Here is a 52,500-nt window from a genome sequence, read left to right as displayed (position 1 = left end):
GACAACAGAGATTACAGCTACAAAGATGGAAAGATGAGGAAAACACCGGGTGGATGTCGTAGATAACGGAGAGACCCACAGTTACAATGGCTAAGACGTACCACAGACGCAACGCACTGTAACAATTCATAGTAGTTGTAGTTTTTGTATGCTAACAAATATTATGTTTAACTTAGTCAAATTTACAAGGGTTTGAATTTAAATAGCAAAAGCTATAGCAGATACTAGTTTAACTTAGGCTATGGATAGTAAACCATAAAGACATTTAACTTTTTCAGGAAGGCATATAAAAGAAGCTGAGCTTCATAAGCTAATGTTAGCGGGACAGCAGCTAGCATGGTGGTGATGTCAGTGGCAAAACAAGGTGAGATAAAGTTTGGGTTACAAATCTCAACGCTGCACATTTTGTTCAACATTATTGTTCCACTGCCGAGGAACAAGGCACATTTTCAAAACAGTGCTTCAGTGGCAAACTCAGTAACTCAACAGTTAGAAATGCTAAAGGGAAATCTCTATCTTACATCGAGATAGAAAATAAATAAAAAAAATATTATATAAAAATAATCTCTTACAAAATATATTCTATCAACCAACATCAGGGGGTGGGGGGGATTCATGTCTGGAAGCTCGCATTTGCTCCTGGTGGCGTTTCCCTAGCGTGAAGAGTCAATATTACTGCTCAGTCACAAACTCCGTAACATTCCAGACAACTAGCAGCAAACTGTGGGGGACAGAGACAAGTGGAAAAACAATACTAGCTTAGCGAGCCCAGGATCAGTAGTTTAATGTTCCTCTGCTAGGCTTAAAGCAAATGAGCTGCAGGCTCACAGATGTGTCATTCAGTCGAGCTCCAGTGTGTAAGTTGTCTTGTTAAAAAAAAAAAGTTTGCTTTTAAGTGCACTTGAATGCATCTACATCAACCTAAAATACCCTTACCAGATTTAGTCAACAGTGAATTTTCAAATACCATCAGTAGTTTTCTCATTTAATAAATTATTAGTCTCGAAAAAAAGAGAAAAAAAATTGCTTGAGGTGAGTCACGCCAGCAAACCAGTGCCGCCTGCAGAGAAGTCAAGCCTGGGCCAGGAAATGGCATTCAAATAAAAAAAATGTAGAAATGTATAAGCCCATAGGTTGAGTCCAGTGTCAAGGCAGATGTCCATTGGCATCAGTATAATCAACACACATTGGAGGAACCGGGTGTCATGATTATTGACAGAATGGAAGTCACTCCGCATGCGTGTATTGTCCCGGTTAGTCCAAGTGCACGGCCAATAAATATGTCTATTTACAGGTGTACACCTCTGTCCTCTCACTACACGTGTTGCATTTCACGTAGCAGCACCACAGGAACTTGCAGTTGCACTGCCAAACGCGCGAGTACTGGTGCGTGTCGTATCCCCGGCCGCAGCACATCAGGTCGCAGCTGTTGGGCTGCAGAGCTGTCTTGTTGCACAGGCGGCCCTGCGTTCCCATGCTGCCCGTCAGCGAGTCAGCCTCACAGTAGTTGGGCGACCTCTCGATGTAGACCAGCTCCGTGTCCGTGGGCTTGCGGTAGGAGTGGGGTTTCTTGATCTTCAGGAAGACGGGGCGCTTGTTGCGGCTGGTCCGCACCGGCTCCACGTGCACGGCCTGGTTGTACCGGTCCTTGAGGACGTATCCCAGCTGCCGGAACTTGGGTAGCGTCGTCCAGCATGTCTTGGTGGTGCAGGACCCCGACACGCCGTGGCACTTGCACTCCAGACGCATGCCCTTCTCCAGGACCTAGACCGTAGAGGGGAAAGTTGAGACGGTACAATGGTTTTAGAGTGTTTCAACGTGTGCCGAAGTGCAACCGGCCAACAGAAATCCAGTCACCTACATTATTTGTTTGAATCGAGCTTTAACTGATGAATTGCGTTGAATTGAAATGTTTTTTTAGCATCACAAGATCGAAGTTGAGAATTATTATTATTTCCTACAGCCGTCTTCCCATAATGAGCAAGTAAGACAGATACGAGTTCGCAGAAATACTCAGTCTAACATATTGCATGAATAGTTCAACAGGTTGAGACAAACGTTTTCGAGCATTCCAAATGAATGTAAGCATTCCAGAGACCTCAGCGCAGCTACAGTATGTCGCCCTATGGCCAGTAGCTATGTGTGTGCCATTCCTTTTACGAGACAGGATGAGCCAGAAAACACTCACGGAAGAAACATACTCATGCAAAAGCATGGAACCGCTATCAGTTCATGTCATGTTATTAAAAATCATAATGGATAAACATAAAACTTCTGTAATTGAAAGGTACATTGTGCGTGGTAGAAGAAGTTCTCAAATCTTTAACTTAAGTGAAAGTAGTAATACCAGTTTAGAAATACTTTTTAAGAAGTAAAATCCCTGAATAAAAAAATAGCTTTGTCAAGTCAAGGAAAATAACCTCGCTAAAGTCATAGTGATGTCATCATTTATATCAGCTTGTGGTCGTGGACTACTTTGTTTGATGGAAAGCCTGCGTTATAAACTGGAGGTGTGGAGTTTAACTAAAGTTCCAATTTACAAGGGATGATACATTAATTACAATATAATTGAAATTGCAATATGGCAATATATGCAAAGCAATTTTCAAATTGCAAGTTTGTTGTTTGTCAAAATATAATTTTGACTATATATTCAACAAACATAAAAAAAACCATTCTTGTACATAATCGCTTTTTTAGTAAAATTGTATCATTCCCTCTAACATTGCAAATCATATTGCGATTGTAATATCAGTCAAACATTTTTAAATCATTCAGGGCAATTGAGTTACATGATGTGAAATCTCAACTTACTAGGGAAGTGTTATTGTACAATAATTTGTTTTTTGTCTTTGACTTTCACCCCAAAGAATCTCTGGATGTTTTGAAAATGAGCAGATTGATTCATATATTTGACCCAAAGTAAATCATGTCCGGAGAAGATTTTAGTTTTTCCTGCTGCAAACATATAATCACCATTACAGTGTTCAGGAAATGTTTCCAGTTAACAAAAATTAGGACCAATTAAGTGATTCAGTTAGAAAATCAATAACTGATTAATGTTGCACATTATTATTTAATTTTGTTGACAGACTTTTGCATTTGTTTCAATAACTAGAGTAAATGTGATACTTTTTTATATAAATCAAATTGTTTACTTCTAAACCTCAGAGATCATTAATTGCTTCACGAGGGACCACAGCAATGGAGAAACGGGCAGCGTGACCACAAAACTTCTCTTTTCAAGAGGTTAGGATTGAATTAAATTGGTACGAGGCAATGAATCCAGACAGAAGCCGGCTTCATTCACAAGTTCTTGGTGACTGGAGACATGAAGGCGTTTACAGTGTCTTTTCCGAGGGTTAGAGTGTGGAGGCTTTTTGGCGTATTAGGCGAAGCGGCCGCGCCGTTATCCGTGTGAACGACATCAGCTCACCCTTCTTGCTTTCTCACCGAGTGGGTGCCCTCACCGACGTTAGAGGAAGCCTCACCCTGCTTTTGAATCATTCCGCTGTGATGTGGCCGCAGACTCTCTGGAGTCTCGCGGGGTAATTGTCAAAAGCCCTAGATGCAAAGAGCTTAGCGTGGTCATGCCCTCAAGACCTGACAAGCACTTGATTCATGGCGTTCGGTGAAGTGCCAACCAAGCTGCCACTGTTTGTCTAGAAGAACCCCTGTAAGTCCCTGTAAGTCACCCGTCGCACCTTTTCCACTATTTATTCTTTTTGTTTATTCTTCTCAAGAAATATAAAGGTTGGCGGCACTCACAGTGATCATAGCTAATTAAACATGAAAGCCTTACTACAATAATTACAGAGGTATCAGTTTAGCAAGTGTATATTAAGAGATTCACACACTGCCTCGCATTCTGACTGGTGCCAGACCTGGAACAAAAAGACTTCAGTCCAGAGAGATGAAAGTTCTCTTCTTTCCTCCTGAGTGGAACCACAAGCCTGTCACTATGGCACCAACATCATGTCTCTCTCAGCATATTCACCCCTCAGCTGTTACATGATTTACATGCAGTCCTCCGAATACACATTTTCACGTAAAGTCCTCTCAATGAAAAGTAGTGTATATAGAGGAATTTCCACTAGAAGAAACTACAGAATATACTTTCGGCACTCAAACAGAAAACACCTGAAGCATATGCAGCATTACAATGGGCACTGCAGCTACGGATAGTTCTATTTTTATCGCATGGAAACTCCAAGCTTCATACGTTTATACGCTCTCATATCTATGCAAGGAAATAGAGAGGCGAAGCCCCCGCACCTTTCCGATGGACCACCCATGGGACCTTTTTTCGGGAAACTAAATCTGTACAATTGTCAACGGTGAGAGACAAATAATTAGTTAAATCCTGTTAAAATTGTGCCATACACTACACATGTGATGTTTGTCAATTCATAATATTATTTTGTCTGTCAAGAAAGTCACGTTTTGTCTGAAAACCCTTTCTGTAAAAATACAAGATTAGAAAGACTAAACACCGGAAAGTCAAGTAACTGCTGTCTTCAAACCAAAACGCGACACGATTTTGACGCATAGCCGAGGTAGCTAGCTAGCAAAACAAGGTGAGGGCCCTGTTGGTGTCGAGAGATGTAGTTCACTGAGCGGTTTCACACAAAACCAAATGCTACTACGATAAACTTACAACAATTTGCGACTTTCTTAACTTGCAAAATGGTCATTTGAAAAGACCAATATTCATGGCAGAATTTACACTCCTGTCACTGTAAATATTTGTCTTTTGCCATGATTTCCATACAATTTCTTTTCCCTAAAATTAGGACACCTTAAGAGGCGGAACTTCGCCTCTCTAAAAAATTAACATATAATGAGACAAGATAGACAGCACCTAGGATTCATATGTTTTGAGCGTGCGCAACCTGTTAGCTTAAATTAGTAGTTCTGAAGAGTATTGTTTCCAAATGAACCAATTCATTACTCAAATGTAAGCAAAGGTTTAATACTGGTCATCACAATTTCCCAGAGCCCATATTGACTGTTTTGTCCAACAAACGTCAGGGTAGTTGTTGTCCACTGTTACCAGTCTGTATGCTAAGCTTAGCTTCATATACAGTATACCTTACAGATTTACAGACGTTAGCTAGCAACACTTTGGGTTATCGAGAATGAGGTTGGTATCCTCGCTTTTCTTAGAAGTTTTCCTGTCTTCCACTGATCTATCATGTGCCTTCTGGGACTTTTTTAACGAATATATTGCTTTCTTATGGGGCCACATTGTGCACAGTCCCGCAGTTTCTATTAATGTTTCATTAATGCTCCCGAGGTCTGACACTTGGAAACAACATCAGACTGGCTGATGCCCTCTAATATGGTCTTTGGTTCGCATTGGCACGCATCTTGTTGGGCGCTGTTACCTCTTGACTATACATTGCTTGTGTTCTCTAAATACCAGTTGGATCTGACCACATTTTGTACTTTGTGACCTTTGATTTTGCCTTGTTTGTAACCATGCATGGACACTCACTTGGTGATGTACTCTATCACTGTGTCAATAAAGCAAGTGTGCTGCCAATCTCAGACCCCCTACCCAAATCCTACCTGCAAACCTTGTACGTATATGAACAAATGCCTAAAAAGAACATTTTAAATGGCACAAAGTGAGTAGATTATAGAGACTGCCTTGTACAGACTAAAGCATGGATGAATGAGATGACCAAATACACCAAATGTACAACTAGAAAAGTGCACTCAGTAGTGCAGATCTCCACGAGGTTGTGTTTCCTTCTCCACTCCTGAACAAAGCAGTTGAATTTCACTCAACATGATAACAAAAATGACGATGTAATCATCTCGTATCGTGCCTATCGTTTGCGGATCATAACATTTGGGTATGGAATTAATCTGCAGATGATTTGGTTGAAACTGAGACCAAACTTTTCGATGGATGTCAGTTTTGTCTGGTCTGCAACAGACTTTAAGGCTTAACCGGAAACAACTTTTGCTACTGAAGCAGCCGATCACTCGCAATCCTGAGAAGTGAGGGGTCAGCAGTCAAAACGTCAGAAAAGGTTTGTGCATCCCTAACATCAACCATGAGAAAGACTGTCCCCATGTCCTTTCAAGTACTCAGAGGTGTACCCTATGATTGAATATTCTAAATATAGCATGATAAGTCCACAGCAGAACTTTGGAGAAGCACCTCACAAAACACCCAAACTGTTCCTGAGAGCATCTACAGTAAACAACTTATTCTCTGATCTGTTGAAACAAATCAAAAAGGTCAGACTCCAGAATAACACGAGCCGTACCTTGCGTCCCACTTCGTTGTTGTGTAAATTCATGAGAGTCCTGGCGTTCTGCTTGATCTCCCGCGCGTCCACAAACACCTTGGAGAACCCCAGGCCGTAATGGACATCTGCGGAGCAGCCGCCCCACTTCCAGCCCTCCTCCTGGTTGTAGAAGCCCTGCTTCTCCTTGTCGCAGCCACAGCCGCTCAGGCTCCCCTGGGTGCAGGCGGCGGTGACCGCGTGGGCGACCCCGGCTGCGATGATGGCGTAGGTGAACGCAGCCTCCTTGCTGCCTGCGATTGGGAGAAAGAAGGGGGAAAAAAATGCATATTTTAATCACAATTGCTGACAACAGGATTCACTATTTCAGGATCTGTCAAGACTCCTTGCATACCTGGCATAGCTGCTGCCTCAGAACAAATCATAAAACACAAGTGCCAAGTGCAATTGCTCAAACAAGCTCGGTTAAAGCAGACACCGGAGGAAGCTCTGAAGCGTGTAGAAAACATGATGCAGTTTGGAATGGAATAGAAGACGTTTGTCTTTATGATGTGTTCTTGCTTGTCTTTATGCTTTAATACATTCACCAATTACCAGCCAATATGCAGAGTATATTTGAGTGGAAAAAAATGTTTTTTTTTTGTTTTTTAGATCATTCCAATGTTCTCATGTTTAGGCATCCTTTATGGCCTTCTTCCGAACCGCCGTCCCACGTGGGATTCACCCCGCGAGATGCATCTGGGAGGCATGGGGAGCCTCCCTACATGGATGAATTTCCACTATAAATCTGAGTGTTTTATGTCAACTGCTTTTCTTTTTTTATTATTAATATTAATATTGAAAATGGAGATAATACCGGTTGAAGTACATGTAAAAATAAACATCCAAAAAGACCATAAGTTGCGAGGAAAATGGTCTGAAAATGTCCTCCTCTTTAACAATTAAACAGATGCATCCTGGCATCAAGTGCGTCAAACTAACCCTTTAAAGCCGTAGAGGAGCAGCCGCTGCCCACAGTGAGTTACTTCAAGGAGCTGACTTTGTGGGTGATCGGAAAAAAAAATACTTGATGCTAATGCCAAAATACTGTACATTGCTGCATCGCTGCCAACCGCAATCCCAAATTGATGTGCTCTTGTCAGTTATCAGTGTTCCAGCCGGCTGAGACAGAACAATGGACTCAGGCATGCTGTGTGCAGGGCAGCTGGACCCAAGCTGGAAGAACTGCATCTGGATTTGGATTCAAATTGGTTCCAGCAAAGGTGGAAATGATTTTTCAAAACCGAGGATATGCATTTAAAAAAAGAAGAAGAAACATTGTAAGTGGTCTAAAATCATTCCACCTAAAACATCCCCTACCAAAGCTGCAGGACCTGGAGGTACATTTTGTAAACCTAGAAGAGAGTGCTTGTCTGAACTTGAAGCTTTTTTTTTAGAGGGAGGGAGGAGGGGGTGTAATTTATGAACATACATGACAAAGGTTTAAGAGCATGTAGCTGTTACCAGCTATAGGAGAGCATGGACGTGCAAGCGGTTACAGTATGTAGTCATGGTAACGTTTAGACATCCCTATCAGAGGTCATTGAGGAGTCTTTATCACTGAGCGACAGTGAGCAGCCGTTCACACGTCACACGAGGAATACATCTTGAGGGGTTTAAGAGTTCATTAAACTGGCAAAGCGAGCCAAGTCCACCAGACTGTTTCTGCTGATGGTTCATCATATTTCATTATAATGTAATGGGCAAATATAACAGACATGAACACCAGCGCGTTAAACGTGATTCTCCCCACTTATTTCCGCAGTCCTTCTCCTTGGAGGGAACATCGCCTCGAGCCTTGTTCCACACACACGGGATGAAAAATCTGTGACTTGGTTGTTTTTTTCCCACCAGAAGCAGATGCACCAAGTCTGAGCTTTCAGACTCACAGACATTTGTCAAAGGGTCAGAGGTCAAAGTGGGAGGAATGCCTTGTTGGGACTGGTTTTCTTTTTTTTGGAGTGTGTGTGTCGGACAAATTATAGCAATTTTCTAAACTTTTTTTTGATGACTTCCTAAACAATAAAGATAACATACGACTCTGTACATCAAGCAAAACAAGCTGTGGTGTAATACTATGCTGCAGTTAAAACCATTCTCAAGTAATAACCGTACTTTAATGGTTGAAAACCATCTTGGGAGCACTGTATGTGTTGATGAAGGCCTGCTGACATGTTTCAACAATATGGAACTCGACAATGAAGTGGAGCTCTGGGCTTAATAAGCAGTTAGGAGCCTTCTCTCCTTCAGAAACAGCAGCAATAGTAATGTCGTCGTAATATTTATATCTATACTCAACAACACCACGTATAGAGTTACTTTAATAAACCATCACAGAAGCCCACATAAATCAATATGATGAAAAGAAAACCTTCGCTTGTACAAACCAAACGAATACATTCGATTAAATATATATAGGCCTATTTTTTTTTTTGTTCTTGCTGAAATGAAATGAAATGAAAAGTGCAACATACCCACTTTGAGCTCTTTCCCGAACACGGTCCTCTCTGCCAGGGCCGAGCAGTTCCAGCGTCCGTGTCTGAACTGGAACTGGCACTCGTTGATCCCCATCTGGACCCCCTCTCCGATCACGATGATGGCGTCGGGTCTGCTCTGACAGATCGTCCTCTGACGGGGGGCCAAGCCGGGGATCTTGTTACAGATGATGCTGGCGCCCAGTGCGACCACCGAGGACAGACCCCTGCGGCAAGAGGTTACAATGCGGCTTTACAGTGCTGCAGGTGTCTTAATATCATAATCATTATAGACATTTGACTTGACTTATCATGCATAGAATGGCACTTAATGATTCGCATCAGATGCGTAGCCAGAAAGTATCCTAGTCCTTACTCTGTTGAAATCATTTTCACATTTTTTTCTTCTTCTTCACAATGCACTTGTTTTGCAAAAGCGCCCGCAACAACTCACCCGATCTTCAGATACAACACTCCGAGGCACAGGAAAAAGTGGAAAATCCAGCGCCGCGTCTTCCTGCTCATGGTGCCTCGCTCGGCCCCAGAACAGCCGGTGGATCGGTGCAAACGAACCGGCCTCTACTCCTCCGGGGCGTCCAGGTGCTCCGAGCTGCCGCGCGCCGCGTGAACGAGAGAGCTCCTCGGGACAAACCAAAGGTGGAGGCCGACGCGTCCTGGTTTCATCTGGTGGTCGGTGTCCGGCGGTGAGAGCCTGCGGTGGGGCATTGGGGCTGTTCGTTTCCCAGGTGCGCAGCGCAGCTCGGCTCCTCCGTGATCCGGCTTGAGAGAGAGAGAGAGAGAGAGAGAGCGCGCGCGTGTGTGTCTCTATCTCTTTCGCTCTCTCTCGCTCTGTCTGTCTCTCTCTACCTTCCCTACCAGGGCGTGTTCTGCCTCTGAGCAGCTTGCAGGTACACGCTCAGCTCATCGGTCCCTCCGCGCGGAGGAACCCGGGTCCAACCGAGGTGAGGGGGCAAAATGTCGCACTTGTCGCGGGGTCATGCGCTCTCTCCGCGGCGCCGCATTAACTGCGCTCACTCCACGTCTGACAGGACAACCCGCTTTACAGCACCTTTAAAAATAATATATATATATATCACCCCCCCCCCCCCCTCCCCCTTCCTCCCTCTCACCACCCACTGCACAATGAACGCCCCTCCCACTGCTTGTTAGTTGTCTCGGCAAGTTCTGGGACCCCGCATCTCCCGTCAAATCACATGGCACGTGCATTTCATTTTGTTGCGCTCAAGTGCAATTTTGAGGCAATTTTTTTTTCGTTCCCAATTATGTCATACTGACATAACACACGTAGTTCTTCACATACATGATGTAAAGATGGAAGACTCGTTTAAGTACATAAAAGCCAAGTGAAGCCAATGTGTCGAGTGCCTTCAACTTGCATTCTCGCTGCTGACCTGCAGGAGGCGACTCCTCTGCTTTCAAAAAGAAGTCCGATTGTATAGAAGTCTATGAGAAAAGGACTCTACTTCTTTCTTGATTTATAACTTCGGAAAACATTATAAACATGAGTTTATGGTCTCAATTTATAGTTTCATTAAGTTAATAATTCACAGTAAAAAAATAGACCATAAAGAAGTGTATACACTTCCTGGCAGGCTGCTTTGCATATACACATGTCTTTACACCACTCCTATATCTAAATATGGTCACTTCCACGGCCCCCTTATCACAAACAGCTTCTGAAATTATGATCAAAGTTGTGCATTTGTGCCAACAGCCCCATCACAAGGTTGCTCACAATTAACCCACTTTTGTGATGTAATTATCATCTATATTTATTGACCAGGAATAGCACTCCCCGCTCCCCATTACTAAAAAGCTTTCATGTTATCCACACACAAAAAGTCAATCTGCCCATCATTTTGAATGTTTTTTGCTCTGTAAAATATCAGAAAATGGTTAAAAAATGTTAATTGTGTCATTTCCAAAAGTCCAAGATGACGTCGTCAACCAGAAAATATTTACTTGTTAGAAGCTAGTTATCGGAGAGTTTTGACTTTTAGTTGGTGATGCATTCGATGTTGACAATGGTCGCAGCTCTTTAACGTATAGTAGATCAAGACAAAGGCAGTTCAAGAGAAACACGTCATTCTTTCTGTGACCTTCAAAAGAACCAGACTACAGCTGAGTGCCAACCAACCCCATCTCCCTCAGACTGTAGTTTAATATTTTCATAAATGCTTCTACTCTGCCATATTTCAAAAGGACGTATTGTGCATTTTACAACACTACCTGATGACTATCTTGCTGCATATTTTACAGAATAATATCTTTCATACCAAACATATCTCGTCAAATATGATGCAGTGGTTTAGATACAAGGGATGAGAACATGTGTCTGACGTTAAAACAAATAGAAATAAACTAATTAAGCAATCTAACGACCAAAAAGGATCTACTCAGCATGAGCACTTTGATTTGTTATACTTTTAGTAAATTTTATTGATAATACTTCTGAACTTGTACTTACTTAAAAAGGAATGCAGTACATATATATATATATATATATATATATATATATATATATATATATATATATATATATAGGTGTATATATATATATATACACACACATATATATATATATATATATATATATATATATATATATATATATATATATATATATATATATATACACACACATATATATATACACACACACACACACACAATTGCACTCAAAATAATTCAACCCTCATTGCTAATTACATTTATTAGAAAAAATATGAAAACTTAAAGCTGCTTTCAATAAATAACTCAAACAAGGACAATTTAAATAGCTCAACACAACTAATGTTACAAGTGTTTTCTCCTAATTTAACACAAAAGACCATTCTTAATGATTCCTGCAGTCTCAAAATGATTCAACACCTTCATGACAAGCATCTTTAGTAGTCGAGCGGCCTTTAGCTGTTATGACGTGATGCTAACGTGATGCATTGCCAGACACCAGGTTCTGACGGCGCTCTGAGGAATCTGAGCACATTCCTGGAGGGCAATGGCCTCCAGCTCTTTAACAGTCTTGGGTTTACGTGCCGCAGAAGCCTTCTTCACATCTACAGGATTTTCTACTAGGTTCAAGTCAGGTGACTGCGACGGCCACTCCAGAATTCTGCAGGGTTTTTTCTAAAACTAAGCCTCGGTGGACTTTGAGATGAGCTTGGGATCATTGTCTTGTTGGACGGTCCGATGAGGCTCAAGCTTCAGCTTCCTCTCAGACGGTGCAATGGTTTCTTACAGGATCTCCTAATAGTTGATTGAGTCCATCTTGCCCTCCAAACGCTGCAGGTTTCCAGTGCCAAAAGCAGCAAAGCACTTCCAGAGCGTCACACTTAATTCTTCCTCCTCCAGACATGCTGCTGATCCTCAGGCCCAAAAAGTAACCGTTTGGTTTCATCGCTCCACAGGACAGAATCCCAAATCTTCTGCGGTTATTATTTTTGGTTTTGAGCATATTGGAGTCAACTTCTTGTGCTCTCGGGTCATTGTGGTGTGGTCTTGGAGTTCGGGCAGACCTTCAGCGTTTAGTGTGCGCCTCGCTGTAGAATCTGAAACCTCAGAGCTCGCTGCCCGTCGAGAGCCTCTTCTTTCTGGCAGTTAGCGTTCCTTCAACTTTAAACGTGCAAACTGTGCTTCCAACGGCATCTCCCGACACATTCAGAGCCTTGTTTTGTGCAAGGCAATGTGCTCTTCTCTTTACTTACCCTTCTTTCTAATGCAATCGAACGTCACTGCCAGTCCCGGTGTTTCATGTGTTCTATCTCAAGCACAACTGATGCAATGAATGATTGGCACGTGTGCTCCGAGGGATTTTATTAATGGAATAAGGGGTTGAATCATTTTGAGAATGTAGTAGTAATTAAAGTGTCACTTTGTTTTGCATTCGACAAAAAAAAAGTACCGCTATTTAAATTGTCCTTGTTTGAGTTATTAAAAACAGCTCAAAGTTTGGAAGGTTTTGCAAATAAACTAGTTCCCATGAAACATATCAGGGCAGGAAAAAAATAAGTAGAGAATCTCATAATTTATTTAATGGTTGTCTTTTGAGTTAAATGACTATAGCGCCATCTATTGACACAACTGTGTAACTACTCTCCCCATGTTGTAAAGTGCATGGACCCAATTGTTCAGTACAGAGAGAAAAAGTAAGAAACTCTGGAATGATATATTATTAATAATAATAATCATAATAATAACAATAGACACTGTTTTCTGTATCAGTTTTTGATCATTTGATGAACAACTTTATTCAGGAGAAGTAAAATATTATGAGATATTAAAATAGAATGTTGACACAGGGCTGCATGCACAGCACACATGAAATGGGATGGAGTTGGTATTCTACCCTCGTCTGGTACAATCACAGCCAAATGCAGAGCTGGGGCCCTGAGACATTTCCCTACTCGGCCAGTTAGGAATCCAGAATTGCAAAACTGACTGAGTTTACCCAGTGTATCTCAGGCTGTCTGAAGGGCAAGGCCACCACATGAAATAAATGAAATGTGACATGGGTATACGAGTATTTTACTTAAAGCTCATACATATCAATGGTACACATGTACACGGTACAGTGAGACTAATTTTTCCATAATCATTCTCACAACACAAGTGAGACAGAATAGGTGAGAACACCTGTAGGCCTATAACGCTGGAGGCGGGGTTTGTGTCCTCAGTATTGGATAGCAGTGACTCTGTAGCATTTGGATGCTTCTGAACTGCAATATTGGTGGAAGAGTAAATGTACATCAATGTGTAAACATGTAAGAAAGCCTGTTAGCAGGTCAGCCATCGACATGTCGCTTCATTTTCAGGGCCGCACAAAAAGGTGCATCGATTAAAAGTGTAAAACGTAAGAAGCGAAAAGCTGGATTTCTGGAAAAAAGTCGGAGTGTTAAAAAAAAAAGCTTAATTTTGAGTAGCATAAAACACTTTTTGAACACTAAATATTATACACTGAAGACATGCCACTCTTCAGGGAAGGCAATAAATTGTATAGTTATCTCCCAAACAGGTCAAAATCACAACCCTAAAACTATACAATCTACTACCTCACACTGTGTGAGCGATAAAACATTTTTTCCCGTGCAACCACGACTGAGAAGTGGCCTTCAGAAGACGGAGGATCCGCGGAGATGTGTACTTGGCACTTTGAGAAAGCCAGTAGGTTGAATAGTTATCTCCCAGTGTGGGTGTGACCCTAAAACTATACAACCTACTACCTCATCCCACGGTGCAAACAGAGTGGATTTCTGCAGGGAAATACAGAGACTATGGCTGATTTAACGATGATCAGACTCCTCGGGTCAAGGACAAGCATTTCTGACGGCCGAGACCTGTTGGAGAAAAGGTCACATGGGTGGAGAGAGGTTAGGCTCTACCTCAAGCTCAGCTGAGGAAGGTTCTCAACAGGTCGGAGCAATGCCGGGCATTTCAACTCTGGAGTGATTACAAACATACAATCAATGCAATTAATAAAATGAGAACACAAGGCAGTTTGTAAGGAGTTACAAGATACTGTAATCTGAGCCAGAGCCAACACGATAGAGGCCAATGTGAATGTTCATTTGAAGTTCAGGACCATGGACAGCAGCTGGCAGCGTATCAAATATATTGTGCCGGACATGCAGCCAAAACGTCCCATTTTCATAGTTTGTCCTTGTTGATTCAGATGAAGATTAGCAAACAAACTTCAGTGCATCCAGAGTCACGGACTACATATGAAGACGACTGGTTTGAACATTTGATGAAAATCAATAGTTAATTCTGCGATGTAGTTCAATGCTCTTGCTGAAAACAATTTCACATTTAAAGTTTTCCCTGTATTTTTTTATTTGGACTAAAGTAGAGCAGTTTTTCCAGTTTAGTTTCAATCAACGGGGCCTCTGCTAACGTCAGTAGGCAATAGTTTTAGTAGCTCAACTCAAGGAAAATGAGTGGTCGCATATTTCCTGAACAAGGTGAAGTTTAAACACTCAAGATCCTTTTATCGATAACAAGATGAGATGCATCAGGATCAACCAAGATTCAACTGAGCAGGCGACTGCTCAATCTGTCAATAAAGGTTATGAAGGATATCTTTCAATTCATCGTTTCAACTAGGAATATTCCACTATGACTTCTGGTTTTCTCTGTTGTTTTGCACATTGGATCTTTGGTTTAAAACTGCTTAATCGGAAGCAGCGAATCCTCTAAATTGAGGATTTGAAATCAAAGCATCTTTGGATATTTAGCTTGAATGACAATTCGCTGGTACCAGAATTGCTGCATTAGGTACTTAATGTATCGTCACCTTGGCATCTTTAGACCACTTGAGAAAATTCTGCTTGCTTTGAGAACATAACGAGGACATGGTTTATACTTCTAGAGTGCAATAATCAGCTGAAACACGATAGAAACGAGTCTGAGGAAGAATGAACTAAAGCCAAATGAGACAGGAGAGACTTATGAAACTAATGAGTGCCCAGTGTAATTCATAAATAATATTTTGTTAAACTTGTTTAGATTGAGACTGCGTTGTTATTTTACTAATTCGACGGAATGATGTTTCTGCCCAAGAGGAGGACCTGGACCGACACTCCTTCAACAGGCAATGGAGACCAACTGCCTATCTAGCTAGATGGCTAGCTAGTTCTAGTCTAGCCAGCGTGACTTGCATTTGAAAAGTTCTACACCTTTTGGGATATTTTCACCGTTGGAAAGTCTTATTAAACGCGATATGAAATGCATCTTCAATGTGATTAACACACTCCGCTGCATTTTACCAGCGACGTCAGTTAACCACTCCTTACAACTCGCTAGCTAACCCTAACTAGCTAACGGCTAGCTAGCAGCACGTTCCAGCATGGTTGACAGGGAAAGCGTTCGCTCACAGCCCCGCAGCGGGCTGGTCCGCAACGAAACAAGTTGAGTTGTTATTGTAGTACTTTTTAAATAGTACGTGGTCGGACACTGAGGTATATGTATTCCAAAATGTGTAGTTAGTCCAGTCTACCCACCTGACTGCCATGTCGGGACCGCTCCTCCACCTCCACACCCTCAGACTGCTTCTTCTTCTTCTTCTCCTTCTTCTTTTTCTTCTTCTTCGTCTTCTTCTTCTTCGTCTTCTTCTTCTTCTTTGAGACGTGTTAACGCAGCTTCCACAGTCTTCAAAGGGCCCATTATCCCCCCCTGCTGTTTAGGGAGTGTACACTACAGCAATAATAAAAACATTATTGTAATCAATCATTTACACACAAAACGGAATCAAGTTACTCTCATTGCACCCCCCTCTAATTCGTATTTAGATTACATAACTTTCAAAAGCTTCATTAATCCCACTCAAACTCAAACTCACTTGCCATCACAAACTCACACAGACACCAATAGTAGACAACTTTATCCACAGTGCACAACAGACAAAAAAAGACATTACAAAGAATAAATAACATCAGAAAATGCATATCATCATATGAAACATGATCAACTTAACCAGAGCCTTTAACCAGGAATGGACAGACTCTTCAATGTTTATTATTCTCACGACCAGTTCAAAAGCACTATGTCTCATTTTCAGCAATTTAATAATTAGCGATGTGAAGCACCACTGCGAGGCAAAGCACAAATCTTTAGAGCAAACTTACTTACTGACTCACATCAGAAATTAAGGCACAGAAAAATAAACCTAAGAGTGAAATGATCAACAATGATGTTAACAAAGAGCAGAAATGAGCTGAAACAAGTGGTTTCCCTGCACACACATTTCTCTTACAAGAATATAATATCTTGGGTCTTTTGATGAACATCCCTTGATGCCTGAATGCACTGAATTTAAAGATGTCAGACAATTCAAAATTTTTAGGAAGTACTTTATTTTAAGTGTCACATTTTTAAATGTATTTTTATTTCTAGTTTGGAGGAAAACCAGATCAAACTTTTTGGTTGTTTCGTGGTTGATTGGACAATTAATCCGTTGTTAATATCGTTTAACAAAAATGGATTGGTGCAGTTTTGGGGCTGAGAATTACAGCATAAACAAAAAAAAGTTAAGCAGTGATTCTGAAAAAGGTGGAGAAATGTTTTATTTTAAAGGGTCAAAACTAGGAGGAGGTGTCTGATTAATTGTTCAATTGTTCATCAGACTGACGACCAGTGGGAAGAAACTGTTGTTGTGTCTGGTGGTTTTGGCGTAGAGTGTTCTGTAGCACCTACCAGACGGTAGTAGTTGGCACAGCTAGTGTCCAGGGTGTGAGGGGTCTGCTGGGATCTTTCCAGCCCTCTTCCTGACTCTGGAGGAGTACAAGTCCAGGATGGAGGGCAGGCTGGAACCAATGGTTCTCTGCAGACCTGATGATCCGTTGCAGTCTGGCTCTGTCCTGTTTGGTGGCCGATCCAAACCACAGAGTGAAGGAAGAGCAGAGGACAGACTGGATAATGGCGGAGTAAAACAGGATGAGCAGCCCCTGAGGCAGGTTGTATTTCCTGAGCTGGCGCAGGAAGTACAGCCTGTGCGGGGCCTTTTTGCGGATGATGTTAATGTTGGAGGCCCACTTTAGGTCCTGGGATATTGTGGATCTGAGAAACCTGAAGGTCTCCACCCCAGAAACAGTGCTGTTGGGTATGGTGAGGTGGAATAGAGGGAGTCGGGGGGGGGGGGGGCTAGTGATAGGGAGCTTCTCCTGAAGTCCACTGTCTTCGCCACTGTTTTGGACTTGTTCAGCTCCAGATGGTTCTGACCACACCAGAGGACCAGCTGTTCAACCTCCTGTCTGTCTGCGGACTCGTCACCGCTCCTTACGAGGCTGATGACCGTTGTGTCGTCTGCTAACTTCAGGAGTTTAACGTGTTGGATTAGAATTGACTATTCACTGATAATGTGTTTGTTACAAAAATCTGTTTTTTTTAACAATAAAAGCATTGATTGCAAACAAGTATTTTCATTTGACCAGTTTTGTACGATGTGACTAGTCTAGTTTACCCTGCACCTACAACCTCTGGTCAACAGGGAGCTCCCTAAAGCAAGACAAAGGCTTTGTTTCTAATCACATCCTGCAAAGACTATGTGCATCATGTGAATCCCCAATGGGTGGTTTTGTTTTTTAAAAGCTTGACATAATTTGCTTCAAAATATTATATCATATTTTTACACTTTCCTGAAAAGTATCCAAGCTCACAGACTTGAAAGACATTAATGGCATTTCCCGGTAAGCGTGCAGTACCTCATTTCTTTATTGTTGAGCTTGTCATGATTTATTTTGGGTCCACTACGTTACAGACTTATATAAGTTAAACATATTGAAATTGTACAGATAAGATACCTTTTGATAGATATGTTTTCATCATTACCATTACACGCGTACATATTTTCAGGGATAAACTAAGTTGCATTGAATTGACTCAAAATCAATTTTGTAGAAATATTCAAATCAGTAATCCATGTTAATTAAAGACAATTCAATGACTGTTGTTATTGTGTAAAATTGCCGTCTGCCCCTTTAACACAGTGTCTCTGAGTACAGAGGCGATGTAAATTATAGTTTGGTGGACCTTGAGCCTTAAACCTTAAACACTGCTCTGAATGTGACCAGCGAGTCCGCTCCTTCTTTTCTAAGTATTTAAAACAAAATTAAACTCTTGTCTTGTCATGAAAATGGCTGACAAACATCAGCAAGAGGAGCAACATGGAGTTGAGCTGGACCAGAATCAGTTCTGCTGTGCAGTGTGTCTGGACCTGAAAAAGGAACCAGTCGCCGTTCCCTGTGAACGCAGTTACTGCAGACACTAGTGAAGATTGTGACCATGCGGAGAATAAGGAAACCTTCAGTCTGAGACCACTTCTGGAGAGGAACGCCATGTTGGCTGACGGGATGGGCAGAGTTAGCAGGGCATTCATAAAATTAATACATTTTACTAAAGTTAAAAGTTTTGACTTTTTGACATTAATCCAGGAATATTTTTTAAAGGAGCAACCAGTATGATTTTCCTAAAAAACAACAACAACGTATCGAGCAATAGAAAAATAATGATTCTCAATAGAAAAAGAATGACTCTCAATCACCACATGTTGATATTTGCATGAAACAATATTGTAGATCTGATTTGTAGTCCATCTTCTGAACATTGTAGTTTCACAGCTGCAGACCGACATCACTAATATCTTATGTGTGATTAACTGTTTTCGTACAATATTCTCACAACAAAGTGATAGAAACCCAGAGAAGAAAGGCTGTAACTCTGGAAGATGACGGGACTGACTTAGCTTGTCAAGCTCTGATATCTTAGTCGTACCAGCAGATCACTGTGTCCAGTAGAGAGATGGAACTATTATGGATCGTAAATATTGTATTCAGACAGACGTGAGACATTCAAAGCTTTCCTACAATATTCATTAATGCAAAAAAACACAAACAAGTTAGTTCAGTTTTAGGAATGTTTAGAGTTTAACAAGATGATATGTACATACTGTGCTTCTAGTACATCAAAATAAGAAACTCCAAAAGGAATTTCCTTTAAAAAGGTGAATGAAAAACTATTGAATAATAGTATGTTATTAATGTACATAGAAAGCAACCAGGGGAAATATTGATTCTTGGTCTAACAAGCTCAAAGAACAAGGTTTTTAAATGTTTTTCTGCAACATTTATTCACATAACTGCTTTAATTGTAATACATTCCATTCATTCAGCAGAAATTTTTGTATCTTGCTTTTATATAATTTTTATGTTTATTTTCAGACCTCTGTTCTTGCTCTTCTTTCCATTTATAATCATTTCTGTCTCCGTTCTTGTATCTTCGTCCTCTTGTAATATTAAAGCAGATTGGTCCTCTTGTTATAAAAGACCTTTTATTGCTCTTCACAGTTATTAATCAGTTGTTTAACACTCATCACAGCTGTAGAGTAATACGTTTGTAGGTTTTTTTCGGCAGAGTTGGAAAATTTCAACTCGGGCAAATTCGCCCCGCTTCAAACATGCGATTCATGCCGCATTGAATACGTCATTTACGCTGCCCAGTGGAAAACACACTTTTTTTTCGCAACCTATCACGTCTGTGCATTGACTTTGCATGTAATCTGGTCGCGGGTCCAATTTGCCCCACGTTTGGCGTGAAGGCAGCATTAGTGGTAACGTTTGACCCTCCATGACCCCACACCTGACTGAAGTTCACAGACAAAATACAAACAAGATCAGAGAGAATAAACATTCCCTGAAAGCATGGTTTACTAATGGAAGGTAAAGACGTCCATCTGTCCATGAATGTAAACCTGCTTATTCTATCAGCCCAGCAAACAATGAAAAGGTGTTCTTTGATCTTTGTGCGGTCTGCAGTGTGAACGTCTACCTCAGGAAGATGTAACACAACAGAAACAACAGAAACCCCAAGAGAAGACCAACAGAATAAATCCATTTTCTTCTCTTCTGATGGAGCTCCATGAAGCTCTTCTTCTCCTCCTCCAGACTCTTCCTGTCTTCCTGGTGTCTTCGTTCCCAGGTGTCCTTTCTTTCTTTATCAAAGGCGTCTCGATCTCTCTTCATCTCTTTTCTCAACAGCTCCTGTTTCTTCACAGCATTTTCCTTTTGCTCTCTTTCTAACTGAACTATTTTCTCTGACGCTTCCAGTTTTCTTCTCCATTCCTGTCGCTGAGTTTCTTCTTGTTTTTTCCGTTTCCTTTCTTCTTCCTCTCCTTTCCTTCTTTCCTTGGTGATGTCCTCGAGCTGTTTTGCTTTCAGTTTCCTCTCGTCTTCTTTGAATTTGTTTGTCAGGGATTTTAAATCTTCTTCATGTTTTCTCCGGAGGTCCTTGTCCCTTCTCTTCATCTCTTCTTCCTTCTCTTTCAAAATCTTCTCCACTTGTATCAGTGAGCGTCTCTCTGTGGTATCAAACATCTCAATGTCGTAGCAGCCGCCATTGACCTTCATCATGGTCTCGATCTTGGCCTGCAGCTCTGTGACTTGTGTGCGGTCTGTGTCTTCTTTGTTGTTGAAGACCTGGTATCTCCCTCCACAGTCATTTATGAGCTCTTTGACGGAGTCGTCACAATCTTTGATGTAACTCTCAAATGACTCTTCTTCCAGAGCGTCTCCTCTGGTGAATATAATGGTGATGAAATCTGCAGACTTCTTGCCAAAATATTTCTTGATAAGCTCCACCGAGTCTTTGTCCTCTTGTGTAAAGTTTCCAATCTGCAGCACCAGTAAGAACACGTGAGGTCCAGGAGATAACATGCTGATGCAATTTTTACACTCTTGTTGAATTTTATCGTCAGTCCGAGTTGTGTCAAACAAGTCGGGAGTGATGACCACAACAACAGGCCGTCCATCAATCTCTCCTGTTGCCTTCTGAAGAGATCTGGTCGGTGGCTTTGGTGTGATTCTTGGTTTGAAGACCTTTTTGTTTAAAATGGTGTTTGCTGTTGCACTCTTCCCGCTGCCAGTCCGCCCGATCAGCACCATCCTGAGACTCTCTCTACCCTGATGTTCACACCCCACCTCTGTCTTCTGTTTCAAATCATGTAGTTCAGCTTCAAGTCTTGAAACCTTCTCCATCTGAGCTTTGGTGAACATGTCCTTTGTGAAGCATCGAGATCCTTCAACTCTCATCTTTTCCACATAATCCAACAGCTCTGGGATCTGCTGCTGGTCCTTGATGTTGAGAACAAAACATCTTCCTCCACAGCTCTGACAGAGCTCCTGAATCTCTTTGTGTTCCTTTAAAAAGTCAGCTGGAGCTTTAGGGTCTGACTCAGCAGTGAACAGAATCATGCTGACGTCATTAAATGGAGAGCTGAAAGAGTTTTTGATGGTCTTTAACTCTTCCCGGTCTTCATCAGTGAGGGGACCCACAGGTAGGACCAGGATGAAGAAGTGGACGCCCTCAGGGTCACAGAGGGAGATACACCTGAGGGATTCCTCCATCACTTTCTCCTGAGGTTTTCCACACAAGGCAGGCAGCTCCACCAGAGAAACCTGACGTCCACTCACCTCTCCCTGATGTTTAACACACGCTAACGAGTTGGAGACTGAATGAAGTTCTTTGAGACCTAAAATGGCTTTGGCTGCTGAAGTCTTCCCTGCGCCTGTCCTCCCACACAGAACCAGGTTTAAAGATGGCTTTATCCGGTCAGACTTTGATGTCTTGATCAAACCCTCATCCTCAAATGCGTCACATCTCATATGTCCATTGTTCTCTCTCACAACTTGACCCAAACGTGTTAATAGCTCTGGACGTTCAAGGTTCTTCTGGTTCAGCTTTCTGTATCTACACTTTCTGATCAGGTCCTTTAAGGGTTGGTCTTTGTCCATGAAAGCTGAACTCTCCTCTCTGGGTGTAGATATCAGTATCAATGAATAATGAAATGATTGATCACTGAAGAGTTCCAGGACTCTGCAGAGCTTCACTTTGAGTTCTTCAGTGAAGTCTTCAGGCTGAAGAACCAGCAGGAACACATGAGGTCCAGGATCAGAGAGGCTCTCACACGTTTCTACATGTTTTCTTAGTTTGTCTTCAGAGATGTTGGGCTGCAGCAGATCTGGAGTGTTGATCAGAACTATTTCAGTTTCTTTTAACTTTCCTCTAACTCTCACACAGTGATCTAGTTCTTTCTCAGTGATGAACTTAGTCTTTCCCAGTATGAAGTTCCCCACTGAACTCCTCTCAGACCAGTTGTTCCCCAGCAGAACAAGCCTCAGCTCAGACACTGAGGAGGAAACACTGAGTTAGAAACACAATAAAAATAGATTCATAACCAAAGTCACAGCTTTTTAAATGTGAACTTGTCAGCTGTTGTCTTGAAACTTGCACACGCACCAGTGAGCTTGCAAATATTTAAATAAAATGGGACAGATCAGTTTAACTCACTGGAAGGTGGGAGCCATTGAAGGCTGTTCCTCCGCTTCACAGGCTGCAGATCATCTGACACTGTAAAAAAAAATAGAGCATTGATTCATTCACAATTCTTCAATAAAAATATGTTGTTCATAGTTTAATGTGATGTTGTACAAAATGGTTTATTCAATATTTGTTTTCTTTAATTATATTATAAATGAACTTGAGCTCAAGCTTCTAAAGCTAAATCAACAGCTTGAATGTGAAATTCATCTCTGTGAACAACAAGTCCAAAGGTATGTATATATATATATATATATATATATATATATATATATATATATACATAATTTATTTTTTATATAATGAAAAGTTATAGCTTTTTTTATAATGTAATTGGTTTTCACGTATTATAATTGTATTATAATTATTTTTCCCTATTAGTTTATTTTCTCATTGCATTGCCTTCATCTGTTCCTCTGCCCCTTCAGGCCTCTTGTCTTGGGACCTGTTTAACAACATTCTTTTTTATCCAATCACATTTCACTTCCCTTTATCCATGTACGATTAGGCTCGTCGTTAGAGCTGCGCCTCGCCTGGAATCCAGACGAGAGCAGGCGGCTGATGCCGGAAGCGTTGACGAAAAACTGCGATCAAGTTGGACAGTTTTCAGCTGCCTTCAAAGTATTAACAGGAAGTTACGGAATAAAATACTTCCTGTTAGTTTCGATATGTAGTCTACTTGTAGTTTTCAGTTCACATTTGAATTAATTCATATGTGATTATAAATATATTTTCATGTAGAAATGTGTGTGTAGCTGCGTCCTTTGATGTTTTTATATCTGTCTATGAAATACATTGGTACTGGTTTTAATATGTGCTATACAAATACAATTTTGTATTATAAACCACACAAAATATGTTTTTAGATTAAACCTGAGACTAATAGTCAATAATTGAGCGTAAAGTATTACAACTACACATAAAAATAGGATTTTCTACAACACGTGGTGTTTGCTGTCAGATCTAAGAGCCAATCAGCTCTCTGATGTGACGAGGGCCAGTCGTTTCCCATCATGCACTGGGCCAGGCAGGTGGTGGAGAGCTGCTGCAGCGCCTGGCTCTGAAATCGACGGCCGCCTTGCTCTCGTGAGAGTATTGTTGACCACGTGTGCATGACGTCAGAGCAAGGCTGTAGCAAGTCGGACACAAATCTAACCGGCATGCAATGCACGTCGATCGCCAGCGATCGATTCCGCGCAAAACTGGCTCATCTCGAACGAGCCGTGTAGCCTGGTTAAAATACATGAAACAGCCTTCTCGAGACCCTAGACGTGTGATTGTCACAGGGCACGTGTGATTGTCACAGGGCACGTGTGACCCTTAACATGCGCTGTGATTGGTCAGTAAAGCGAGCGTCTCATCGAGAACTTAGAATCTCAGGATTTACTGATGACCCCTTTTCCCCAGAGGTTCACGTGTGTCTGGTGAGTGAAATGCTGATTATGTTGCCGTTTTTTACATGTACAGTCGTAGTTAATCATAAACTAGCCACAGCGCAGTAGTTGCTGCTGCACCTGAGGCTGCTGGTGCTTCTTCCCACACACCCTGGCAGTGGGAGAGGTTGTCGCCGGCGCTGCTGGGCTCCAGTGTCATGTCTTCACTGTGCAGGGTCAGTGTCGCGGTCTTGTTGAATATATTTGGACTACATGCATTGTTGTTGCATGGACTCACCTGCTGCTGCAGTCTCCATGCTTTGCTGAGAGAGAACAACTCAACCGAAGACCAGCCGTAGTATTAACAACCTGAAAGAAGAATTAATACAATAAACTTATCTTCAAACACATTTTATTATGATGAACTTCTGTGATGAGATTTGGCTGTAAATTGTTCTGTGGTCTCACAAAAGACATTTCTAGTTGAGGGACATTATTACTATATTAATATTAAAAGGCATTTATTAAACGTCATTCTAACTTTAAGCGTCATGGTGACGTAACTCCTCCCCTTCTTCAGTTTAACTACTGGATTCCCAAATGGTCATATCATCATATTTTGGATCGATTCTTCTCATTAAACTCTGGAATAATAAGTATAGACTCAACATCAAAGTCAAAGTAATGAAATGTGTATTTAAAAAACCTTTTGTTACGTAATGTTGACTTCCGCCTCAACCTGCACACCTGGAGTCACTCATCTGTAAATATGACAGCGTTTATGTTTCTTAAAGTGTAGCTCCGCCGTTTCAATAATATTTAACTCTAATAAAGTAAACGTTAGACTAACTTTAATTATGTACACATCCTGGTTGTTTCCCCCGTTTCATTCTGTTCACGTGACCTTAAACAGCGAACAGTCACGAGTCCATAACTCTGGTTATGGACTATTGACCGCTGCCCTGAAGGTTCTTTAATGTCCGTTCATGTCCCCAAAGAGATCAACTCTTCCTCCAGCTGCTGATGAAGAGGAGCTAATGAAGAAGATCTTCTAAATTGACGGAATAAACTCCGACAATCTACCCCATTTATTATTCAGCATTTCTGGTTTTAGTAGTTTACTCACCAGCTGGATTCAGAGCTGCGTCAGAGATTGAAGTGAAAGTAAAAGTTAAGTTGAGAAACAAGGAGGCGGTACTCTTGTTTATGTAACTAATATTTTTCATCCCATTTGGTTCATCCCTTATTTAATGTTCAAAGCTGTTTTTGAACTCCATCATCCTGAAAGAGTCTTTCGTTCTCTTTCAGATTCATCCAACATGAGCACCATACTGCTCATGGTATCTGCAGAGCACATCACATGAATATGAAGAAGGATGGATTCCTGGCTGCTGCGACTGCGATCAAATTCAGCTTGAAATAAATAATGATATTTATAATGTCACAATTTCCAATGTTCAATGAAAACAGATCCCTAAACTTTTAAAGTAAAATTACAACACAGTCTTGTTCAGGGGACCTCTGCTATGCATTATTTTTTTTAAGTCTTTTTTTCCTTGTGAGCAATGCTGCTGTAATCCTGTAATTTCCCCACTGAGGGACTAATAAAGGACTATTTTATTTTATTAGTGTTGTGAGTTACTATATTAAAATGGATAAAACAGTGTACGTAAGTAAGGATGCTTGTTTATCGAACTGCATTAATCTGAAATAAATTACATTTAAATTAACTGAACATAAATAAAGTGAACTGAAATTTTTAAAAAAAATGGGAAAAGAAAAAAAAAGAAAACCTTGTCTGCAAAAAGTCTTAAGACTGATTTATACTCGGGTTTTACGCAGAGACGCAAGCACGCAAGACACGCATGACCGACCTTGCGTGGTCAAATCAGCCATTTTGCGTGCGTCACCCCAAATTTCTGACTATCCGACAAAGCTACGCGAGCCGTACGCAGCCCGCAAGGCTGTGATTGGTCCGCTAACCACATCCTTTCTGAGTCTCGCATTTCTGGTTTCATAGCATAATACCGTTGTTTTTAAAAGCCATAGCAGAAACAGGAACAATGGATCCCGTTGAAGAACGTTTGGCTGAAGAGGTCCTCAAATATGAGCATTTATAAAACCCGTCTGATGGAGTGTAAGGACACGAAGATGGCGGTGAATTCCTGGAGGGAGATATCGGTGAACGTCAGAATGCAGGTCGACTCTAAACGGTCATTGCGCCACCAACTGTTCTTGTTTATTTTCTTTTTCATGAAATGCCTCAATTCAATTCGGTTCAGAAGAGCAGGTACCTGGTATGTGAGGAGTGTTTCTATGCCTAAAAATTTCATCTGCTACACTTTTCAAGGCTAAGGATGTGTCAAAATCCTAGAGACGCCTCTGTCTGGCACCTAACACGGTGGCACTTTGTCGGCTATTATTCTAGGGATCCCGGGGGAAATAACAATCCTCATCCAATATGGGTATAATGCCTTCGGTCTTTTATCTCGCCCCGGGCTAAATCGTTAGGGATTTTTGTTAAGTTATTGGTTTTGTCGAGGCCTGTAACTTCTGCCAATCCGTATAGCGAGTGTGTGAACCGTCTACACCTTCTCTCTAGCTATTTTGTCACCATCTCATCATTATACTAACACTGCAGAGGTTTTCACCCAAAGAGACTTCCCTTAAGTCTCTTTGGTAGATTCAGTCGTCACTTCTGTATCTCACGGTTGGTGAACGGGGAACGAGAGTTAAATTGTTCTGAAGAACCAGAACTTTGTTTGGTTTCATTCACTCACTAAATTGTACGGCTGAGATTTTTTATTGAAGCTCGAATCACATACAACAATTTCAACTCAATGAAACAGTGCTCAGTGTCAAAAGTAATAATAATTTTAAAAAAAAACTCAGTTCAGAGCTGGTAAAAAACACTCTTTCTTTCTTCTGTGGTCCTACACAGACTGCCAGGCGCTCTTCTCCTGATAGCAGAAGTTTTTTCCAGAATCTGAAGCTGGAGCCCTGTCCTCCAGACTCTGACTGGGTGCCGTGTCCCAACCCCTGAGGGCTGCGACACGGTTCATTTGATTTTTCTCCTTTTCTGGTAAAGTTGATTATGAAGTCTTGTTTTCTCTGAATCTGGTGGAAACCCAATTTAGACCGAGATCTGGTAAAGATCCTTTGTCCTCTCTCTGCACGTCACCCCTTGTACCTCACAGACACACTTACATCTTCAGGAGCTTCTGCCCTCTGAGACAGAAACATCTTCCCTTCAGGAAAGCCTCTGCGTTCAAAATAGTCCGCCGACAAAGAAGAAGAAGCTGCAGCTTCTTTCCAGGTAGAAATATGAAGTTGTGTTTGTTATTAAAATCAGACTTTGGTAAGTGGAACTTCTCACGAGTTTAGTGAACAATTACGTCGCTGGAGCAAATTCATGGAGTTACGTAATCACTTAAATTTAACAGTTACTTTATTTGTTTTACCCATATGTATATTCTCACAAGGGTTACAGTATTGTAGAACTATAAATGAAATTAATAAACGTGGTGGTTGCGGAGATAATTAAGTTTATGTTTTAAAAAAAGAGAATCATTTTCTCAAAAATCAGGCACTGGAGGCTCAGGGCAGAAAAGGTTAACCCCTCGTCCATTTCTTCAAGGGTCAATCCTAGGTCTTCCCTCTAAGGTCAACCATTGAGGGTTTGTTGCCTAATATTGTAACACTGGCTGCCTTACTCTATTACACATGGGGAGCTTTTTACAATATCCATAATATAGAAAAGATTATTAAACATAGCAGGATCTTTTCAGGATTGTTAGCGTGGATTGTGCATTCAATTGGCTACTATCGGTCTCGTGACAGACTTAGAATATGTGAAATGTTTAATGAAAATCCCCAAAACATCATGCTATGATTTAAGACACAAGGAGTAATATATATTTAATCTATCTCAGTCCCCGCTCTATAGAAATAATTTAGCAGGACTTTAACAGGACACATGTAGCGGTCTGAAGTCTGATTTAAAAGACATAGATGCTTAAACAATTATAAGAAACTCATTCAAATTTAAGAGTCGAGTGAGCAAGGATAACTTACTGCCTCGGACTCCAATCACTTTAAAAAAAAAAAAGAAATACCGTTAGCCGCTATTTCGCTGGTTTGTGGGCTCCCGTCAATATGCTCCCATCTTCCGATATGTTATTATCTGACAGAAGATATTCCAGGAGATTATACTTTTTTCCTCTCTAATTTCTCATGTGTGTTTGTGAAATTGGTCAAGTGTATTCCAGGTTTTCCAGAACGTGTGGGAACTCTATACTGAGCCAAGGTGTGAGAACTATATCCTCTTCACAGCAACCACTGAATGTTTAGCACGACGTGTCAGATGGTCGACTATGTTCAACACCAGGAGGCACACTTTCCTTTCCCTCTGAGCTGTGTGCCAACAATAAAAGCTGCTCATCCTAAAATGTGTTAAACGGTTGTAAAAAGATTCACACACACGCTTCGACACAGCTTGCAGTAAGTTGAATTTAATTCTGTAAGAAGTAGCCCGTTGTAACAATGAAAAAATAGTGCTCGTCGGAAAAAATGCCCATAGTAAAACGTCTCATGTCCTTCGTGTTATTATTATTATAACCATCAGTGTTCCACATTCAGAATGTGTCAGCAGATCAACATTACATTGTATCCACATAGACATTCAAGGCAACACACACACACACGCACACACACACACACACACACACACACACGTGACACACAGCAGCAGGACACGGCAGGAAGCCGGTGGAGTCGAGGCAGGCGGCACTGTGCTAAAAGCAACAGTGGAGGCAGATCGATGTTTGACAAATACATGAACAGAACAGTATGAGAGGGTTTTTTTGGTGCTCGCGGAGTTGAGGACATAAAAATCGATTGGAAAAAGCACTGTGTGACCTGTCGAGTTTGCATTGCCATAACAGGAGCCACAGTTTGCATTTGCCTCTTAAGAGATACAAGTGACATTCTACATGAGCTGAGCAGAGCGAAACGATCGCTGCTTGTTTTAGAGATCTGAATAAATAAGACACGTTGTAGCATCTGCACAGTGTAAAAACATTTTGGTTTAAATAAGAAGTCAAAGGCCTTTTGTCAAAAGCTTTCTGACAGCCCGAGTCACACGTTTAAATAGCGTCACGTTAACGTCGTGAGGACGTTTCTCGGTCATATTCCTACCGACTTAACAGTTTGAAAAATAAAAGCAACATCTAGTCCCCACACAAATATTACACTGAGAAGAGATGGCAAACAAAAATCTGAGCACGGTGGCACATTAACAAAGAGGATGGCAGTGCTTAGAGACTATTAAGAGCTTCCAAAGGAAAACAAAAAAACGCTAAACCTTGAGAGACTAAAGATTGGCAGATCTCAGGTATCTGAACTGACTTAAATTACAAGAATGCACAAACGTCTCATCAGACCGGCCTGTTGAGGCCCGGATCAAGAGTCTTCTCTCTCCTCCACGGCTTTTTCACGCAGCTCATGCAGGACGGGCGTCAGGGTTTCTTTGAGTGTCGCGTACAAAGGCTTGCTCTTCTCTGAGGCGGGGTCGATCTGGAGAGAGAACAGGAGGAAAGAAATGATAATTTCCTGCATGCCAAACAAGCGTCTTCATAGAATCAATATGCAGCGCAATGCTAATGCTCACCTTAGTAAACACTTTTATTGTTTGGTTGAGAAAACTAGCCTCCACTTTCTCAGGCATTGGAAGGAGGTGAGCAGCACAATCGAGGACGCAGAGCAGAGTGAGTCTGTGGCCCTGGAGGCGGGAAGGACAGGCAGGTATTAAACCATCAGGTCATTTTAAAAAGCAGCGGCAGTATCACGTAAATCATATGAATGACAAGCAGTCTGATGACGAGCCAAGTGATGGCCATGGCTTCAAACAGTGGACTGTGTATTAGCCGTTTTGGAAAGCCTCGAGTTTTAACATCCTTTTAAATTTCAATTTCACAGCTAAGCTCCCAATTCAGTTTTATTTGTATAGCCCAAAGTCACAACGACAAAATTTGCCTCGGAGGGATTTACAATCTGTTCACATAACATCCCTGTCCCAGAACCTCACATCGGATCAGGAAAAACTCCCCCAAATAAAAATAGTGAAAAAAAAAAAAAAAAAGGAAGAAACCTGAAGGAGAGCAACAGAGGAGGATCACTCTTCCCGGATGGACAGAAGCAATAGATGTCATGTGACCAGAATGAATGACGTAACGGAGTTACAGCACATTCAATGCATATGACAAAAATGATTCATATAATGAGTTGTAGGCATTTTCTGTTTGAAATTTGTAGATGTCTCTCCAGCAAATGTTGTTGGTGTGGACTGCTTTTAACACATTCTCAATGAAAACTGGACTTTTATTTTGCAGACATAACCAGTATTATAGTAAGTTAGACAATGTAACTGGACGTGTTAAATATCTGCCTGGAACAAAGCTGCTAAACAACGTTAGAGGGCTTCAGACCGTGATGCTGTGGAGGATGTTTAACCCAGATACCTTCTCCAGCGAGTCCAGGGCGTTTTGTGGGCTGACGTTCTTCTCGCTGAGGGCGTTTACATCCTTGCTGCTGATGACTGGATCCTTGAGCTGCTCCAGCCAGGACCACATCAGACCAGAGAGGACCAGAGGATCTCTCTCCATGCACAGCCTCTCCCACGCTCCTTCTCGTGAGTTCAGCTCTGTCTGCACATCGCAACAAAGGGGGCATTCTTTTCACCATTAATAGAACCAATACAAAAGTTATGGTGAACAAACAAAGTTCTACTGTATCCATTTTGAATTGCTCTGCAATTTCGCCGTCGCCATCTTGAATTACGGCCGTTGCCATGTCATTTTTTTTTTTGAACAGAGTTGTGTAGAGACACTGTATTTGGTGCTGGTAGTGGCAGCGACCTGTCAATCACAGTAGCCCCACCCTAAAGCATACCCACTCTATGGTCTATTAACTCTATTTGACTCTAAATTAACTAAATGAACATCATGCTGTATTAAAGAAGACGTTAAACTAGAGATTGAGACCATGCTCACATGTTTACAATGTTTACTGAGGTAATACATCAAGAGAGAAGAGAGTCATTTATACAACCAGTCTTCGTTTTGCAACCTGAGGAGTCGCCCCCTGATGGCCAGTAGAGAGAATGCAAGTTTGAAGACACATTGGCCCAGGACAGAAGGAGTTTTGCATCGGTAAATGCTTTAAAAAAGTAGGGGTGGTCAATCCAATACACTCAATGTATTGTGTATTGTTCTATATGGGATGTATTAATTACTATTTTGCAAACATCAAGTACAAATTGTCAGACATGGCATGAGGCTGAAAATTAAAGCCCTTTAAAATGTCATATATGCTATGATCTAAATCCCGTCAGGTCGGGGACTTGTTTGATTCATATGAATCAGACAGGTTTGTTATTTTAGAGGCATCGAGGTATATATTATATACCGCCTAAAAAATATCGCCCAGCCCTACTACATGGGATATCTGAGAGTATTTTCTAGGGTTACAGTACCTGCCACATTGAGACCTTGGAGGTGAAATTCTTGTCCGTCAGGTCCATGGCCAGAGCTTTAGCCACCAGCAGGCGTCTGCCCTCTGGGGACAGCTCAGACTGGAACGTGAAGAAGGGAACCTCTCTGACATTCCCTCTGTCTTCTCTGTCCACTGACACATCTACATCCAGCTGCTCCTCGTCAGTCACGTCTTTGCTCCTGCCTGGTGAGGCTGGCGGTGTGGTGTCACAGTGAGGTGTTCCTTGCTTGCACAGGTTTAAAGGCAATCTATGATGCTCTTGGCGGAGTTGCTTTTTTAATAAGGGGGATCCCGCGTTTTGCCCGGCGTCTGTATCGGGGGACTGAATGCTGCGGATGATGTTGTGAGGAGTGGGGTCGTGAAATGAGGGGGGGATGCAGGCTGTGAGGCTGCTGTGAGACAAGGAATGTTTGATCAGGTGGTTGATTGGTTTGTTGCTCTTGCAATTCTCAAAATGGTGCTGCCGTTGTCCAACTTTGTGAAGGACGGAATCGCTGTAACTGAGACTCCTGTTGTTGGACAGGGAGGACATCAGAGGGCTTGATGCATTCGGCTTCCTCCACAGAGGGGGGAGCTCATTATTACTGGCGAGGGGCTGTTCGTGAAGGGGTATAGCAGCTTGGCCGAGGGGATGAGACGAACAAGGAGGGACGGGTATCCCCTTCCCTCTCATCTCTTTCCCGAGCTGCTGGAGGGCCTGCTGGGACACGGTCTTCTCCACCTCGGCCGTCAGGTCGGGGATCTCGAGCCACTCCTCCTCGATCACCACCTGTCTGTCAGCCGCGATGTCGACGAGGAGCCTGCACACTAGCTGGACGACCTTTGGCACGTTCTTCATCTGTCGGGCCTCGTAGCCGTGCAGCAAGTGCCGCTGGCGGATGAGGTACTGCGACAGGGTGACGGCACTCGCTTTGGGTTCTGCGCAGGAGAAGACGCTTCGGAGGGGAACCAGGAACTGGGCGAACTCCCTGACGCACAGCAGCTGGCCTCTGGTCTGGATGGAGTTGGGCCTCTTGGCTCTCAAAAACAGGATGGCTTGGTCGGCGCTCATCCGGGACGTGAAAACCACATAACAAGCCAATAACACACCTGCATGATGGAAAAAATACGAGACTGATATTTTAACAGTGTAGATGAGGATTTAAAGGGCGGGTCCATCTGCATTCTTTTCGGAGTTTCATTGCAATGACGTAGGTTACCAAAAGTAAACTAATCAATAAGGGTATTGTGGCAGACCAGGGGAAAAAGCAGAGCACAGGGGGCGGATTCCCAAACTCAGGCTGGGGGAAGTGATTAAGGGGAGGTACTTCCCAGTGCTGGTGCTGCAACCAATCAGCACCTGGCACTACGCCTGTTATTAAAAGGACACTTTTTGTTAAAACAGTACTGTCTCTGAGCTTCCTATTTTATTCCTGAATCTTGTTGAGGCCTCAAGTCCCCCGGGTTTCCACATTATGAACAATGTGAACGCTAGCATTAGCTGTGTCAATATTAGCTGCATTAAGCCTGATATTTTGACATAGGGTCGTATGTATTCTGCAGATAAAAAATGAATCTTGTGGATTTGAAGAGTAATAAAACCGCTTAAGTTCCTTATTTCCTAAATTTAGAATACTTTCACAGCTTTTCCTTTCTGTCGGGTAACTGAAGCCATTATATCTCTCTCTTCAAAGTCTGACTACTTTGACAAGAACAGTAGATTTATTACAGAACACAGGAGTTGGTGGTCCACCCTGCATCGATAGGTTTATTTGTTATTGTCGGACTTTCTGATCCATTACGACGCTAAAACATATGTACTTTGACCAAAATGTTAATGTTTGGAGTTGGGTACCGGGAAGAATGATACACTGCTCAAAAAATTAAACAACACTTTTTGAAAACACATCACATCTCAAAGTGGGAAAAAAGTACCTGCAGGATGAAGGAATTGATGCACTTGAATGGCCCTCACGATCACCTGATAGAATACCTCTGAGACATTATGTTTGGGTCCATCAGACCCTGCCAGGTTGCTCCTCAGACTTTACAGGACCTCACTGATACCCTTAGACCGATCTGGGAGGACGTCCCACAAGACACCATCTGTTGTCTCATCAGCATGCATACAAGAACATGGGGGCCACACAAGATATTGAGAAGCATTTTGAGTTGCAGGAATTGAATTTTGGCAAAAGGACTAGCCTGCCACATCATTTTTTCACTTTGATTTCCGGGGTGTCTAAGAAAAACTTGCATTTCCATCAAAAGATGTGGCATCCTTTCGTTCCTAAGACATTAAACTATCCATATCAGTATAGATATCCAACAATAGTTTTTTCACATTGAGATCTATTGCGTTTCCAAAGTGTTCCTTTCATTTTTTTGAGCAGTGTAGAATAACCTCAGCAACAACAACAAAAAAATGGACCCGGCCTTTAAGCCACATGCCAAATTGATTGTAACACGAACCTGTTCTTCCAAGACCGGCGTGGCAGTGGACAGCCATTTTCCCCTCTTGGACGGCAAATGACATGACTTTCACCATGTCGAGGATTGTAGTTAGAGAAGCCACGCCGTAATCCTTCCACCCAAAGTTGTAGTAATAAACTGAAACACACAAAGCCAGCAGGAATGAGAACTGGTCAGTATCCACATGATAATACATCTTTCTGTTAAAGTAATGGACAATTGTTGTCATCAAACTGCTCAGAGTTTCAGATCCTGGTTCATTTGTCCTGTGATTCTGCACAAAATGTTGGTGCAGGTGGATGTGGACACTTACTTCCTGCCTCCATGAAGGCTTCGGGTCGATACGTGAAACCGCTCTCCTGCTCCAGCGGGTTGCCGCAGCTGGCGTGTTCTCCGGGCCGCTGCAGGTTGATGACCGTCTTCAAACCACACCTGAGCACCGCAGCAGGTCGCCACAGGTCAACACAACACATACATTACAGAGCAACGACAGCAACCAGCCTCCGTCTCACTGTTAATCTAAATGTTAGTAAAGAATGTAATAAATCAAATGCAAAACTCAGATTCAAATGAGGTGAGAAAGAAGGAGACTACTGTACCTTTGAAACTGTTCAATTACATTATATTTCTCTATGATTTCAGTGGAAGGCCTTGCCATAGCTAGCAAGTTGTCAGTTATCCTGGAAGTGGAGAATATGACAAGGGGAGAATGTTAATCAGAAATAAATAAGGGTGAAAAAAGGACTACTTATTATGTTAGATGTCAAAGACCCTAACTAATTTAACTAATAGATATCACTAAGAAACAACACCAGTTTTTATTACAGTTAATACTTTTTCTGAAATGTTATCTTAAAATATGCAAATGAGGCATTATCTTATTATTTTCTAGTGTCCATAAATATCAGAGACATTGGAGCCAGGTTCTAAAGTAAGGTTTTTACACAGGGGTATTTAGATGTATCTTTGTATCAGCCATAAACAAAAAGATTTCGCCGTGTTTTTGGGGAATGAAAATGTTGTATAAATCAGTCTATAAATGATATAAACAAACCCCTCAGTTAAACCCTTCAAAATATGGCTAGTAATAAAACTGGGAAGTCTGTTGGATGTAAGAGCTACTGAAGTGGAGATTTGAGGAAAAAACTAATATTGCAGCCTTTCAAGAGATGTTTTGTAAAATTACATAATTTTTGGAGACTCTACAGGTTAATAGTATAAAACTATTTCCTAGATGATTATGTACACAATTATTTTCTGTATTAAACAGTTTAATGTTTAAATATACAAATGAGGCATTATTTAATGCTAACTTTTGAAAAGTCTACAGATCAAAAACACAAATGAGTAAAACAAATGTGCATTTCTGGATGTTTTCTGTCCACTAGTCTAAAATAATGTTAAGGAAACTCTCTAAATCGGCCAGTGCTTGTTCCCCTTGAAACATCCTCATGCACTAAAACAAAAGCTTTCCCGAGTTCAATGTCTCTATCAAAGAAAAAGAACAGTCCATAGTGCAATACAAAAAACAGAACAAACGTATTGGCTTTTCATGTAACTATTGACGTGGACGCCGGTGACCCACAGCGACCAAGCACAGGGAAGCGCGACAGCGCAGAGGATGTATGACGACCCGTCAGCGTACCAGGACGAGTAGAGTCCTTTGACGGCTTGTTCCTCATCGCTCCAGCGAGAGGGGTTCTCATATTTGCAGGCTTTCCCTCCGCAGGCCATGGAGCACTGCATGTGACCGGGGATGACATGCCTCAGGGTCTCCCCCATCTTGGTGTACTTTGCAGTAGGCACCCTGGCATTGGCTGGTGGGGGAAGGGAGAACAACAACAACAAAGAAACATAAGAATAATTCAACAATACTCATCGCACTAAGCTCTTTAGTAGCTCTCCTTGTAGTTGAAGTCATCGCCAAAGCCCTGAATGCAAAACAATTTATTTAGTGTGGCGTTACATCTCCTGATCCCGGGTTCAGCGGGAGGCGGAGGCTGCTTGACGCTGACAGCCACCATGACTCTGTGGAAAGATGAGGACAGCGTCTCTAGGGCGGAGCTTCGTCGGCGCTGCAGGACCTTCAGCAGGACGTCCGAGGCCGAGTGGCGGCGGTCGTGCCTCCGCGAGCTGCCCGCCATCTCCCCGGCTGCGGAGCAGTGTCCGCGTTGAGGTTGCATGTCGCTAATGCTGACCTCTTCGCACTAACAGAACGCCACCGGCTCGGCGGCGCCGGGCCAACGGTGAATCATCATCACACGGCAATCACCCGTCGGCAAAGAGAGGCGGCCGATTGGTTTCATCAGCAGCATTTGATGTGTCACCATGACGACTGTCTCCAATGTTGCAGGCTGGCATGGGGGCGGGGCTGAATGTTGCACGCACACAGATTACACACCCGGACACACAGATCTGAGGGGCGGCTTGTTGATGAAAGAGAAAACTGTGCACACACAATGCACGAGGGAAACACTGAATGCACGATCACATGACACAACATTTCTACGAAGAAAACTATCTGTTTTTGTGCAGGAAATGTCTCGTTGAAAGTTTTAACAATTAAAGTGATAATTTTGGATCAGAAAGTTCTCACATGACAAGTTGGAACCAGCTGGAGCTACTAGATTGTTCCATGGAGCACATATATTGTAAAACAGCAATTAAAGGGGAACACCCCCTAAATTAAACATTAAAGTGTGTTGTAACCACGGCCGAGGAAAGTTTAATACATTTATACTATTAGTCTCCAGTCTCAAAATTGTGATGTCATCAGGTATAAAGTCTGTAGCTGCTCTACATACTCGTTTGAGAACACACACGCGCACGCACACGCACGCACTCACACACACAGGGAGAGCAACGAAGAACCCGGGAAATCGAGGCGACCGCAGTTGTTGGAGACAGAAATGGCAGTTTTCCTCCACCGACTGCAAGACCCAGTGCATGGTGGGAAACACCTGACTGTTGTTTGAACAAAGAGCATCACAAATTAGAATTTTTTTTGCGCTCTAGTTTTTGGATTTGGGAGAGTCGCTCATGTTTACTAATATCTGTTTGGACCGTCTCAGATCATAGGAATAACATGTAGGAATTTTGAAAATAGGTATAGTTTCCCTTTATATTTGTTAAACTTGGATATCAATAACTGAAGAGCCGTAACATTGACATAACTTGTATAGTTTAGGACAAGACTTTGTGATTGTTCCACTGGCATTGTGCTTGAAGCCTGCTCAACCAATCAGCAGCCTGTCCTCCATCAAGCTGAATCAGAAGGTGATGCTGCTGCTCTCAGTGTGTGGGAGCAGCAGGCGGGCCAACAAACAGCCCAGATCAGAGAGAGAGAGAGCGAGAGAGAGAGAGCTGCGGCAACACAGAGCAGCAGCGGTTATGGTCACATAACGTAGCTGCATTTCTATTTTATTATCTCGTCCTACAATCAGGACCAGAGGACGACTATTACTATTATTATTATAAGCTAACAGGAGGAGAAATCCTTGCTTCATATTTCAGAAGGGAAAATATCAGTGGTAATAGCAGACAAATTGGTATATATAGTATATATATATATATTTACAGAACATTACATAGCTGTGTGTAAGAAAGTAAATCTGCTCAATCCCAGTCTTAATTGTGAACCCAAATCCCCCAAAAAGGCCCTTTTTGTCAATAACACCAATTGACTTTGTGCTGTATCATGTAATGTAGTCTAATGGGTTAGTTTACTGATGTAGACCCCATAGAGCAGGGGTCTCAAACTCATTTTGGCTTGGGGCCACCCCTTGCATTGTGATCGCATAGGATGGCCGCACAGACGCAATATTTTTGAAAGTTTACTTATTTATTTAATTTTACATTCATAACAAAAAAGGCAACCAGCAGTTTCTATATATTTTTATATTAGTTAAAAAAAAAACTGTTAAAAAAATCCTTCAATACATTTGTTCTTTATTCAATTTCTTGCCAGACACATGGCAAGACTTCTGCTCACACAGCTGAGCCACATTGGCCCTGATCGAGGTCACAGTGGAAACCCTGAGTACAGCTTTGTGATGGGCATCACTAAGCCTGGACCTGTACTGCATTTATTAAAGTTTCTCACACAGATATGTGCTTCCAAAAAGTCACATTACCCGACTGATCACTTTTGTTAGCTCAGGGAAGCATGAAGGCAATTCTCTCATAAGTTATCCAGTCATGTCTGGTTTTCCTTGTGCCTCTTTGAATTTAGCTTTTAGATCACTGTTGCATTGCAAGTCAATAAGTTCCATTTGTAACGTTCTCTGGACACTCATCAGCTGTGGTAATGCCCACCAGTCTGTTCCACGCTAAACCAGCTCGCTCAATCGCCTCCTGAAATATATCCTTGCCTGTGGTGCGACTGTGCATTGGGCACAAACTCAGCAATTCTTCTGTCAGTTTGAATTGCTCATTTAAATTACCCCTGATGGATATGGCTAGCTGAGCATTGTCAGTTTTGTCTGTGCTTTCGTCAAGCGCCACGTAGTGTAGCGGCGTTCCGTCTGTGTTTTCATGGAGCCACTGAAGAGCTGCAGACACAGGAAGTTCTGTCGTACGCGCATGACAGGAGACCGTTCATTTCCTTTTCTTTGGGTTTTACTCTCAACAGCAAATCATGACATCATTATATCACCTGGCTTGAGCATCCGTCGTTAACAAAAAAAAATCTTTTAATATAATTCAAATATAGTTCCTACACCGTGAGCATAATTCTGAATATTAAAATATAAACACTTCTGAGTTCTGAAATTTCAATTTATCAAAAACACACTCGTGGCTCTTACACGGAGTATGCAGTGAAACCTGTGTCTTTTTCACGTAACTCCTTTCACGTAAAGTCCTTTCTGAAGCCGAGAGGCAATTTTTTCCTCTTATCTTCAAGGCACTTCTTAGACTGTTCTCCGTGTTTAGTCGAGTAATGATTCTTGATATTATATTCCTTTAAAACGGATACTCGTCGCATATGAGGCAAGGGGCATTTGCATCAAGTGCGTGTGAGAAAAACGTGTGGGCTGCATTAACACTAAACTTTGATGTCAAGTAGGGGGCCACCAAAATATTGGCCGCGACTTTGAGACCCATGCCATAGAGGTATAAACTGAGACTGTTTCACAGCTGATAAAAAGTTCCACACAGTGACTGACGGCATCAATTTTAAAGACTGGTTAAGTTTGGAAACTGATCCAGAGGAGTCACATTGTCAGAGGTCACATCAAACCTCATTAAACCTCTTTTCCTGATGGCAGAGATATCACAACAATATCTGTAAAAAAAACACTCCAGTTACAACTGCATCAGAAAAAAATGTATTATTATTATGTCCCGAGACCGATCTGTCACATCCATGATGACAGATGTCTTATTCATGACATCAAACCTGGTGTTTTTATTTGACTGAATGTTGATGAAGAGGATGGGTGTTTATTTATCAGTAAAATTCTCATTCGGAAACAATCCTCGTGAGATAATAGGTTTGCTGTCCCCTTCCTCTGAAGTCTACTTTTTCTTCACATCATTGAAATCACAAATATATTACCTCTCTGTTCCAATTTCAATATCTTCTCATCACGTCAACATGTTAAAAAATGTAAATACTCATCACTGAAACCATTTCAAGTCGACAGTTTTGTGCCATTGCACTACATAAAAAAATAAAAATCTTGTGTTGTGTGTGTGGTGCTGCGCTCTCCTACCTGTCTCCATCTCCACACCGTTCTCTCCACTGTGAGCTCCACTCGTGGAGTAAGGCAGGTCGCTCAGTATGCTGACACCGGCTGCCATGGCAGGGGCTGAAAGATAAACATTGCGTGTCAAAGGCGGATGGAGGAAATAAAAAAACAGAAAAGAAAAACAGCGGTGCGGGCGAAAGCTTTGTTGGTTGTGCTGATAACGCAAACGGTAACAAGGTGCACACACAAATGAGATGCGAGGAGCGGCGTTGCCCGGCAAAGACGACCCAGGGGAGAGAGGGGGAGGATGTGCACAGTGAGCCACCATAACAGCGGCTCACGTGTCAGTCTGACGGCTGCACCTCTGGGAGGCAAGTGGCAAGGGCCCGGTGGGAAGAGCCAGGTGGCAACGGTGGGAGCGAGGAGGTGCCGAGTTACACACCAGCACTTTGAACTGCGTGTGAGAGATTGGGGCGTAATCCCTCCCTCTACCACTGGGCTGGTGCCACGCTCATCAATTATTTAAGCAAGAACACATCCACCCGCTACTGTGCCGCTACGGGGCCGCACTCCTTGACTTGCACATCTGATTTGTGTAGCCTGATAATAGGGTTGTGTCACAAAAGGGTCTCTCAGCGTGTCAGTATAACTCCGGGGCACAAGGGTTTCTCACATTACACCTAAAGCTCCGGTGGGCCTCGGTGCTTGTGTTGAGCCGGTGTTGCAGGAGTGAAATTCGGCACCCTCATGGCGCTTCACTGTGCTCCATTAACAATTGAGCGGGGTCGCTGCACCCTGCATGCTAACTTCTTGATGATTCCCTGACCTTTTGCTTTTCCCTTCCTGTTTGATGAAGTTAATTAGGTCGGCCTAATCACAAAGTCAGGGGCTGATGGGACAGAGAGCGTTTTTGCAGCCTGGTGGCAGATTTGACATGTATTTAAAATGTACTAAAAGGGCCAAAGTCCTGCCAAAGTCCTTGGATATTATTTCGGAAATTCCATTCACACCCATTCATACACTGAGGGGCGCTACCATGCAAGGTGCCACCTGTCCGTCAAGACTCTAGCTAACATTCATACACTGTAAGCACAGTTACAGGAGCAATTTGGAGTTGAGTGTCTTGCCCAGGACACGCCTGATATCACTTAGGAGAGGGGCAAAGAATGCCCTCATAATGTCCCCTGATAATTATGCTTATTTAATGAACTTGTCAAAAACATTGTAGCTTATATGACCCGGTCGAGTTGCCAAAGAATGTTTTGGATTTTGCCTTGACTGATGTGTGTGTGATGTGTGCTGTCAATCTAGCTCACGTGGGCAATGACAGAGAAACCTTGCGGGGGGTGATTGGGAGAAATGGCTTGCTCGATCTGAACCCGAACATTGCTTTGTTGTTGGACTTCTCTCTGGGCCACGGTTTGTCCATAACGAACACCATGTTCTAGCATAAGGTGGCTCATAAGTGTACCTGGTACCAGAACACCTTAGGCCGGAGATCAATAATCAACTTTGTAATCGTATCATCTGATCTGCGGCTGTATGTCTTAGGAGCTGTGTCTGTATTCTCAGTAATAAGTCAGACAAAAAAGAAAGGAAAAGTTATAATGGTTAATAGTTGTTTAAAAAAATGTAATAACAATAAATAACCACAAAGAAATAAGAATAACATTGAATATGATTGTCTTATTTATGTTTTTTGTTTGTTTTTTGTTCAAAAAATCAAAGCAAAGACTTTGAATCTGTAGACTACTGCCTAATAGTCTTATTATTGCCATTTGATGACTACTGCTCATATACTGTAAGCCTTAATAAGTATATGTATTATTTTAAACAAAGGTTAACTATTATTTCATAAGTTTTAAAAGATGCCCCAAATTTTGGTTTTCCAATGCCCTTGGATTTCAGTCTGTGGGGGCAAAAATTGCACACATGTAAATGTCCTACATACACTATGAATAAGAAAGAAGTGAACGTAGTTGTCGTGACTCCCGTTTTGAAGCCTCAAGTTTGACAAATTGTTTGTGAAAAACATATTTTCTATCTTAAAAAACAAGTCACATTGTAGATTTGCATCCATCTCTGTATGCGTTGTGGAGTAACCCACACGAACCAATGTTGGCAAGCGACTTTCCCACATCCTTTTGCACACTCTTCTGAAGTATTTCAAACACTTTCCAGTTCACATTCGGGCCGTCCATAGACATTTGGATAAGATTGTTGACGCCAATCTCTGACAGCTGGTTGGTCATTTTCTCAACGACATCAAGGGCAGTTGAATGGCCCATAAATTCAGTGACGATGTATTTGGTCTTCACCACGGCGCCATCCCATAGCCTCACGTGCAAATCCATCTGTTTTGACTGTAAATAGTGGTTTAGGCTTTCATCAAATAAAATGACACAGACCCTTTACGTCAACACGTTGGACAATGTCACACTCTTGAAGTGGCGCGCGAGCCCGAACGAGCAAAAATACGAGCGTTTGCTTTCGCCACAAGCAAATTGTGCCGCGATCTGGCTATCAGGGAACATCCGGCGAAAGAGCAGACTGACATCTTCGGATGATTTAAAAGAAAAATGCGAATTGGCAACCTTCAGTGCCCACATTACCTCCGCGGTGAGAACATCATTTTCCGTAACAGCGCCACCGTTTAACGCCGTCTGCTTGTTGGCCGAAGCAAGCAGCGCGCTCGGCGTAGCAGTTGCCGTCGCTGCTGTAGCGAAAAGGACGGAGATAGGGGTCACTGTAGCTCCGCGAGCAGCAGCGCTCCGATGGCGGCTCCCCTTCGCATGGCTAGTTAATGCCGCCTCCCCCATGTTGGAAATATCAAAAGATTTGCCTCCACACAACCTGCATTTTGCTTGTCCCGGGTCTTTGTCGGTTGTAACCTCTGCTTTGAATGTATCCAAATGCAGCCAAGCATGATTGAATCGACACTTTCCTGGCATAGTGAATTATACCGTTCACGAACCGAGCTACTGTTGCTACGGTAACTCAGGGAAGCGGACGGCATGTCACGTGTTAAGGTGCGTTCACTCTCAGCGCGAATAATTCACACTGCGAGTATGACAGCGTATGCCTGCTTATATCTTTCTTTTAAAAGCATGTTAAATTATTTAAAACTCAGCGTAAATGAACGACATAAACATATGAATATAACAAATTTCCATGACTTTTCCATGACTTTGGGGATTTTATTTTTTTCCATGACTTTTCCAGGCCGGGAAATGCCTTTTTTAAATTCCATGACTTTTCAGCTTTTTCATGAACGTAAGAACCCTGCATTTATGTCACTGTGCAATGCGTCTGTAGTCTCTGAATATTTATGGTGTAAAGTTAGTTCTCTTTAACATCCACAACTAATTTTTGGACTTCTTTTACATTGTAATCCACACGTTATCCAATTGACAGCCCGTCCTGCCGGAGCCTGACACCGCTTGGCATCGTTTATAGGAAGCTCTTGATAACAAGCTGGTGAATGAGAAGGTGCTCTCTATGACAAGTGTGACGTATGCACATCAAATATTAACAATGATACGACACCGCGCTAACGTAGGGGCCACAAATAAATCTTTTCACTTGGCCACTGATCGAGTGCAGATTCACCGAAACCCGTCATGCGTTGGCGGTGGATCCATATGATCACGCCCGGTGGGAAGCCAGTGTGTGTTGGTGGACATGAAAGATAGTGGGAAGCCTGAGACAAGTCTCTCCAGGACGCTGCTGACAAGTGTGGGATGTGAGAGTCATTCCAACTGGGTGTGTTGATAAAGAAACATGGTGCTCCTCCTCACACCATGTTTCAACAAAATCATCTTTGAGTATCTTGAAAAGCGCTGTACAAGTTTGAATTATTATTATTAATAAATCAATCTGTACTAGGAACATTTTGGAAATATTGATGGAAACTTGCCAAGGGGCTTCATAGAAATTTATAGGAATAAATGGAAATAATAAGAATAGAAATAGAAGCAAGCGGGTGATAGATGAAAACAAACCTTGTCCAAGAATTTGGCAAAAAAGATCAACTAATTTGACAAATACATACAATATGAGACCATTCCTGTCTTTTGGCCCTGTTGAGCTCATCTGTGCATGTGATGTAGGAGTGTTGCTAAATGCAATGTAAGCTTCAAATAAATTAAACAGGGAGCATTTTTAACCAAAACATGCAATAAGACCTAAAATTCCATTTTCCAGTGTATTTCCTACCATATTAAGTTTAATATTTGAAAAATTTAAATTCTTAAATCAAAATTGTGCAACAATTATAAACTTCCCTAGTGTAAATGACATTTTCTAGAAATATTCTGCAGCCACTAGGGAGTAAATAAGAACTGTAAGTGGGCCTTAGCACGGAATAAAATGAATGGCAGAATTCAGAGTTATACCTTCAGAGAAAAGAAAATGTCAGAAAACACTTTATTTTTTATAAATGTTACTTTTAATGTCTGTATGTAGGTATGAAATTGTTTCAGGCGCGTATTTTCCTTAGTACATGAAGGCATAGCTGCACAAAGGATACTACTCAAAGGCCAGGAAACACTTCTCACCAGCTATTCGAGAGAACAGATTAAATCATAATAATAATCATAATCATCTTCATGAGCGAGTTCAACTACAGGCATTTTCATATGAAGTGGGCACTCAGTTCACTCAACCTTAAGCTGTGAATGGAGACTTTGACATAATAACTGACTTTATATGCACAAGAAGGCTCGAGATTTCAGCCATTCAAATCAAATGGCAAGCAGTAAATATGATGATGTTGCAGTTAAATAGGGTTCTGACTTGTCATGGCACAGGTGTAATTAATTACATAATAATCACGTGTTAATACATCCGTGCTTTTCTGATGACAAAGGTTTACGATAGGAGCGAAACACACACATCATCATCACTGGATGCTGGGCTACTCATTCCATTCTAGCGTTAAGTAAGATGACGGTGGAGAACGCCCGGTGCAGCACGTCTCCTACACGCCGATATTAGAGCTACTAAAACGGGGACACGCCACATGTTTCCTCCCCTGACTACCGTTACAGGTGTAACACCTGAGAGCGAGCAGCAATAATGTGGCGGTAGCAGAGCGACGTGCTGGCGGACGCGAGTCATCTTCAGTCATCGTCTGACCGCTCGAGGCGGCGAACGAAGCTGCGCTGAACGTCCACTCTCTAAATTAACGTCGACTAAGCTGACTGTTGAGAATCTCCGACATTGGTGTGTTAGTCGACGACGTACCACGCCTTTTAGCGCAAGCCATCGTTCAGCTAACGCCAGCTCTTTGGGATGTCGCGTTAACGTTCGTGTCCGGTGCTGATGCTGCGAGCCCCGACGCTAACGTTAGCTAATGAGCTAGCGTTACTGTCTTGACGTTAACTGGCGCTAGCATGGTAGCTTGCTGGAGAGGGCCACGACTTACCGTTCTCCTGTCGTCTGAGCCCGGGGGGGTGTCTTCACAGTATCGGATGCATCTCTCTGACTCCGCGGTTGTTTCGTCGCTGGCACGTAGCAAACCGGGATTTTTTTCTTTTTCTCTCGAGCCACATCATTTGGTCCGCTAAGTGCAGCTAGCTTCCTAGCTAACTTAGCCACCTGACATGTTGTCATGGGACGGTCCCGTTACGTCACGTGACCAGAGACGGAGCTCATTTCGCGTTGGTGTAATAATGGTGGTTTTATCGACTATCTTACGAAAGTCGTATTGGAGTGTTCTGTGTTATGCATTTTACTTTTCTTCCACGGGAAATTAAAAACGGAACATGTTACTGATGGGGAAAGATTATTCACCCAGCATCCTCTGGCACACAGCTCTGTAATGACGCTTGTGTTTTTGTGTCCGTTCTTTTTTAAATTATTTTTAATCTAGTTTCAAAATCCAAGTGATTTAAACAAAAAAAAAACTGCAACCATTTCACTGACTACATATCATGCTGTAGAAGTGGTCCTATTAGGAGCAAATCATATATTGCTTAATGTATCAGGACACATTAGGGAATACATGTGTCTTTGTGCGTGTGATTAAATACACACTGGTGTAAATACCTCTCTAATAATGTCTTACTAATCTTAAAAACGAGAAAAGCCCGGTCTTAGTCACTCGCAAGCTGACAAAATAAAGATATCCGAAAAACAGGCAACAACTTTGTCTTTTTTCTGAGGTCCTGTGCTGCCACCCAGTGGCTATTTTATTAATATGATGCAATTGCGTTGCAAAGACTGAACACCCACACCCACACACAAACACATGCATACATATATATATATATATATATATATATATATATATATATATATATATATATATATATATATATATATATATATATATATATATAAACTGTAAGAAAATACAGACTTGATATATTTAAGAACACAAATGTTGAGATGTGTAAAATAATTCCCAGTGTGGATCTGGTGGCAAAAGTGTTGTTCTAAACTCAGACCACCCGGAGAAGATTGAAACATCATTGAAAATGTTTTATTCAAGGTAATATACATTTTCATAACGGACATATACGTTTTCTTTAGGGAAATCCAACTTGTGTTAAGAGGAATATATGTTTTCTTTAGGTAAATATAAGTTGTGTTATGGGGAATATAAGTTGAAATTGTTGAATGTGAATGTCCCATCCTAAAGGATAAAATGGTGTTGTGGGTCTAGATATTTATATTGGTCTAGATATTGCTGCAACAACATCCATTAAAACTAAGAATTATTAACACCAGAGAACACAGACAACCGGGACACCTACAGGGATGAGCTGTGTACTCAGGTCAGGTGTGCAGTAAAATAATGAACATGTTACATTGACAGAACACATATCGACCTCATCATGTTTAAAACATCTCCCGCACAAGTACTGGACTTCCTGTCAAAGATGTCAGGGAGGTTGCCAGATTTGATCAATGTGGTGCAAGTGGCAGAGCGAAGGCCTTGAGAAGGAAGCTGTGGAGTGAGCTGCAAATGGCTGTTGGTGTAAAAAGTGCTGCTGTCCTTTTGTCACGTGGGTATCATGTATTTCATTCATTTAGACTGTAGTAGTGACGACTGACATCGTCCTGAAAGTCTCCCTGCAGTCTCACTAGCGACCAGCAGGGGAAGACGTGTCCAAAGAAAGCCAGCCTTGAGAGGAAAACTCCCCTGTGACGTGTATCTGATGTGATATAAACATGCTGCACTACTTGTTCCTGAAGACGAGGAGGTGTTTGCCTCACACATGTTGGATTGACTTGGCAGATGAAGAACAGCTTTTTTTACATTGTGTTAGATAGAATTCAGATGATGATTCACAGGAACATCTGGATCATTTGCTCATATTTTATGACCAATGATTTAAAGACAGCAAGGACAAAGCCATTCTAAACTTTAGATTACTTTTTCATTTATGTATTTCTTCCCAATAAACTTAACCTGACTTTGTCACCCAAAATGACATAATACACACTTTTTGGGATGGGTTGTGATTTTACACCATACAAAACTGCATTTCAGGACAAGAAGACCTAAGACAACAAATACAGATTTTGATCAATGGGACACTTAGCTCATGATCCTCCTGTTGTCTTAAAGTTTCTGTAAGTGACTTTTAACTTGTGTGACGGTGTTGGTGTTTTACTGAAGTTTCTGTATGACCTTCATCAGTATGACCTCCATCAGAGAGAAGATGGTCTGTTTCTTTAATCATAAAACTCCTCATGTGCCACCGGCTCCGATTCTGTGCAAAACCAGATGACATCATGCAGGTTCACCAGAAACTCCTTCAGCTCAGACTCAAGACCAGTTCACCGTGGAAAGACCCAGATCCGACTTCTCTGAAGCCTTCAACCTGCAGTCGGAAGATCCGGTGGGACAAGGAAAGCTCAGCTCCCGGCAGCGGCAGCAACGTCTCCTCCTCCTCTCTGGGAAGCCACATCGACACCACACTGAGGCCCAGGACGTATACAGCTGGGCTCATTGAAGGGAAGGGGGGCACAGGAGAACCAGAACCAGGACTGAGCGGTGTGGATTGTCTGACCCCTGCTGCAGTAACATGAAAGGTCTCCATTAATGGAATCTGGTGCGAGGAAACACTACCACTTTTGTCCACAGGGACCGCCAAAATCAATACAAAACACAAGTTGCTCGTTTAGCAGCTTTTGTTTAGTCATGTTAGTGTAAAAAATATCCTACTAATATTAAATGTTGCTCTTTCCTTTAATGAATAGCATATGACTATGAAACCAAGAGCATTGTTCTTTAAAAAATGCTCTTTTCCAGAGTTACTCATTTGAGAACAATACTTTCTAAATCAGCCGGCAGTCTACACACTTATACCAACAATAGGCATGTTATGCTTCTCATACTTGAAGCTATTTTTGGAACATCTGATTGTTGTTAGGTTTGTTTCCAACGTGTTCATCGATGCACGTAATGTGTGTTGTCTGTTGAACCATGTCGTGTGTAAACGAAAGGGTTTCACAAAATAAGATTATAAAAGTACAACAAATACATTTTAATATACCAGTAAAGCTGTGAAGCATTCAACGGTTCATCAATGTTTTCAGCTTTTCTTACAGGAGCTCTGAGGCATGCTAAAAATATTCTGCGGGAGATGTTTTGTAATCTTTTGAGTCAAATAACCACAAAGGGAGAACAAAAAACTCAGAGGTGCTCTGGTGGTACTGCCTCAGCGTGTTTCACCTCAGTCCGGCAGGTCCAGTAAAGCTGTTTGATCTGTTTTCCTAATCAATATGATCATCTACCCAAGATCTTCCTCAGAGTCAATGTTTTGGTTCATTTGGGGATTGTTTTCTTCCTGAAATCTTCAATAAAGAGCTTAAAAAAAAAAAAATCAAATACTAACTTAATTTGCATCAATTCAAGTGTTAATCGTAGAAAATAAACGGTATGCTTATTGTCCAACCTGCAGACATAGCAATGCAACCGTATCGCCATCTTCTTCTCCTCCACCCTCGTCAAAATGCCTCATAGCTCCTAAAACTATCCGTCCTTATTTCCTTCCCTTTTGCATATGAGCCCATGCAGGACAAGTGCGACTTTGCATGTAACTTTGGCTGCGAGCAGACGAGCCCCGGGAGGGGGCGGAGCTACGCGACGAGGCTCATAAAACCCAAATCTGTGTTCCTGCGCTCACTGCCAAGGTGACGCGCTCAGCGGCTGACGAATAGTTTCGATATCCGTGGCTCGCGCGCGCGCACACTCTCTCTCTCACACACACACACACACGCGCGCGCACATACGGCAAAAGCAGCGGAGTGGGCATGAACTCGGCCGGGTTTGGGAGTTTTCGGTCAGAGGTTCGCTCCCGGTTCCGCACTCCAAGAAGAACCGAACCTGGACAAAACTAAGGAAGCCGGCACGGGACCCAGCAGAGAAGCCGTGCTGCTAGTGCTTGACCTTGCCGCCCCGCCCTGGAGGATAACTTCTATCCGCAGTCTCGATCCCCGGACTACAAAGGCTCTGCAGCGGGAATATGACAGCTGGCTCGGGCCACTAAAGGGAGCGGTAATCGGTGCACGCGCTCGGTGTCTGTTTTTTGGGGGTGACCACTCGGCCAGATTATGCATCATCCTTTGGACATGGGGGCGCATTTCTACGCTCCGGAGGTGCTGCCGCACGACCACAGGACTCACCGCTACCGGAGCTTCATGATCGAGGAGATTCTCACAGAGCACCCGGAGCACAAAGCGTCGGCTCCGGCCGGGGAGCTGCTTAAATTCGGGGTGCAGGCGCTGCTGTCCGCCCGGCCTTTCCACAACCAGCTGGGTAAGAAGAGGCTGCGAGCGGATGCGTGCAGAACGAGACCATGTGTCAAGATAATAGCTTATAATATAGCAGCATAACGAACATTTCAAATTATACATATTTTGATATGCAGATGAAATAATAAAGTGCGTTTAAAGTGTCTTTAGAGGGAAAATAATGTACACATGCAGTATTTTAATTATAATGGTAAATATTATACTTATTTTTGGAATTGAGTTCAGCTAATGATTTGCAACAATTAGTCAAAAATGGCATACAACCAACATGATTGGGTACATTTTTTAAAGCTATAGGTTAGTTGTAAGAAGTAGAGGAAATGTCTCCTTTTGTTTGTACTCAGGAAAAAAAACAGTTTAAATAATATTAAATACAATAATATATATATATATATATATATATATATATATATATATATATATATATATATAAATGTATATATATATATATATATATATATATATATATATATATATATATATTATTGTATATTGTATGTTTTAGAATTGTATAAGTAAAAGGTGGATTCTCTGGTTTCAGTAATCAGTGATCCCCAAAAGATAAAAAGAAAACAAATGATCAGAAGATGTTGTTTTATTTACTGATATTCCTGTTTAAAAAATATTTTAAAATATGACGTGGCCATAAGACATAAGCGTGTATGTGTACCATTAGATTGATTTAGCTCATCTATATTTATGATCGTGTTGTATTAAAAACACACATTCGCCACCTCATTTCCTCATGAAACCAATAAAAGCACGTGGTTCAGTGCCAGACCTTTTCGTAGTGTTCTTTTTGACGTTAAAATTAATCTACACCCAAACAGCTAACATTATAGTGTGTTTCCAGCTGGTTCCCGCTTTGTGAAAAATACAGATGCATAAATATGTTTAAGATGAATTCAAGATGAAGCCCCCATGTTTGTTGCTGATTTAACTACACTGCATGCCCACATACATATATATATATATATATATATATATATATATATATATATATATATATATATATATATATATATATATATATATATATATGAATATGTTCAGCTGCAAGATTGTGAGTTGAGATTATGGATCGGCCCTGAACTCTGACCTGAGGTCTGTGTATAGAGATGTTAAAGCAGCTATCAGACTGCTCACGTGAAGCGAACCTAGATTAGCTAGCATTAACATTGAGCTAGTTTCTAAAAACAACCCCCGTGTCCCCCCCGCCCCCCCCCTCCCTCCCCCATACTTTCCCCGGTCCTTCCAGTCCTGAAGGCCGACCAGACGAGCCTCCTCAAGTTCCCCATGTCCCCGCTGTCCTGCTCGCTCGGCTCCCCGCTCGGCGCCCAGCTGCTGTCCGCGGCGTCGGGCCTGCAGCTCGGCGCGGCGTCTCACCACCTGCCGCTGGACCTGCACCTCCGCGGGAAGCTGGAGCACGGGCCCGACGGGGGCAAGAGCAAGAAGGGCCGCAGGAGCCGCACCGTGTTCACCGAGCTGCAGCTCATGGGGCTGGAGAAGCGCTTCGAGAAGCAGAAGTATCTGTCGACGCCAGATAGGTGGGTCCACGGAGACTGGTTGAGCCTATGACGACTCGAAATAACTGGCGTTTTTATTAAATCACATTTTTGCAATATTCATTTATTTATTCCCCCCATAAACCGTTAAATTGCAGGCCTACCCTCTGTGAATGCTTTCCCTCTGCAAGCATGTTTTCAAAGTCTTGTTTGCAAAGCTAAAATACTTGTATTGTGTTCCTCTACAGTGTACAAGTACAATGTGGAGTCTAAAAACTATTACCATAACAAATATAATTATGCAATGTTATAAAAAAAAAGGTACTATACTTTAAGGAGTATATTATGCTGTGTTATTAAATGCAACAAATCATGTGTCCATAAAAGAGGAAACAAATAGCTTCATGTGATGTGGATTTATTGATTGTATATGTATTTGCTCCTCAGAATAGACCTGGCTGAGTCTTTGGGCCTCAGTCAGCTGCAAGTGAAGACATGGTACCAGAACAGACGGATGAAATGGAAGAAAATTGTAAGCTATTCCTCATTGTGGTGGTGGTGGTGGTGGTGGTAGGGGTCATTTTGTTATGAGGTTAATGCAACAGCAACAAAAAATGTATGGGAAACAGTCTGTTTTGTGTTGTTGCAACAGATGTTGATGAGGAACGTAGTTTGGCGCCTGCACAACAGCAGAGATGTACATGGACCTCTTGAGGAGATCACTTGGAATTTGTCATATGTTTAAATTTAGTATTCAGGAGGGAGAAGGGGGTCACGCAGCTGTCTAAAACTATATTTGTTATTGTGTGTTGGTGCGTCACTCTTTTATTACGTCACAGCTAACCTATCTCTCTGCTCATGTTCCTCCCGCAGGTGTTGCAGGGAGGAGGCCTGGAGTCTCCCACGAAGCCGAAAGGCCGCCCGAAGAAGAACTCCATCCCCAGCAGCGAGCAACTTTCCGAACAGGAGCGAAGCGCGGCGGACGCGGACCGACAGTCCGAAAGCTCGAGCTCCCACTCGGAGAACGCTCAGGAGGAGTGACGCGACAGCCCCCCCCCCCCCCTTCTCCACCCACCCACGCTGCTCCCCGGCCTGCAGCCGCGCGGACACCTTCCGGCGCTACACGCGCGCTCTGCTCTTTTTCGTCTTTCGGGAGGAACGGGAGGACGGGACCGCCTCGCGGGCCTCTTGTAGGATGGCCTGGACTGTTAACACGAGCCGGCTTCCTCGAGCAGCCGCGTGATGTTGTTGTGGTTGTTCTTTTGTTGTTGTTTTTACCCTCGTGGTGAAGGTGCTGCTGTTAAGGAGGAGCTCAAACCTTCGCAGTAGGTCTACCCCTTTATATTCTAAAGAGAAACGGTTGTTTTGCATTCCCTCTTTGTGTAACTATGCCATGTTTAATTATTAAATATATTTTCACAATTACACTGTTCTCTGTTTATTATAAAATAGGCAGGCATGATGATGAGGATGATGGTGATGAGGATGAGGAGGAAGTTTCCAGG

At 42.2% G+C, this 52,500-nt stretch overlaps 4 protein-coding genes across 7 annotated transcripts in view; 1 reads left to right on the top strand and 3 right to left on the bottom strand.

The window, feature by feature from the left end:
- Positions 1–9,807, bottom strand: part of wnt7aa (wingless-type MMTV integration site family, member 7Aa) — a 9,974-nt gene extending 167 nt beyond the window's left edge. Inside the window, exons 1-4 of the mRNA XM_068594266.1 lie at positions 9,228–9,807; positions 8,774–9,000; positions 6,282–6,553; positions 1–1,764 (exon numbers count right to left, since the gene is read on the bottom strand). The exon at positions 1–1,764 is cut by the window's left edge and continues 167 nt beyond it. Of these exons, the coding sequence (XP_068450367.1) occupies positions 1,285–1,764; positions 6,282–6,553; positions 8,774–9,000; positions 9,228–9,298 (1,050 nt within the window). The 5' untranslated portion in view covers positions 9,299–9,807 and the 3' untranslated portion in view covers positions 1–1,284. The remainder of the gene's footprint in view (positions 1,765–6,281; positions 6,554–8,773; positions 9,001–9,227) is intronic.
- Positions 9,808–19,371: 9,564 nt separating this feature from the next.
- LOC137796584 (GTPase IMAP family member 8-like) lies at positions 19,372–24,394 on the bottom strand. Its single transcript, XM_068594588.1, has 3 exons — positions 24,329–24,394; positions 22,628–22,687; positions 19,372–22,466 (listed from the first exon to the last, which is right to left on the bottom strand). Exons 1-3 carry the CDS (start codon positions 24,345–24,347, stop codon positions 20,107–20,109), a joined length of 2,439 nt encoding a protein of 812 aa, XP_068450689.1. The 5' UTR covers positions 24,348–24,394; the 3' UTR covers positions 19,372–20,106.
- Positions 24,395–28,529: 4,135 nt separating this feature from the next.
- On the bottom strand, positions 28,530–45,365 carry ptpdc1a (protein tyrosine phosphatase domain containing 1a). 3 transcript variants are annotated; one of them, XM_068594636.1, is made up of 10 exons: positions 45,148–45,365; positions 39,747–39,842; positions 35,678–35,849; positions 34,632–34,712; positions 34,346–34,464; positions 34,033–34,170; positions 31,562–32,670; positions 30,549–30,734; positions 29,699–29,809; positions 28,530–29,604 (listed from the first exon to the last, which is right to left on the bottom strand). In XM_068594636.1, exons 2-10 carry the CDS (start codon positions 39,832–39,834, stop codon positions 29,491–29,493), a joined length of 2,118 nt encoding a protein of 705 aa, XP_068450737.1. In that variant the 5' UTR covers positions 39,835–39,842; positions 45,148–45,365; the 3' UTR covers positions 28,530–29,490. The 3 variants fall into 3 exon arrangements, with proteins under 3 accessions (XP_068450737.1, XP_068450736.1, XP_068450738.1); XM_068594635.1 differs by lacking the exon at positions 45,148–45,365 and adding an exon at positions 42,576–42,694; XM_068594637.1 differs by lacking the exon at positions 45,148–45,365 and adding an exon at positions 42,335–42,552.
- Positions 45,366–49,268: 3,903 nt separating this feature from the next.
- barx1 (BARX homeobox 1) lies at positions 49,269–52,380 on the top strand. 2 transcript variants are annotated; one of them, XM_068595022.1, is made up of 5 exons: positions 49,269–49,494; positions 50,344–50,346; positions 50,749–51,037; positions 51,443–51,527; positions 51,869–52,380. In XM_068595022.1, exons 1-5 carry the CDS (start codon positions 49,290–49,292, stop codon positions 52,034–52,036), a joined length of 750 nt encoding a protein of 249 aa, XP_068451123.1. In that variant the 5' UTR covers positions 49,269–49,289; the 3' UTR covers positions 52,037–52,380. The 2 variants fall into 2 exon arrangements, with proteins under 2 accessions (XP_068451123.1, XP_068451122.1); XM_068595021.1 differs by lacking the exon at positions 50,344–50,346.
- The last annotated feature ends 120 nt before the right edge of the window (positions 52,381–52,500 follow it).

Source organism: Clinocottus analis, unplaced genomic scaffold (genome assembly GCF_023055335.1).
Source record: "Clinocottus analis isolate CAN_PGR_092001 unplaced genomic scaffold, fCliAna1.0.p SCAF_3, whole genome shotgun sequence".
Lineage (NCBI taxonomy): Eukaryota > Metazoa > Chordata > Actinopteri > Perciformes > Cottidae > Clinocottus > Clinocottus analis.
This window is presented reverse-complemented; position numbering and strand designations above follow the sequence as displayed.

Bases quoted from the DNA above. Each gene is read 5' to 3' on its own strand.
- LOC137796584 (XM_068594588.1), bottom strand. The intron at 22,467-22,627 runs GTGAGTTAAACT...TTTCCTCCTCAG, and splicing joins TCAATGGCTCCCACCTTCCA to TGTCTGAGCTGAGGCTTGTT.
- ptpdc1a (XM_068594635.1), bottom strand. From the start codon at position 42,648: ATGCTTGGCTGCATTTGGATACATTCAAAGCAGAGGTTACAACCGACA. The intron at 34,713-35,677 runs GTACGCTGACGG...CTCCACTTCCAG, and splicing joins AAAGGACTCTACTCGTCCTG to GATAACTGACAACTTGCTAG. The intron at 30,735-31,561 runs GTACTGTAACCC...TGCGATGTGCAG, and splicing joins CCAAGGTCTCAATGTGGCAG to ACAGAGCTGAACTCACGAGA.
- barx1 (XM_068595022.1), top strand. From the start codon at position 49,290: ATGCATCATCCTTTGGACATGGGGGCGCATTTCTACGCTCCGGAGGTG. The intron at 51,038-51,442 runs GTGGGTCCACGG...TTTGCTCCTCAG, and splicing joins TATCTGTCGACGCCAGATAG to AATAGACCTGGCTGAGTCTT. The intron at 51,528-51,868 runs GTAAGCTATTCC...TTCCTCCCGCAG, and splicing joins GGATGAAATGGAAGAAAATT to GTGTTGCAGGGAGGAGGCCT.